This window comes from Coffea arabica, chromosome 1c (assembly GCF_036785885.1).
Source record: "Coffea arabica cultivar ET-39 chromosome 1c, Coffea Arabica ET-39 HiFi, whole genome shotgun sequence".
Classification (NCBI taxonomy): Eukaryota; Viridiplantae; Streptophyta; class Magnoliopsida; order Gentianales; family Rubiaceae; genus Coffea; species Coffea arabica.
Genome location: NC_092310.1, coordinates 49,038,301 through 49,110,389, shown reverse-complemented (window position 1 = coordinate 49,110,389; position 72,089 = coordinate 49,038,301). Strand labels below are relative to the sequence as shown.

At 36.0% G+C, this 72,089-nt stretch overlaps 2 protein-coding genes across 3 annotated transcripts; one reads left to right on the top strand and one right to left on the bottom strand.

Annotated features, from left to right (window-relative positions):
* Positions 1-3,204: 3,204 nt before the first annotated feature.
* On the bottom strand, positions 3,205-9,526 carry LOC113735657 (replication protein A 70 kDa DNA-binding subunit B-like). Its single transcript, XM_072074939.1, has 12 exons — positions 9,278-9,526; positions 8,969-9,096; positions 8,721-8,739; positions 6,547-6,702; positions 5,324-5,594; positions 5,146-5,233; positions 4,938-5,062; positions 4,767-4,845; positions 4,542-4,674; positions 4,290-4,447; positions 4,083-4,203; positions 3,205-3,987 (listed from the first exon to the last, which is right to left on the bottom strand). Exons 4-12 carry the CDS (start codon positions 6,694-6,696, stop codon positions 3,493-3,495), a joined length of 1,620 nt encoding a protein of 539 aa, XP_071931040.1. The 5' UTR covers positions 6,697-6,702; positions 8,721-8,739; positions 8,969-9,096; positions 9,278-9,526; the 3' UTR covers positions 3,205-3,492.
* A 9,888-nt stretch (positions 9,527-19,414) lies between these two features.
* On the top strand, positions 19,415-23,365 carry LOC140035158 (uncharacterized). 2 transcript variants are annotated; one of them, XR_011839112.1, is made up of 3 exons: positions 19,415-19,685; positions 22,744-22,836; positions 22,920-23,365. XR_011839112.1 is itself a non-coding variant. In XM_072074936.1 (2 exons), exons 1-2 carry the CDS (start codon positions 19,673-19,675, stop codon positions 23,271-23,273), a joined length of 543 nt encoding a protein of 180 aa, XP_071931037.1. In that variant the 5' UTR covers positions 19,415-19,672; the 3' UTR covers positions 23,274-23,365. The 2 variants fall into 2 exon arrangements, 1 of the variants encoding a protein (XP_071931037.1); XM_072074936.1 differs by having other exon boundaries at positions 22,744-23,365.
* Positions 23,366-72,089: the final 48,724 nt, after the last annotated feature.

Genomic DNA, 72,089 nt, shown 5'->3' with positions numbered 1-72,089 from the left:
CCCACGGGGCGGGTGCCCGCGGTCACCTGCCCCCATTGCCATCCCTAATCCGACCATCTCTAAACCCTAGTCTACATGCATCTTGAGCCATCAAAATCGCACCTTTGAAACAACAAGGGTCACAAAATGGGACATCAAAATTGGATGTGTGATGAAGAAAACTCATGCGAATGGTCCAGCGAAATCATGGGAAGTGTTAGATTGACTAAACAAGGAGTATTCATTACCTGATGATGAACTTGCACGAGAGTGAAGCCAAAGGAACGAGCAGATGATGTTCTAAAGGAGTTTTCGAAAATTTGCAGATGCACCAGAAAAGCCGATCGAGTACTTTGGAAGGCAAATTTGGAGCCTTTCCAGACGCTTTTTCTCCACAAGGGCTGAATAAGAATTGCTCCCCTCACTTCATAGATGTTCAAGATCAATTAACACATCCAAGAAGAGGTTGATTATGCTGAGAAAATTGCAGCTCAACGTGGCAGAAAATCAGCCTGTTCCAAAAAAAATTCTGTTCTTTCCTCTTGTTTTTCTTTTCGTTTCCTTTTTCCTTTCTGTCTTCCCTATCTAATCCTACCCAGACCTCCCTCTTTCTCTGGTTTTCTAGATTTTTTTCTCTCTCCCTTTCTTTTCTCCTTTTTCTCTCCTTGCCCGCAGCCCTTCCTTTTTCTTTTTCCTTGCTTCCCAGATTTCCTTCACTCGCCACGGTCTCCTTCTTCCTCTCCCACTCTCCTCAGGTGCTCTCCTCCTTTCCCTTCCAACCCCCTTGCTTGTTTTTCATTTTCGCTCCCCTTTTTTCTCCTTCCTCGCTTGTCTCTTTTTCTTCCCGTAGCTCTCTAGCCCTCTTTTCCTCTTCTTGTTCTTCCGTAGCCCTTTTTCTTTTCTTTTGTTTTCTTTTTGTTTTTCAGATTTTTCCCAAAATCCCCCAAATCAACAAGTGTCCTACCACCCCATCTAGCAAGTGTTGTGGTATCAATAAAAAATGAGGACACTTGTCTAACCCTCACCTATCCCACCTAACTAGTTTACATGGCCTCCACCTATCTATTATGTACTAGAGGTACTTGAACTGTGCAAGCACAGTTTGGGCCCCTTAAAAATTTAGTCGAATGCATGGCATCAAATTATTTTGCCACATGATGAATGAATAGAAATATAGGAGAAAAATTGAGCATCAAAGCAATTAAAATTGACAAATATTATTTGAACTCTCATTTTTGTTAATCATATTTCCGCTATTATTTTTATCATATAACTTTTGTTTATTGTAGGAATACAATTAACAAAATATGGAGAATAAATAAAATTTCTCTCAAAATTTGTTGTAAAGAGAAATCACATCTATGAATTCAACCTTCCTATTTATTGTGATTTGAATAAAGATTTTTGAACCACTATTATATGATACCCAAAAAGGAGAGAAAATTAATACACTATAAGTGCATTGATGTATTAATAGTAGTATAGTTTTAGTTAAAACTAAATCAAAAGCAGTCGTAATACTTTTAGTACTTTAATAATGAGAAAAAGTTTAGGAAGCTGCTAAAACATGGCACAATCTTCAACATCAATATAGCTTACTATAAACTTTCATATTTTTCTTTCTTTTGATAGAAGAATCCAGTTCATCTATTTAAATTCCGCCTAAAGGTGACAACATTATCCTGCAGCTCCAGAATATAAATAGCAAGATTAGATAAAAATATGAATTGTTATGTTTCTTAATCTACATATACAAATTAGAATTGAACTATTTTTTATTGCAAAACCATCTTCCTAATCAAAATTGAATTTTCTAACATTTTTTTGTCAAGTCACACTCTAGGCCGAAAGCCTCAATTGTGACTTCCACCACCGACTGCAATCCTTGAATACCAACCCAATTGATACTACAACACTTAGAGTACTTAAAAAACAAACAAAAACTAACTTTAGTTTAAATATATACAAAATCTTATTGGATCCTTCAATTAAATTGAATAGGCCATAAAGTAATTGCAAAAAGAAAGAAATGGAGAAAAATGGAGATACAAGAATACCTAGCTAGATTTATCTTGGTGGAAACATCACATGATATATCTTTCTCCTAAAAAAATACACAAAATTGTAGATAATTACAAAATGGAACCAAAAAAACAAAGAAAAGGAAACAAAATGTGAAGTCAGAAATCAAATCATGGGAGGAGAAAATAAAAGAATGAATTTTTGTTCTATTATTCTTAGAAAATGATCATTGGTATAAAATGAATTCTAAGATATTTTAATAGTTCACCTTTTATCCATGAAGAACTATAAAATAAAAACATCATCCTATAAATTTAACAAACAAATGCCAGTTGGCTATAACATTATGATCAAAAAATAGAGAAAACATGAGAGATTAGAGATGAAGAAAAAAGGAAGAAAAGAAAATGTAAAATGGGATAAAAATAATAAAGAATTCTTTTTGCTAAGTAGCTATCATCTTGACAAAAAAAAAAAGAAAAAGAGCATGGCAACAATCTTAGTTAGATTAGTTTTAAAAAATAAAAAAGGTAAGGGATGACAGTAGTTACTGCAAGAAGAAAAAGAAGAGATGGAGTTGATTTTCTCAAGGAGAAAAAATATTTTAATCCTTTAACCCAATTGAATCAAAAAAGGGAAGGAAAAATTTAGGTAAAATAATCGAAGGTCCACTTGTCAAAAATACATGTAATACATGTGTCAAAAAAATGGTTACCTATAGTAACTTGGATTTCTTTTTATATACAAGGTAGACATGTGCGATAAAAAGATAATTAAAAAACATGTTCACAGAAAACTTAAAAATTTATGATAAAAAAAATTTATTTTCATGGTAAAATGCGGGCTGCGGCTTCTGGTATTGTTTTCATGGGTCACGCAACTGCTCTGAGTGGCTACTGGCTAGTGTACTAATGAGAAAGAAAAGAAACGGTCCAATGTCAAAAGCAAGAGAATGCTTCAGACAACTTGTAGAAAATATTTTACCTTGCCACTTGTCAAACAATGAAGAAGCCACGTGGCAAGAGTAAAGGCAAACACTAAACCTTGCTCTTTTCTTATATCTTATACTAGCATGATTCTGGCCGTGCATTGCACGGCCTACCCACTGATATGATCAAACAACTTAATCACAGCTGGGCAATCAGGATCATATATGTATATATATGATATGACCAACTGAAAAATGAAGAGGTAAACAATGAATATGCAAATCACAACCATAGATTACATAAACTCAAACATTCATGTCTTAGCAAAACACACACTTCAGTTCAACCCACAGTTACATATTAAGGGGTTTTAATAGGCTTCATTGCCTATTGAGTTACAACATTGATGGTTAAACCATTCATAGATATATTAGGATCCATTACTTTCTAAGTCAAAAGAATAATGGATCATAATATAATTCAAAAGGCATTGTCTAAGCAATCAAGATAGTCATCAAGGCAATGAACAAAAGATATAACAAAAGTGCAGAAATCAGGCATATCAGTCTTCCTTTGCTTTAGGTTTCTTGGCTGGACTGTCTTTGATATTTGCAAGTGGACCATACGATTTTGCAGGTTCTTTGGCAAACTCTTCAGCAGCCTTTGTTGGTTGTTTAGGATCTGTGTCTGCTGGTAAATCTTCTGGAAATTCAAGGCTTCTTTTTGCTCCACTGGTTGCAGATGTCTGGCTATCTTTGTAAGAACTGGCTCCAGCAATTTCTTCAAGTACCAACTTTGTGCTTGGTGTGAACAATTGATCCTTTGATGATGTTTCTGCATGCCTTGCTGATGAACTGCGAAGTTCAGAAAAAACTTGAGTGTTTTCTGGAAGTTCTAGAGGAAGGGGACGGTCTGATAGTTCAGCTGCAGTATAAGCTTTGATGACAGTATTCTTTCTCTGCAGTTGACCTTGGAAAGGAGTCTCATAGGATTTCAGAAAACAGACCACTGTGTACTTTTTCAAAGCATCATTAAGTTCAGTATCTATTTGAAAGCCCTGCACCAGAAAATTTTTTTAGTTAGGTTCAGTGAATTCCTTTCTATGTATATATGTATTTATGCCTGAATATAAGACAGAAAATTCATACTTACATCTTCTTGTGCTTGTTTAAGCTGCAATGGAGTGAACTCAATCAATTTTTCAGCATCTTCTCCAGATATAATGCAGTGTATTGAGCTCGAAGCATCAGTTATAATAATTGGAATGCGAGCCCTTTAATTGAGTGGAGGAATTAAGATTAATATATGGCAACAAATGCGAATAATATTTAATTTAGAAGCATAAGTTAATGATCTAACCTGAGTTCAACTTCAGTTTGCTGTTTGCATGAAGGACAGTGGATGATCCAGTCAATGTCAGCATTCACAATTTTGTGACAATTCGCACAAGCTGTAGTCCAATATTTGCTGAATCCATATGCAAGTTTGACAGTTCCTTGCACCCAAGCTGCCTTTTGCTGAGGCAGGCAACCATGAATGGTATTTGAATGTGAATTAGATAATAAATAGTTATATTTAAGCAAAATTGTAGAATAACAATATAGTACTTACAACTGGAAATGATGCCTGAAAATTGCTGATTGCTTTGATATCTTCTTCATTTGGAGGAGGAAGTAAATAGCTTGCATCATTGTATGTTTTAGCATCAAGCAAATTCCTGATTTCTTCCTTGTTCAAGCTGAACCTGAATGATTATGTTCAGAGGACAAATACAAAATTTATCAGTAAAATAAGTTGATAATTTATGGAAAAAACTAAAAAGAAAATTATACTTACCATTGCCTCAAAGATAGCTCATCTGGGAGTGGAGGACTGATCAGAATTCCAGATGAATACCTTGTAGTGAATGACAAAGCTGTAAAAATGATGAAATGGTTTAGTAATTATAACATTAAGTACTTAAAAGACACACAATAAAGAAATCATAATGCATAATGAAAAATTTACTATTGAATGTGGTCACTTTAACACGGAGAGCTATGATTAGAGGGGCAGTGCTAATCATGTCTGCTATTTTGCTCCCTTCATCATGTTCAAATTCATTCCAGAGAGTCATAAGCATGAGTTTCTTCCTGTCAGGTATAACAAATAAATTATAACTACTGCCATTAATCTAAAATGAGTTAATAAAATAGTAGTATTCAGGTTTGATTACTCTTCATTCACTATTATAATGTCTCTAGAAATAGAATCTGGATCTAGCTGCTTTATTGGGAATGCGTGAATGACAAAGCCTCTAATATCTGAAACAAAAGTGTTGATATGAATGTAAGAAATCAATAAAATGTCAAATGACTGTCAAGTAAATTAAAAAATAATGTAACAAAAATTACTGCAAAGGTTATCTGAATCAGCATATTTGTGCAGATCAGAGAAGTTTGTCAGCTCAAATATGCAAGGCAACATAGGTGGCACAGGTTCAGCATAATTTTCAATCAAAGTCTTGTAGTTCAAAATCCAGGAGCATTCATAAGTCCCAACTCTGTATGTTGGGTCAGCAGGAACCACAATTGCATTAGAAACATAATATCGTTGATAAGGCTGCAGAAATTTGCTGAAGGTCTTGATGTGTTGTTCATAAGTCACAACAGAAACTTTTGTTCCCTGATTAGGATTAGGAAAAGTTAGTTATATATATATTATGAGTTATAGCTATAACTATAATGTTTTTGGCTAACATTATATTTATGACACAGAAATTAAAATTATAGGAATGAATACTTTAATAGTTAGGCGAGTATTCACTTGTAATCAAACTATAGTTCTGATATCAGTAGATGAAACTATGGTTCGTATAGATGAAAAGGTTAACTGCCATAAGTATGTCAATTGTTCCAGTTCATTAGTCCTGTGCAAATTTAGATAATTAACATATTATACTCCCACATGCTGTCTGGTACAGCCTGTCTTGATGACCAGCAGAAATATGCAATTTTTCCTCCCCTTAAGCTTTTACAATTTCATTATCTGTTTAGTGTGTGTGTTTTTTGTGAGATGTAATAAGCAATAATGTAACAGGGTAAACTGGAATTGCATATGTATATGTTTGTGATATGCTCATAACAAAGGTTTGTAATGCTAGAATAACTTCAGTATAAGGTAACCAACACTTGATAACAAACATGTATCTAAATATGCTGATAAGGAGGTTATTCCCATATTATTGGGTTTTTTTTTGTGGGGGGGGGTTCGAAGGAAGTTCATGGAGCAGGAGCTACTCTTGACCAGATACTCTTTTTTTTTTTTGATGTCACAGATTGAAAACATTCTTCTTTTTCTTCTGGACCAACAAAGCCTACTTGCTAGTTGGATAGAAAAACTTAATGAACAACAAGATTCCCTTCAGGAGCAGGTTGATATAAGTAAGATGTCAGAGTTCTAAATTCACTGATTACTATGTCAAAAGTGGTGCTAATCATCCTTATTCTCAGCTTCAGCAAGTTTTCAACCATGTGGTAATGAAGAGGCAAATCATAAAATGTTCGTTTACAGAATCTAAAATGTTCTCATCTATGAATTTAATTAATGACCAGAGAGATAGGAAAGAATTGCTGACCTCAGTATCTGTGAGCAGAAAACGCATAATTCGCCTAGGTGGAACTTCACGAGTTAATTGACTGTGGCCTCTGTGAACAACTTGTGCCAGAACAGTCCACTTTTCTGCTCCTTTCTGAATGTTTAGTACGGAAGATATATGTCTAGGCATGATGGGCTGTATTTGTACAGAAATTAGATAGTGAATTAAACAAAATAATAAAGTTGAAAAAAAGGGCATGAATATTAAAACCTGATAATACAATCTGGGAAGCTTCGAGAACTTCTTTATATACTATATTTTTAGTATGATCAGTGCATGATTCATCAAAATAAGCTGGCCTAATAAGTACTTTTACAGCCGAAGCTGTTTTGGCTCTTGAAAGTGCAACATATAATTGGCCATATGAAAACACAGGTTCTTTCAAATAAATACCAACAAAATCTAAAGTTTGGCCTTGTGCTTTATTTATTGTCATTGCAAAGCACAAACGAATTGGAAATTGTGTTCTCTTATATGGAACTGGATATTGTTCATCACTTGGTGGCTGCAAGGAAATTCTATGTATAAAAACTTCTTTGCCACAAAAATCACCAACTGCAATTTTAGCACAAATAACATTCTTGCTCAAACTCTTTATTATCAGTCTAGTTCCATTGCATAATCCTTCAGCAGGATCAAGATTTCTTAAAAGAATTATTGGGGCATTGGATTTTAAGAGTAACCTATGTGGAGGTAAATTGCTTGGCGTAAGAGTATTCAAAAGATCAATATATTCAGATTGATGATTTTCATTCAGTGTTTCATCATAGCTTAGGTACTCAGTCAAATCTCCTGGAAATTTTTTGATCAATTGATCATTTATTTCATCTACAAAGTTATTCTTTGTAGTTAGAATTGCTCTATTTTGTGAGCAATACAGTTTGTTTGAAGGATCTTTAAATTCAGGATACACAATATTGATTAGCTTTTCAATTGCATCAGTCTCATTATTATAGTTAACTATAATTGAAGATGGAAGTTTTACTATGTCATTTTCATTTGTTTCTTGTGTCCCATCTCCAATTCTTAAAAGAAACTGCGTGAATGAAGGATCTAATTTTGCTCTCATGTTCTCTATTAATTGCAATTTCTCTAATTTGTGCCATAATGGAGAATTTATCAAACATGCATTTATCATTTCAGCTTTTGTTCCTTTTCTAACAGTGTGATTGAGTTGGTCATATATGGTTGTGATAAATATGATATTACAGATGTACTACCTATTATAGGTATATGGCTATTCACAGAAAGGGGAGGAATATAATTAGCTAGTTCCATATCTAGATTTGATATTTCAGAATAGCTAATTATTTCTTTAACGTTTGCAACTTGTTCACTCTGAAACTGATTTTCTGTAACAAATGGTTCCTCATTGAAGTTCACTTGTGACAAAGCAGCAGGTTCAACACCACAGAGGTTGATTAAAGATGAATTCATTGTAGGCAAACAATGCTTGTCAGTAGAATCAGAGGTATAATGAACTTCTCCAGTTTTTTTTGGAGGAAAGTAAACATTTTTACCCCTGCAGTCATTTGGCAGAATTACATTCCTATCGATGTGATTTTGTGAAGCACATGTTTCAACATAGTGCTTTTCACGGATGTCATTCTCACAGTTCATTACAATAGGAGAATATGGTTGAGAAACAGAAGAATCAAGAGTAAACTTCATATGCTCAGTCAGCATATTTAAGTTTCTCCTTTTGTTTCTTTCCAACATTGCTAAATCAAGGGAATCATCAAACATCTCATCTATCAATCTAAAACCTGAACTAAATTTTCTTTTTTTCTTCATTTTGAAACACAGAAGATCAAAACCTAATTTTACTATAAATAAAGCAAGATACTAAACCAAAGGCACACAAAATGACAGAATCAAAGCATCCTAGAATAGCTAAAACTAACTAATATATATAAAATGGCAACCTTAATAACCCGAAGTACAATGATACTAAATGATGTAATTATTGAATAGATAAACAACTAACAGCATCATGCAACATTTGAAATTAAAAACAGAGGCAAAAGTAAAGCATCATAGCATAACATCAAACACATCGCATTTCTTATAATTAAAAGAAAGCAATAAACACAGGCAATAACAATGGGAAAAAATTGCAGTTCAAATCAGAAGGTGAGAAAACAAAAACATACCTATATTTTTTTTGCTCGCCTGAATGTTGGCAAAAGTCCGGCAGCATTTGAAATGAATATAAAAAGAGAGGAAAAAGTAAAGGTAAGCTAATCGAAAAATTACCATCATAATTATTCTTTTATGCATAATATAAAAGACATGGCAGTCTTTAATTAACGGAAGGCAATAATAAATGAACAGAAGGTAAGAACATTCATCAAAGTAAAAAAATGCAGGCTGAAATAAAAAGACAGAGAATAGAAAATACCTAGATTTTCTTCGCTCGTCTGCTGCGGCAAAACTGAGAAACAAAAGTATATATAGGGCTGGGAATACAGCCCATTTTGAAAGCTGCATCACAGCATACGTCGGTAGAACATGCATCCCTAAAATGAGCTGATTTTGGGGAAAAAGAGATATCAGTGAACTGTTTTTTGGGGCAAAAGAAGAATTGACGTCAATTGGGCGACTTTTTTAGAGACAATCGAAAGGAAGTACAGTTAATTGCTCGAGGAATTGACAGAAAATCGAAGATTTTGCAGGGCCGTAGATTTTGGGGAAAAGGAATTTTACTGACCTAATTTTTGGGGCAGGCCAAGAATTCACGTGCGTGTGGAGGATTTTCTGGGTTGAAATCAAATTGAAGGACAATTTAGTTGTTGAAGGATTCGGTAAGAAACTGAAAATTTTGCAGGCCGATATAGTATAGCGACCTATTCGATTGAGAGAAAGAAAAAGGCTATTCGACAGAAAAGAAGGGGAAGGGAATTCTGGCTAAATGAAGAAAGAAGGAAGTTCAATAACTAATAAGACAATTAAGGTGGTGTTCACTAACTTTAACATCAGTCATAACGGCCAAGTACATTACTTCTAACGGACATAACTCCATTAATTTATATTAATTATATAATGAATCATATAATCTAATTCAAAACAGCCCATGTGATAAAAGGGCCCACAAATAGTTTACAATTATTTGCACTTGATCAGAAAATTATAAAAGAAATATTTTCAAATATACAAAAATAACCCTAAATAGTTAGCAACTATTTAATGAGCTAGTTTTCGTAAAAGGATTCAATTGACCTTTCACATCAATTAAAAACCAAACAAAAGGAACAAATGCAAATAATTAAACCATTGTTACCAATTAGCCCCAAAATAGTAAGGAACTATTAAGACTTTGCATTTGAAGACCATGCCTGAAATAGACATTTCTCACTTTTTGGTAGAAAAAACCAGAAAAAAACTCCTTTCTCTAACAATATAGTGACACTTGGCATTCAATTGAGAACTCCAATTGTTCTCTTATCTAGTTGGTAGATATAAGGTAGATATGCTCCGCATATTTTTCTTTTTAATTTTTTTTTATTTTTCCAATATATCTATTATGCATATGCTCCATACATCTATTAATTTTTTTAATATATTCATAACCAATACTTAGTGATATCCCATCGCAAAAGGCTTACATTTCACAATTGCATGCATTGACGGGTTTCTCGATTAGATTCAGGCACATGATGTGGTTTGCTCCTGATTTCTCAAGCTACAATGGGGACGATTAGTTGTAAAACTTGAAAAGTTGTACATTCCTTCAATTCTTTTGTTTTTGTTTTGGCAGAAAAACACCTTAAACTTCATTAAATACCAATTAAATGTTCCTCAATTCTTTTGGCTGATGGTCCTTGTTGGACCCACCCACCCGCAGCGCTCTATCAGAATACAAAATTAGCAGAGTGATTTTATGTCATGTGCTTGGCAAAATTTGCAACCCCCTTTTTTTAGCTGATAGTTTAACTCTAATTCTAAACCTTTAAATCCTATTCGTTGTACAATTTCTGATTTAATTCCAACACTAAGTTACGCTCTTCATCTTTACTAGTTTTTTCAACCTCACGCGACGCGTGAGGATGCCCTGGCCATATGTTAATCAAGATCAAATGAAGGTAAGTGGATTAACGTAAATTGGTTATATATTTAATACATGATAGGTGTTAATAAATGTGGAGATTTTGACTTTAGGTAAATTGAATATTGTTGTTACTCGTTTACTCATTTGATTTGTAATTTTCTCTTAGATAGTCAGTCTTTGGCTTAAGATCTTTGCGAATTCTTGATACTATAAATAAATGATGCATTCATTTAAAATGTACAAGTACATACAAATATCATAAATATGGTGACGCTGATCACTTTTAAAATTATGCACACACACTATTTGTATCTAATTAAGAATGAAATAAGTTTCAACAAGATCAGCTAGGTGAGAGTGTGAAAACTTCACCTTGTAAAACTGCTAAATCCAGGTCTTCAATTGAAGAAAGAAACACATCCAATATGTTGCTTTCAGAAGGCTTTCTCTCAAGATTACATAGGCAAGAGAGCTAAAACTCTGAATGAAAAAAATACCAATAAAAGTATCTAAAACTAAAGGTTAGGTAGTACATTACTTTTCTGAAATTTCTTATCAAGAATTAGTTCAAACATGTTCAAAAAATCTTTTCTTGTTATACATAATAGTGATTAAGGCGCACTCAAATGTGTATATAACTAATTAGAATAAAAATATTTGTAATAATAATTCTCTTATAAAAGTGAAGTATTATAGGAGAAACAAGTGCATGGACTTAATTTGGGTGATGTTAATAAAGAAAAATTGAGGAAATGTGTGTCAAATATAGTAGATAAACATGGAGAAATTGAAAGTAAAAATATGGGAAGATTCGAAATTATGGTAAAATTGTGTTGTTTTATTATTTTGTTACAGAATAAATCCATTTTATCCTTTATAATAAAGGAAAAAAAATAAAAAAAAAGGAAGAAAGAACTAACAATGCAACACCGTAAAGGACATCAAGTTTTATATATGGCACATATATGCTTCCTAAAAAATACCACTGGAGGGAGAGGGGAAAGAATTCTAGCGTCTGAACTCAGGAGCAAGAGGGCAAGCCCAAACAAATGCCTATGAAATACCACTGGAATTGTCGAAATTTACAGCATAACCAGTCTATCTGCCTATGAAATGCCACTGAAGTTGCTCAAAATTACCGGATAACCGGCCCATGAGCACTGTAGAACCTCAACTGGCACTTTTAGTATAGTAAGGATTTATATATTTATATTTTTTTTACTGTTGAGGATGAGATGATGCAGCCCAAAGTAAACTTTCTATATTTCTCGTAAGAGGTGCACGTATCACTTTTTTGTTTTGTATAATTGAGAGATCCCAGTGTGATTTGAACCGACCACTTGGACTTGCAATTGCACCGCAACAGTAAATAAAATATTGAACAACATCTTATACTCAGTCAATAGTCAAATTATTTTTTCCCCTAAAGCTCATACTATATATCCTGACTAAAAATATATATGGAACACAAAAGAAATTAGATTTCAAAGATATATGCCTGCCCTAATTCTGTACAAAATTAAGTTAATTTTTTGTACAATTCCTAAATTAAATTGGTTCCTAAAGACTAGAACGCTTGCACTCAAATAATACAGTACAATACAATATGATACGATACGATACGATACAAACTTTGTTGTTTAATAGGCGTCCACACTCATTTGACTACAGAGATTTGTTCGAATTAATATTATAATAAAATTAAATTAGATAATTGCATGGGAATCTCACTCCTGTAAAACACCTAAAACCTAACCACTGCTGCCCCTCCGTCCCTAGCCACCACTACTACTACAGTTTGTATTTCAGTCTTCAGCATCTTCACTCTTATCATGGCTGTGGTTGGTTGCAAATTATTCTCTAAAATTTATTTCACCACCTACAGGGAACTTTGGTGGTTCCCCGTGGTCGTGTCCTCTGTTGCTGCTATTATGTGTTTTGCCCACTCCGACCTTCGTGAGCAGCATCCATGACGGTAAATTTCGTCTCCAGAGTTTCAGGTGTTGTCATTCTCACGTTTGAGTTTTTTCTCCTTCACAATTATGAAAAGATTCAGGCGTATAGGGTACTGCACCTCAAATTTAGTATCCTTGGCCGATCTACCATAAATTGTGTCCTCTATCTCGGTTCAGCCATACTCTCTGGGCTGAACGAAACATCTCTGGCGGGAGCCTTCTTCTTCTACTTTGTTGCCATTACCGTCATGTTGGGGGAGAGGCTGCTGGAGACAAAAACTGACTTGGGTCTGTTTTTGTTCTCATTTCTTGTGGGGTCTGCGAGCTTATCTTAGCTTTGGTTTTGGCTCTTGGTTCTGGACCTTTGTTGCATTATCTTGGTCTTGTCTTACCTCTAGGGGTTTGCTGCTTGCCCTATGTGCCTCAAAAAACCCGAAGGAATGAGGGGAAGGGAACCATGGAGATGGAGATGATTGGAGGTTCTAAATTCTTGTGCATATTTCGGTAAGTTTACTAGTATTATAAATAAGTTACTGTTTTACTTTGGTAGGTTTGCTAGTATTATAAATAACTTAGTGCTATCTCTATCTAATGGATCATCTTGTGTTGTTCTACTGCTATCTCTCAAAGATTATCACAAAGATTACAAGGACTTGGTTGGTTATATAATTTTGGTGGAGCCACTAGCTAGCTTCTAAATTTGGCCATTCTAGTGATATATGCTATCCTTTATTTCTCAGTAACGAGGATAATTATCCAAGACTGTGACACAATCTTTTTAAGATACAAAAGTTTGGCATTTTCTTGGTTTCACTCTTCACTTTTAGTAATAGGAAGCCCTTTTTTCCTTTTTCTCCCTGTCTCTCTCTTATTTTTATTTTTTTTTTCATTTTGTTTTCTGTGATGTTTGGAAAGAAAGCGTTTTTGTTATCTATTTTCTCTTTCTTGTTTTATTTTTTCTCTCATTTTTTATATTGTCCCTGGAAGAATGGATACGTTTCTGTGACCGTAAGAATTATTATAATTATTTTTGCTAAAGTTTTGGTTAAGTGCAAATCATTAACGTTCCATAGCTTTCTAATCTAAAACTTCAAAGGCTGTCTCTAAATATTAATGTATTCCATGATGAAAGAACTTTTTAGTTGTTTGTTACTAGGTCTTTAATTCTAGACCTTGACCTTTAATTCTCAAATCAGATGAATCTGAAGCCTCAATCCTCACAGTTGGATCTTATGTTTGTGTCATTAATAGCAACTTTTCCAAAATAAGAAACAATTTATTTAGCCAAAATAAGACCAAGTTTATTCAGTAGAAGATCTTCACGTGAAAGAGCCATAAGTACGCACATTCAAGTTAAGGGTGTCCAGAATAATAAGCTGGAAAATATCTGTGACTTTTTATGTTGCTTTTGAAGGAATGAATCCTGTAGAGTTTATTTTGCACAAATGCTCTGATCGTTTAAGTCATTTAAGTCAAATGAAAAGAGGATAAGAAAAGTGTAAATCTCGGTGTCGATCAAATGAAAAGAGGATAAGAAAAGTGAGAAACTTGGTGTATGTTTATGTGACTTCAAAAAAGTGTAAAACTTTCCAAGATAATAAGTTTAAGTCAAAGGAAAAGAGGATAAGAAAAGTGAAAATCTTGGTGTATGTTTATGTGACAATTTCGTGTAAGGTCTTGTGAGTGTTGTTGGATACAGTATGCAAGTTCTTCATTTGGGAAGGGGGAACAAGAGAATCTTAATTAAACGCCAAAAGAAAAACAAGTTATTTTTTAAATTTCTCTATTTTTGTTGCTTAGATTCAAAATCTTGCAGTCATGACTTCAAACCCATATTTTTTTAAATATAATAAGCAGATTTCCACGAAAAAATTAGAGAGAGAAAAAAGGAATTCAATTTGTTGACGTAATTCGAGTAATTAGAAAAAGAAAATTGATGCCTCTCTCAGAAAAGGGTCCATCTTGCATCAAAAGCAGAATATTGTAGTCTCTTTTGGCAGTAACAAAGTTATCTACTGATTCTTGTATTTGTCATAGAACTCCATGTATCTTCACATTCTTCATTTTCTCTCCTAAGAGCAACAAATGGAAGGACGAGAGCCTAATCATATGAATGATAAGTTAGTTTCGAGATTGTGAGACATTTTTGGTTGGCTAGTTGCCCCTTTCTGGTGATTCTTCCATTTGAAAGATGTTACCCCTATAAAATAAGTTCATCTTTTACATATGATAAGCCAGTGAGAATGGAGGAACTACGTAGTTGTTGAAGATGTGCTCAGGCAATTAACAAATCATTCTTCGATACAACAAACTTAAGTGACAGTACTTTTTTAGCTTTACTAGATCTTCGATTGAATTGTCCCCTTTCAACTCCCTTTCCATTGAATCTTTCTGGCTTGAATTTTTCTGGCTCATCCCACAGTTTTGGATCTCTTTCGATGGTCCATACATTGGTGAAAAACATCGTGCCTTTTGGTACCTCATATCCACAGAGATTACAATCTTGAGCTGACTGGTGTGGCACAAGAAGAGCAAGAGGATGTAATTTAGTGCTTCGGTGATAATGTCAATTCAGACAAATTCAGATTTGGGATGTCTTTTTCTTAAGCTTGTCCAATCACGTCTTTCAACCTCAGCTATTGCTTTCTTCATGGCTTCTGGATGGCTAAGGTCCTAAGGAGAAGAGACATTGCTACTCCAAAGTAGTTGCTGTGCTTTCAGTCCCAGCTGCAATCAATGTCTGAAAAGTGCAAGTTTAAATTCACCATTTTGCTTCCCAAAGGCACCCCAATAATTTTCTTCTCATGTGACTTGGCTTTTCCATTTTCCTTTCTGAAATTACATAGGCACTCTGCTAAATGGAGAAGCAATATTGTTGAGTTCACAGATCAGACTTTATTTACTACTACTATGAATTATGCTAGATATGCATGTGTTAATAAGTGTTTTGATTAGAAGAAGGTTAATATTTGTGCATCAGAATGATGCTGCTTAAATATTTCTTCCAATTTTGCATCATGCTAAGTGTTCATATCCAAAAGAAGTGAGAGGGAAGCTAGTCATGCCAGCATAATTGCTTTCATTATCTAATCAGGAAGAGATTCTGGTTCTGCATCTTGCTTTGATAGCAAAATATCAATTACTGTCTTCTTCGTTTCTTTGTTTTTGTAAAGCCGTCGGTATGTAGTTGGTACATTGTCATATGTTTATAGTGGCATTCTTACCTTCCACACAGAAAATGTAGTGTCATTAACACTTTAAAACATGCAAAGAATTGCAGCTGATGATCTTCAGTTTTCCAATTTGGAAGTCGAACGAGTGATCAACACTAAGTGATCAAGGTAGAAATGATATGTTAATTTGTAGGACAGAACCATGAGCAGTGTAAGTACAATAAAATACAATCCACTTAGACGGCTTTAGTCACTACCAGGAAGGGTGGACAATAAATGAGTGATACTATCAAGTTTTCGAGGCCTGTAGAAGACTTCCGATGGCTTTGCCTTGTGGGTAGATATGCCAGGAGCTTCCATCTGAAATCTTACATTAGGTGTCCTGTCCTATGCCTGTACTAGTGAGCCCCACCAAAAAGAAATGCAGCTTTGTAATTCTGAAGCAGGTTCAAATTCCCTTTATTGCTTTTTCTTGTGCAGAACTGAGAAGACACTTGTCCAAACCCCAGCAGCAGATCTTTGGTTTTAACTTGGTAATCAACAAGAAGGCGAAGGTAATATGTTAATTTTCCAGAAGACATAATGGCAATATAAGTACGAGACAATGCTTTGCACTTGAAGGATGAGCATCAGAAGTGGCTGCAGAAATCGAATATAAACCAAGAAGAAAAGAACAAATCTTGATTTTTTTTTTTTTTAGGACATGGAAGCAAAAAGTTGAGAACTATTCTGTTTTGATTTCCCCTGCATTGTATGGTAGTTTCCAATTTCAGTGCTGTAGGGAACCTAGTCATGCATTGACCATCCCAAAGTAATTGAAAACTTGTCAAATGTACTTTTGTCTCTTTTTTTTTTGGTCACCTAGCATAACAATACCAAATTCTTGTACATTATTATGTTTTGGAGATGTCAGTTAGTCAGTCTAGAGATCAATTACTGCTATTTTCACCTCCAATAATCATTGAAATATAGGGACTATGGTTAGAGGATAAGCATTAGAAAGGTCTTGACTGATATAAGAAGCATTAGAACACCTGATAAAAGGCAAAAAGTGCGGAAGAATAAGTGATAAAAAAAATAGTCATTAAATTATTGAAAATTTTCTAACTTGGTTACTAAAATTTTTTATTTAGTCAAAATGGTTAACTGAACTAATAGTAAAAAAAAAAAAAAAATTCTTTTTGGGGTCACTCAGCTAATATAAAAGTACCCTTGTCGGCACTTAATTAAAAAAAATGCAATTTTTTGGTCCAAAAACTATACGTTTTATTTAGGTAAACCTAAAGTGTAAAACGACTAATTTGGTTAAATAAGAAGTTTAATGAAAAAAATAGGAGATTATAAATTTTTTTTTTCTTTACTAAAAGATTTTATCATTTTCGGTTATGCATATGTTCATGACTTGCAGATGGTTACAATTAAGCATTAAAAACATTTTTAATCAGTAATCATCTCCACTCATCAATCAAGGAGCGAAGGACTTCTAATTTTAGTCAGTAATGACTAAGACAAGCAACTGGTCATTTTTGTTTTCTCTTTGAACTCAGAACATTAAAATCAAGAAAACCTCTGCTGCCTATACAATTCCTACAATAAAGAACAGAAATAAATTAATCTGAATTTAATCATAAAAACACATCAAATTGATCACGAAATCCCTCTTCCTTCTTTTATTATTATTTTTTGGTCGCATAGTACTACCTTCAATTTAAAAATCAAGTGAATCGTGGTTGACGGATGTATGGTGGACGGATGAGAAGTAAGTGGTGATCTACGGTTTGGAAATATCAACCCGGTTGACGGAGAGTCATCGCGGGAAGATATACGAATGAACTGGCAAAGCAAGTGGAATTTAGCTCCTGAGAGCTACCATATCCTTGAATTGTTTCTGTTTACATTTTGTTGGCATTATTAATTACTTGTAAGTTATCACTTGAACTGTTACTTGGGCTTGTTACCTAAGCTATGTGCCTGCATGTGTGTTCTTGGTCTCACGAGCGTTTTTGCTCACCCTGTAGATTTGTTTTCCTTAACAGGTTTGAACTCGGAGGTGTACTGGGGAAACCCTCCTGATGTGTTTTTGTTTAGGGTTTCTATTACATTTTGGCTATGCCCCTTGGTTTTGGATTGTACTTTTGGAATTGAAATGTAACTTTTGGGGCGTAATGTATATTTGGGATTCATGATGTATTTTGAATACCCGACGTGCGGGTTGGATAATGGATGACTATTGTTAAACTTGAACGCTTCCGTATTTACTGTACTTAAGTTACTTACTTGTGTGGTGTAGTTCGATAATAAGCTTGAATGATTTGGCTTGAGTCCTGGCGAGAGCTAGACAGGCGTCCCGCGGATACCCTTTGGTTCGCCTTAAGGAGAAGTGGGGGCGTCACAAAAATTAACAATAAATAAAAAATGAATGGCTCAAAACTACTACTAAATTATAATAATCCCACTATTTGAAAAATTCATAAACTCTAAATGAATTATTTCAACGTTTTCTTTTCTATCTTGTAAATCTAAATCCATAATAAAATTTCATCAAAAGTATCCTATCATAGTGATAAAATTATTATTATAGTTGTTTATTAAATAGTAGGTATGGATATGAAATATTTGGCACCTTTTCCTTATAATTATACAAGATAATCTTATAATTGTATAGGAAAATAAATTAAAACTCATTACACAAGGGCATTTTTTGATATTCATTTAAAAAATTGATCACGTCAATATTATTTTAAGGTTTTATTACTTAAAGGGATAATATCAGATACCTCCCTTGAGTTTCTCCTAATATTACCTGGCATCCCTAAAATTTTAAAAATATCACTTACCTCCCTTAGTAATTGCAAAAAGACTATATTAACCCTCACTTGAAACATAATTCTTATATCAAATAAGTGGAGCTCAAAATTAAAAAAAAAAGGAAACAAAAGTCACTTTCTTCTCTTTCCCTTTTCTCCAATATTCTCTCTTACTAATTTTTTTTGGATGACTATGCAATTTTCTATTTGTAAATTATAATAAATTGAATTTTATTATCTTTTACTTTTTATAATTGTGATAGAGTGGAGTACGATTTATTTGCCTATTTTGAGTTATTTTTTATAATGATTGGTACAATTTAAAGGTTTGAGCACGAGTTGAGAAGAAATTGAAAAAAAAAAAAAAGATGAAGTTCATAAGAAATCGATTTTAAGCATATAGAGTTAAACTAGTCAATTATATTTCGTTGTAAATATCTTTTTTATTTTTCAAATATATATTTTTATGGACTATAGCATTATGATGTGGTAGTACTACTAGAAATTATTTTTTTAAATGATGGTTTTCTTGAAATAAACAAAGTGATCTAGGAGCATTTTTATTTAGCAAGTAGAAAAGGGTAATTTCAAGTTTTTAAAAATTTTGTTACGCAAATAACAAAAGTAAGGAAGGTAAATGATATTTTTGAAATCTTAAGGGTGTCAGGTGATATTAAGAGAAACCTCAAGGGAGGTTTCTGATATTATCCCTTACTAAAACTATCAAATCAAGGGAGGTAAGTATAATTTTTCAAATCTCAGTGAAGTTTAGTAAAATTGTTAGAAACCACAGGGAAGTTTCTGAAATGATCCCATTTAATTATGATACTACCCTAAAAACTAGTTGCCTCCTCAGCAGGCACAAGTATCGGCCTTCCTATATTGTTGCACTAGTTGTTGGCATCGGCAGTCCACTGCATCTCCCTCCTTGCACCAGTCTTTCCTATAGCAGCACACCGAAACCCCACAAACTTTCCGAGTCTCATCAGCATCCACTAGCACCGAAGCCTCCCAACAGATTCTACGCGCCACTATTGGCAAAATTCTGGCTAACTATTGTGATTTTTCAGGCCTATTAGTCTCTCTCGTTCTCCACAAGAGCTTCCTTGTCGCTGCGGAAAGATGTCCGACCTGGGTACTTTCTCATCCCTCTTCTTTTAATTGTAGTTGGCATTTCCCAATATGGTTTGTGAAATATGATTGATATTTATAGGTATTTTGGTAGATGATTAAGCCACTGAAACACTTCCATTGGTCGCTTGTTTTAATTCTTCTGGGATGGCTTACTTTAGATTTCGAGCCTTCAGTTTCTGATGCTGTTGTTTTGCAAACTAACATAGTTCAGAACTCGTGAATTTAATCGGCATCTAATCGTTTACAAGGTTAAGGGGAAAATTAAGAAAAGGGTTGCATTTCAACTCAAAATTTTCAAAGATGGCACATTATTTGCGTGTGTATGTGTTTATCTGTTGACGGAAAGATATGTGTTCTGTCTATGAATTGCTTTGAAGAGTGCCCTTTCCGGAATTTTTATAAGCCTAAATTCCTAGAGAGGAGAGAAAAGATGTTGATTGTTAGTATAGAATCGTGGCAGCATGAATAACTGTACTTTTAGCACCAAAAAGCACTCATGTGGACACTGATTTAGGCGGTTTAAGTCATTAAATTGTTTAATGCAGATAGTAGTGGGTGGACCAATTACAAGAACATCTACTACTAACTCTGTGAACTCGAAAGAAAGTAGATCAAGGAAACAAACCAATGCTGTTCGAAACACCCATCTTCTCCTCTCCCCCTCATGCCACGGGAAAAAAATAATTGCAGATATTTTTCTAGTTCGATAAGATTGAGCTAATGTGAAAAGATTCAAATTGGACTGTTTTAATTTACGGACCTTATCTCTTCATTGGTAGCATCTCCTATCAACCCCTCAACCAACCGGTAGGCTATTTTTGTGTGTGTATATAGATAGGAATGTGGTATAGCTATGTAGTTTTTCTTAAACTAGTTCCTGTGCCACTAGATTCCTTGATACTTGACCTTCAAGTCTTTTACCAGAGTTAGGAACTATATGATATTGTCCACGTTTTCTTTGAGGATTGAAAGCATTCTCATTGCCTGAGGTCATGTCTAAGAAGTGCAGATGGAATTCTAGAATCTCTGTCATTCTCTTCTTTTTCTTTCTTGTATCACTTCCTACTGTGCTTGTATACAGCCAGATTATTGAAGTTTCACCACAAAGACTTTAAAATTGCATCTTACTCACAATATGTTCTTTGTCACTGCATAGCTGACAGGCCCTAGGTGCACTTGTCCTCCTCTTCAATGGCTAAACGGATTGGAATTCTCAAAAGTATCATGATGATGCCTTATGTAATTGGGGTTTGATGCCATTATTGGCTCAAAAAACATTCTTAATTTTCTCGTTTCCTTGTTTCCTTTTTTTCGAAGTTATAACCTCATCTTGTTGGTGTTGAAATATATGATGGGAGAAGAATTGATGTTTTCTAGTTCTTGCTTCAATGGGATTTGATTTCATGATCAATATAGTATTGTGTGTCTAAGAAAATTAAATGTCATTGCCAAATTATGTCCAAGGAAGAAACAAAATTGGAATAATAAGTAGAAGTGATCCATACGACGTTGGAGTGTGAGTGTTGAGTGATGGCCCAAAAAGGTAGTTTCTAGGTTTCAGCCATGAAGCTCAATTAACTATTGAAGCACAAATTATAAAATGTAGTTGGTGAGTTTCTGAACCAAGTTACCAATTGATTTTGGAACTTTTCCTTGAAAGAAGTTTGTTGTTTACTTTGTCAAGTTTGTCATACACACAACCTAAGGTCGATATTTTGGTAATTTCTGAAAGTATAGGAACTGTGAGTCAGTTGCTTTCCCATGTATGTTTCTGCCAAAATCAACTCATTTGTCTACTGAAAACTGAAGAGTTCAACCCACTGCAAATGGGGGTCTGTATTCTGCTTAATGAGGAAATTATGTGCTATAGAAAATCTAGGGTGAAGTGATTGATCTACGCCAATAGTGACAAAAGGTTTCATGTTGATCATCTAAAGCAACAACCTAATTCTGACTGACCTAAGCTGACAGTGACAAGAAAAGTTTCATGTTGATCATCTAAAGGAACAACTTAATTCTTGCTCCTAAAATGCTAAATTGTGACTCTTGAAATGATTACAACAGGTTGGAAAGGTATGCTAGAAATAGCTGTACAAGTTTGTTTGAGATACTTAATAGGAGAACTTTTAGAGTTTTGTTTCCTGAAATACTCCAATATTCATGATGATTTTCGAACCATCTTCAAGTGAACTAATGTCAGACATCGTGAAGCCACTACTTTAAAAGCCAAGATTTCAGGCCTGCTTTTCTCAATCAACTCAGGCCTAAAGAATATTGGTCTTCTCCAGAATAAGTGCCAAGGTGATGTATGAGAGACAATATGCTCATTGGCCTAGATTTCATGTATGAAACTTAGAATCCAAGATATCATATAATTCCATAAGAAATTCAAAGTGATAAAACTTGGGATGGATGGTTAAAATGAATAGGAGGTAAATGGAATTTTGCCTATATCTATTTTGTTTTGCTAAATGATTTATTATCACTTAATCGTTTAGCTTGTGAGATCTTCTGGAAAAGAATCACCCTTTACCGTTCCTCGTTGTGTTATGCTGGGTATCTATTGAAGAAGCTCTCCAAAGTTGTGAAACAAATCAATCGGCTTCTGGTGACCCCTAAATCTTGAATTTTTCCTTTCTGGTTCATTGTTAACCAATCATTTAAGTTTTTATGTAATCAATCAAAGATCTAGTAGAGCTAAAACGGAATCGGGGAAAATTTTTTTATAGTGAAGCATGATTGTTACTTGCCTGAGCATCTGCAACAAGTATTTCGGCTTCTGGATTTCTCTATATTACTGCCTTGTGATATTGTGGTTAAATTGATGTGACGTACATGTAGCACTTGCCTGAACCTCTATTCGTGGTGTACATTTAGTATGTGGGCATACTTGAAGATTTTATGGTGGACTTTCATACAGCAGGATGAACTTGCTTAGGGAAATAAAGTGCTGCTACTAGAAACGTTTAGCAGTAGCTTCTAAGTGTTGGTCAATGCAGATTTGGAGAGCTATTTTTATTTATTCTGTTATTTTTTATATTGGTGGTTCTAAATTGCAGGACACGGGGAATGTTTCTGGTTCATTGTCAGCGTGGTGGGAACAGCTATAGGATTAAGTTCCATTGTTGTACTGCGGGAATATTCGGGGTATGGTATGTTGATCCTTTTCATCTGTGGCTATATTTATTTTGGCTTGCTCCTGTGTAGCTTTGTTATTCATCGTCATGCGCAACAGAAATGCATAGGAAACCTTGGCAAATTGGTGGTTGATGTGATTGCTACGTCTGCTGCCATGGCATTACGTCAACTTTTGGGATTCAATCTCTGCACCCTGTTTGCCTTGGTAGGATTTACCATGGATCTTCACACAGTTGCTCAATCCTTGCACATAGCTTATGATGTTAGCATATGGGATATTATGTTGGAATCGATAATGCAAGTTGTGGCTTACCTGATGTGGGAAAATAAACATATGGTAACCGTAGTTCTCATGTTGGTTGGTGCTGTTACTTTGTATCGGTATGCATCATACTCTCCTCCTGTAATGCCAGTTGTTGACTCTCAGCTGTTGGAGAAGCAGCTGTGTTAGTTCTTCAAGGCTGTATTAATTGGTTACCTTGGCCGGCCCTAATACTGTGTAGCCTCCTTTCTTTTCGTAATTTAGCTTTAAAATTGGAATTTTGTCGTCATGTTATTTTCTTAAATTGTCACTACTATATTACGGTGTCATTCTTATACTTCAAAGAAACTAATTCAAGGAAAAATGTCAAGTTCTCGAGCAAATATTTAATGCTAGTTTTCCGAGACCTGCTTATATTCCGTATCTATCTTCGACAGTGTTGTAATAGTTCTGCCTACCATCACATTCCTAAGCTCCCTCCACCCCTAACTTTCCAAGCAACCGAATGGGCAATTGGCAAATCTCCACCCAAACAGACTGCTGGCTCTTCTTCACCCACACGGACAAGTCACCATTACCAAGCCCCAAACCCCGCACACTCGGAAGCCATCATCAGTACACCAGCCAAGCTACTTGCCAACTACAAAAAGGAAAAAGGGAAGAAAAAAAAAGGTTTCGTTGGTGCCTTCCTTTCGAAGTTATCATGGGACACATAGTTGACAATTAAGTTTAGGTAGAGGTGTCGTTATTCGGTATGAAAAATTAATATAATATAAAATCATTATTAAACTATACAATACACACATTGAATGAAATATTTCAATTCAGCAGTGTTAACATTCGACTGATTATCAAATAAACTTGCCTTACTGAACTCGATACATTAAGACTTCTGTAATAAAATTTCATATTTCAACTTTTAGTTTTTATCAAATGTGCCTTATCGAGGTTGAGCTTGTGCATGTCAGGCCTGATTTCATTAAAAGCCAAGCTTAGGCCCCTCTAAATTTGGCGCATTTTAAGCTCGCCCCCAAATATATGTATTTGACTAGTAATCTGAAAGGAGGCTATAGAGTGTTAGGCGATGAAACTGTCCTATAGTGATATTTTAAGGATTTCCAACCATATATATATATATATATAATAAGATATTGAGTGTTGCAAAACTCATTACCAATTGATTTTAAGATGAAAATCAATTTTTTTAATCTTGGTATCAGAGTTCGGCCTGCCTGGATACTGTTACCCCACTTGCCTTTTTCTCTATTCGTTTCATCCCATTTGAGAATTGCCTCATTCTCTATTGATTTAACCCCATTTGGTTAGTCACCTGAAAGTCAGTGTTAGGAGACTAAAAATATTTCACATTAATATTTCAAGGATTTTTAGTCATATATATAACATTTTGGACCATTCAACGTGTTGCCAATTGATTTTAGGACACTCCGTTTATTGTTAATTAATTTCATGATGGAAGTCTAATTTCTTTATCATAAAATTTGATAACTAGTGTTGCTCGTAAATTGCCAATTAATTTCTTTAAGCCACATTGCTCGTAAATTGTTTTGACAGCAAAGTCTAAGGTGCTGCATCTATTTTCAACGTCAATCATGAGATGAAAAGGACAAACAAGATTTTGCTGCAGATAAAGTCTAAGTCCAGGTTTGCAATTACGAGATAATGCAAACTATCTAGACCCATAACATTCTTACATCATTTGAGTTTGATTGCGAGGCCTTGTTTTTTTTTTTTTTTTTTGATAAGATTGTGAGGCCTTGTTTGATTGGTCTTTTCAAAAAAAAAAAAATGTACAATTTTTGCTAATGCATTTTCTAATGGGAAATTTGCCAAATTGGTTCCTAACATTTTCACAAAAAAAAATTTTAGTTCCCGACATTGAAAATTAGTCAGAATCGTCCCTAATATATAAATTATGATCAATTTTGGTTTTAACGCTCGTATTTGCTCATTTCTCCGACTGAAAATAGCACGTCTCTCTCATGTGGGCATATTTTTAAGGGCAAAATCGAAAAACATACTTCATTCCTGGCTGAAAGCAAAAGTACCCATTTTCAACTTTCCTTCTAAAATTACAGTCACAAAAAACCCTAATTTTCCCCCTAAAAGACCAATCGACAAATCCAAATGTGTATGAGATTTACTCTATGAACTTAAAAGCTGTCTTAATAAATTGTAATTCAAAGTCTTATATTTCACAAATTTAGATGCATGATATTTAGTTTTAATTTTTAGCCAAAAATATAATAAATTCATGGCTTCGACTTTATTCAATTGGCGTATGATATTAGAAATTATACATTTAGTTGAAGAACTTTACTTTTTTATTTACAACTACATTTTCTACATGTATTTGCATATGGTTCCATGAACAATAAGCTTATAAATAAATAAAATGTCATTTTTTTTTATTTTCAGTCAGATCTTAAGATTCTATGATTCTACCTAGGATTCGATCGTATGACTTCTAAAACGATCCAAGAAAGGGTTCTGATTCTATGATCCTATCTACAATTCGATCCTGGGCACATTCATGTCTAATATCATATTTTTTTTTCTTTGGTTTGCATGTACTTATTTCTGATCTTCAACTTCAAATTTAGGAACTAAGGTTGATAACATAATAGTTCAAAATATATAAAATAGAGGTCTAGGAAGCAAACAAAAAATACTGAAGATTTTAAGAGGTGTCATGAAATTAATATCCCATTTTTCATTTTCAGGTATGATTATCTACTCTGATCAGTACGCTTGAAAACTTTATTGTCTTGATAGGGTCCAAAATTGTTATTCAATTTATGATTATTTCCCCTTTTATTCTAGCTAAATATTGTTTTAATTGTCGGATTCTACTGATATTTGATTAATGGTATCAATTGTAAGAATATGAGCAAAAAGTGATAAAAGGGACTATTTTTCAGCATGTCAAGAATTATTTTGGTGCTGGCATGTTTAGGACTTGTTTTCAAGTCTAGAAGACTCGAGAATTTTCTGCACGTAGGTTTCCTAATTCGAGTCAACTATGGACAGCTTTTGAAAGATTTGGGAAGACGCTAATTATATTTATTAGTAGTAGTATTGGATTAGGAAACATGAGATATTATCTCTTGTAATTTCTTTCTTTTATTTAGGAAATATGTTTTATTAGTATTAGTAGTAGATGTCAAGTAGGAAACTAAAAAAAAAAAAGGAAGCCGGCATCCGGATTGATTAATACTTCCGAAGCAAGAAGTAATTTCGGGGGGAGAGAATCATGACTCTTTAGAGAGGATGATTGACGCTTTCTCGGGTTTCTTCCTTGGCAGCCGCATGTCCATCGAAATTGCTCAAACTCTTGCATTGAGATTTTTCTCAACCATGAGTAGTTAAATTTCCTTTTCTAGTCAAAGGACGACTTGAAGATGCTGTTTCAAACATTTATAAGATCAAATTAATTTTAATTGTTCTTTTATTTATTGGTATTCGTACGTTTTCTAAATTAATTTCTTATGATTATTTTTGTTATTTGAATGTCAGGAGCCAGATATTCAAATTAATTTAATAATCTATTGCCATATTAACCGATTAAATTCATAATTATTTGATTGGTTAATACTAGTGGCGACTAGCGTGATTAGTCCAATGTTAGGAAAACTTATGGTCTAACTTAAACAAACCCTCGTAGCGTGTTTCTTGATTAAGATTGGACTTTTCTAATTCTTAATGCAATCATGGAATTAAATCTTACGATCGTACCTAGAGTTGTTTATTGGTTAGAAAAATAGTTAATGGTCATACCTTGGCTATTGAAAAAGTAAGGAAAAGTTGGCTATTAGAACTTGTTGATGACTATAACCAATCTATTAATGAGTAACTGAATTATATTTGCATCGATGATCAGTTGTGTGTACCTGAAAAGTTGCACCTTTGGCTATAATCATATTTATTGTTGATTTAATTCCTATTTATTTCGTTAATTATTTCTTTAATTAATTAGTGGGTTGTTTCTAAGTTGTCTAAAAATTTCCTCCATATTCTGAACTCTAGAAGAAACGAATTATCACCAATTTCTATGAATTCGTCCTTACTTACCGCTATATATAAATTTGTATTTTATTTGAGTAGGTTTTTATTATTATACAGACCCGAAACCTATCATGTCCCAACTTTGTTATTGCTAATTTTATGTAGCTTGCTGAATCTAATGTCAACTTACAGACTGTAATTTCTTTACAGGCTCTAGTTCCAAATGCAAGTTTCTTTAAGAAGGTTGTTAAATTTTTACCCTTAAATTTATGGAGCTATACCTAGGAGTCAGCGTTGTCCATAAAATGGTGAAACAACTACATGATCTTAATGGGTTATAAATGCAATATATAAGTTTACAATGGATTTGGGCACCACAAGTTTTAGTTTAAACATGCTTTATAAATGTAATAATATCGCGTATAAACTTGTATAATATCGGTGTAATTGTGAATTTTGCACACTTTTAGTTGTATCAATTACAAACTCAAATATTACAACAAAAGTGTGCCAATTTACACCAAATATTATAAGAATTGCACAATATGTTTGAGTTAGACAACAACTCAATTTGGAAGGCTCTGAATCCATTTACAGTGGCTAAAATATCTTAGTTAATGGCTGATATTGGGGAAGGGAGTGTAAGTGAGAGATCTGAGTTTCGAATTCTTCTGCTTATACTATTATATATATATAAGGGCTGATATTGATTTATCATGATTTTCTTACAAATTAATATGCTAGACTTTGACAATGGAGTAAACTATGACACACCAACTTTGGGCCATACGTCTTCCACATTTTAGTATTTTACTTTTTTCGGACACGTCTTCCATATTTATTCCCCTCTGCAAGAACAAGACGACCACTGCAGCAGATTTCATGCAAAATGCAAGTGCACTAACAGCCACTATCTCTTTTTGGCCCAGCAAAAGTAAAGTAAGCAAAAAGACATGGCCGGGTCCTAGTCTTGGATAGACTACGAATTCGTAAATGCCAAATAACCGCTGAGATTCCAAGAAACTTGCTGTAATCAAAACTAAAGATAAAAGAAAAAATGTGTGATTTGTCATTGCAGTCAATATTTTGAAGAGATGTGATGTTGGAGACCAATTGAACTTAGAATTATCTTGTAGGATTCAATTTGAGGGGGAAGTCCAACAATAAGCGGGCTCTTCAACTGACCTTGGATTTGAAATCCCATATTTAACTTGGGTGCATCGTGGGGGGTAGCGGCATATCCTCTCGGTTTGGTGTGTTGGTTCGAGTCTAAAGTGGCCTGAGTCAGAGCATGTTCCGGGTTATTAAAAATTTTTTTTTGATTCATTTGAATAAAATGTTCTCTTTTTTGGAATGCAATCTGAATTTTTTTTAAATCAAACTAGGATTTGACACTTGGCAGTTCTTCTCAAATAGAATTTCTCAAATATGAAAATTGAATTTTCATGTGAGGTTACTTGTTTAGCTAAAATCTCTACCTTTTTTAAGACTGAATAAATTCAGTAAATTGCAGTTAATAGACTTGGACCAAATTGTTTCGATTGAGTTTTCAGTTTACACCTTTTGTTTCTTTTATTTTGGAAACAAAATGTTGATTTTTTTTAGTTTCAATGCTTTTACTTTTATTTGATTTTTGAGACTTGACATTTGCACTGAATGAGCTTATAAAATTCAAAATACATGTTACAAAATGTCTTTCATATGAAAATGATTTCCATTTTTGGTATTTGCTTCAGTGTATGCAAAATTTCATTTCAAAACTTTAATAGTTAATTTACGTAACGGAGGGCTGTGGCGGAACTGGCTCAATATGACAATGGTATAATTCATTGCACCCTTTTTGTTGTTGTTGTCAGAACTGGTGACATTGAGTGTTTGTACAATTCTTAATCTTAACATGATACTAGTTCAAAAATCCTAGTACAGGTATTTTAGTAGGTGAAGTTTGAAAATGCTAGAGATTTGGTGGGTGGAGAGCAGTTGGAGGGATGGATAGGGTTGCACTGTGTGATTACAGAGGGTCTGTTCCATTGGTAATTGGAACTTTAACAATTCTCAGTTATACTTACAATCTTAAGTGCAAATACTAAAATAATAAATCTAGACATGCACGAAAACAATAACGTCTAAAAACATAAAAAATTTTAAGAATAATTATATACTTAAGACCCACAATCAATTTGCTTAATTTCTGTTAAATTAAATCAAATTTCACCATTAATTTCACTCTACAAACACCAGTGGGATAATTAAAAATTCTCCGTTTATAATGCAAGGATAGGATCCAATTCTTTAGGGTCCGTTTGGTTCATGGGATCACAGGATTGGATTAATCATCCTATGTCATCCCATATTTGGTTGCATTTTATACATAGGATGACACATCCTATCTAACCGAATTAATCCTCTATTCATGGAATAAATAATCCCATAGGAGAGGTGTGATTAGTCATCTTGAGATGACTAACACATAGGATGATAAAATTTTAGACTAATTTATCCTAATTTATCTTTATAAAAAATATAAATTTATACTCTTATAATTATATAACCCTACTCCAACATGATAAAATAATATGAATGGACTAATTTGCCCTTACTAATTAATTTTAAATTTTTTAAACTAATTTGCCCCTGCTACCAACATAACAATATTTGGACTAATTTGTCCTTATAAATAATTCAAATTCATACGGACTATTATATAACCATACTCTCACATAATAATATGATAATAACTGGACTAATTAGCCCCTACTAATTATATTAAAAATTTTTAACTAATTTGCCCCTATTCATTATTTTAAAAATTTTGACTTATCCCTATTAATTAATGTAAATTTTTTTGACTAATTTGCCACACTAACATTATAACAGAAGGACTATATTGCCCTTGGACTAAATTACCCATACTAAACTTATTATCTAAATCAAATTTTATAGAATACATAATCTTATCAATTGAATTTTGTGAATGAGGACTTCAATAAGTTCAAACTCAATCCAAAGAAAAATCTTCTATATTAGCTTGAGCTCAATTTATGTAAAACTCTTAAATGAGTTAGGTTTTAATTGATTTAATCTTAAACTAGCCAAAACTTGGCCCATTATTTAATTGGATTTCACATTTAGGTTCAAAACTTGGTCAAAATTTACGGCCCGAATGGGCTAAGTTTGAGTGAATGCAAATTTTTATATCAAAACCCTTTATTTACTCTATAATTTTAAAGTTTCAAACTATTCTATTTTAATAAAAGTTATAAGTATCAAATTTTTATTAAATTATTTTATTTAAAAATATTAAATTATTTTATTGATATTTTATAAAATATTAAATTATTTTATGAAAAAGAATCTACAAATTAAGGAGTGCTTTGGTCATTAAAATAGTAATCCTACCTCATCCAATCTTCAACCAAACATTGGACAAGATTATTTCCCAATATATCATATAACCAACCAAACACTAGATAACTTGAATTATTTATCCGGAGATGACTCAACCCGGGATTAATAATCTAACGTTGAGTCATCCCATCTCATCCGATCCGTGAACCAAACGGACCCTTAGTGGTTGCAAGTTATTTAAAAGAAAAAAAAAAGGGGAACTATAACAACTTTTGCTACTGTTTTTTTATTCGGCTCAGTGAGCCACATTCAAATTTTGAGTTCTTGCCAAATCACATTAGTATGTCCTATACATGCATGCATACACACACACACATTGTAATTTCTTTATAGGCTTTGATTCCTTCTGCATGTCATCTCTACATTGAATGCTTAAAAGTTCAAATTTGCTAGTTCAGAAATAGGAACAAAAAAATTAGATGTACTATGAGGCAGAAGACAATTAATACTTCTAATTTTTAAGGGTAAATTACATTTTACCCCCCTATGATTTACCCTTTTTTTACATAACCCCCTATGGTTTCAAAAGCTATACATAACCCCCTCATAGTTTGGATTAAAGTGTCAAAATAACAGAAATAGTCACTTGTAACGGAACTTTTAAAAATGTCAAAATTACCCTTATAAATACATGACACATTAACCCCCTATGATTTTTATATTTTACCATATAACCCCCTTATAGTTTAATACTTTACCATATAACCCCCTTATAATTTTCAAAATATACACATAACCCCCCTTGGTTAATACATAAATTTCAACCTTACATAAGGGTATTTTTGACATTTTAGGTGACGCCGTTACGAGTGACTATTTCCGTTACTTTGACACTTTAATTCAAACCATAAGGGGGTTATGTATAGCTTTTGAAACCATAGGGGAGTTATGTGAAAAAATGCTAAACCACAGGAGGGTAAAGTGGAATTTGCCCAATTTTTAATGATGAAAGGATGTAATCATTGTTAAATTGATATGGTGTTCCAACCTCAATAGTCAAGTGATCAAACATGACCTTTGAAATAACTTAGATTTGCTATTTGTCTTCTAATTTCTTCACATGACCATGTGAAGCAATTTTGTCTACATATCATTTGAGATCAAGTTTACCATCCTAATTATGTTTGGGATGAAATGCTCTTAAATCACTTTTACAACTGAATATGGAGTGATTGATACTTCTTTTATGATGTTCCTGGTGCTGAGTTGGGTCATGGTCGTTTCAAGGTCTCTTTTTATTGCCATGGATGAAGCTGACCAAGCTGATGACAAAGGGGCGCATAATGGGAGCAAAACTCTAGGGGACAAAGGAGCAAAGCTTGGTACGACTCCAGATCACAAGTCTGAGGAGGACATCAAGGAGGGGGATAAGACTCCAGTGGACAAGACAGGTGACAAAGAGGCAAAGAAGGACGGTGAGACTCCAGGGTACGACAGCAAGGAAAAAGGAGTTAAGATTGTGAGTGATATTGAGACGGAGTAGATTCAGAGATCATGGGGTCTTGTATCTAGGCCTTTGAGAGAGAGGACAGCCATCTATGGCCTTTTGTTAGTTATGGTGATCTAACTTACCAGTGTTTAGGAGCAGCAGTATTGTAATAAGTAGTATCTATGCTGCTACTTAGTACTTGGTGGTAGCAGTATTATGTCATGATACTACTACTTTTCTATGTTTATCCAGTAGATCACTAAGTTTTAGTAGTAGTACTATTAGTCTACTAGTTTCATTGTGTATTTGGTAATTCGGTAGTAATTTCTATAATATGGTATTTTCTTGGCCCTTTTAATGTGATATGTAGTCCTTCTTTCTCTCTTCTAGTATCCCCAGTTCTGGTTGCTAGTGGTTAGGTTTTTATCTTAATTTTGTTATTACAATTTTTAAAATTTTTGCAAGTATGTTCTAGATTAGTTTTTGTTTTTCCTTCTATTTTTTTGTTTGATTTTTATCCTTCTGCTCAAGTAGTTTGCTTTCCTTCCTTTATTATTATAACTGACTTACATGGAAAATTGGTTGTGAACATATTTTCTGAGTATAATCACGGATGAAGCTGTGGAGAAGGTAGTAAATTTCATGGATTCATACTGTATTAGTAAGGAAAATTTTGGTACTATATTGGAGATATCCAAGTTCAAGGTAAAGCTAGTGTACAGCATGTACTTTGCTTTCATTCTTTTACTTGCTGGAAAATGCTACTTATACAAGTCCATTGTCAATGTGCAGCAGGGGCACCCGAGTCCTATGGATGGAATTCAGCCTGCTGTCAAAGCTGCTCTAACAAAGGCTTGCAAAATAGGGACAGACTCACGTAAGATTTGGACCGCGGATATGGTGACTGTCCAGAGAAGGGATGGGAGCGGCTCACATGTGATTAAGACTGCAGCTATGGTTCCTGGGACAAAGAAAAGAGGGCCTTAAGAAACGGGTTGCTGCTATTCTGGAACCAGTGGAAGAAAGTTTAGCAGAGGAAAATGGTGATGCATTAGAAGAAAATGAAGAGAACCCTTCAGATGCAAAGGACCTGGTTACTTTCCGCAATTGCTGTGCCAAAACTTCCCTTCTCTTATGGCATGACATATCTTCCAATCTTCCAATATGGAAGTCTTTTAAAGAGAATATATTAGATCAAAAGGGTTTTTTTTTTAATTGGTTGTTTGTCGAATTTTATGTCTTTATTCATTTCTTGAAGTATGAGCATTGAATGTTGCTAGACAAGCATATGCTTAATTGACAATCTATCTTTTGATATCAGGAGTGGAATATGTAAGCCTATGGATGCATTGTGTACTTTGGTAGCCTAATTTGTACCGCCAGGGTAATTCTCCTGACTCTTGTCTTGATCTATATTCTGAGTTCATCTTGACTTTAGAATGTCAAAAAAAAAAAAAAAAAATCAAATCATTACAATGACTCTTCTAATCCATTTTTTACGTACATTTATTCCTAATTCCTACTAATGACAACATATTTCCATAACACAGTGCACACTCTTTGTTCCTGGCTTTTCAGTGCAGAAGAAAGGTTTTGTTTTTCTACTTCTCATTCTATTCTGGAGCACGATGAAAATGACAAAAAAAAAAAACTATTATTGGTCATTTGGGATGGCTATTACGTGTATTCAAGTTTGTTTGTGTTACAAAAGTTTTTGGAAAATAGTCTTTCTCTTGAAACCTATTATTGGTTCTAAAAATACTAAAGGTGATCAATATTGCTAGTTGACCCAAAAAAAAAAAATGATAGTCAATTCAAGTGTGTGTTTGGATTGTAAATTATTTGAGATATTTTTACTGTAGCACTTTTTGTGATGTGATGTATGTGAGATAAAAAGGTAATTGAGAAGATAAAAGGTGCGTTGAAAATTGTAATGATGATATAAGCAAATAAATTTTGACAAATAATCATCTATCCAAACAAACCTCTCAAAGTTTTCCATCAAAATGGAATTATAAGAGGAATGTCAATTGCCCAAACTAATCAATTGTATTATTAGTCATCTCTTTTAACATACTAGTTATCTCTTTTAACGTAATATTTGCTATAATTCTTCTGATTTTGAACAGAAAAATTTTTAAATTTTACATTTATTTTCCCTCCTTCCTCCATTAGTGTTGAATGATAAGAGGAATGTCGTTTGCCCAAACAATTCAATAGTATTATTAGTGTTGATTTTTACAAATAATTAAGTGCCATTGGGTGGTGAAGGCAAATGTATTTTCAAAACCTTGACTTTGAGACGAGAGGACACATATGGATGTGAAGCATCGGCAGGCAAACAGCAAAGGATAGACATGACACTATATACAAGCAGCTGCTATGCAATTGTGGAGATTTGACAGCGTACACGTGCCATGTTTACTCGTGACTTTACATGCACTGAAAGAACGTCTTAATATTACCCGCGTGCTTTAATAAGATTAATGTCTTAATATTAATTTGTGTTTAAATAGATACTAAAATTGGCTCGACCTGCTCTGTTTGGATAGAAAATTATTTTGGAATAATAGTGTAGTACTTTCTAAAGTGTGATATTTATATATATAAAAGCATATATATATAAGCTAAAAATATGGTTAAAAAATGAAATAATAATTTAAAAATATATTTACCATGTAACTAAAAAATTTTGAAAAAAGTGGGTATCCAAACAGAGAAGAAATTTTTTTTCTTCAAAAAAATTAACCAAAAATATTGGTTCATGGTGAGTAAAATTATAGTTACTAGCAATAGATATCATATTTGCTTGCTAATTACTATTCTGTATCTAAATTTTTGAGTATTAATGAAATCCAGAGTGGAATTTGCACTCGAGGTAAAGTCTTATACGAATTTTTGTTGGTCTGGTTGGTGAGAATTAAGAAATGTACCTTCAATTTCATTTCCAAAATATGAAGGCTCGGAAAACCTCATACGTATCCTAAATTACATGGACCTACATATTACCATGTCAAGCTGTTCATTTAATGCTAAATTGAATGAGAGTATCTCTAATCATTTAACCAAATTTGATTGTATAGTATTTGTAGTCCTTTAACCATGTAATTGGCAGAAACCCGTAACTGTGGTTTCCACTAAGTGCCTAGAAAACACTAAAATTCCTATTATCATGGTTTAAATTAGGCTTTAAACTTTTTTGAGGTTGTGAGGAATTTTCAGATAATTAGTTTTCGTATTTCTGCCATTCAAAGTAGGAGTCACTATCACTAATGTTCATTAATGGATGAAAAGTATGCACATGAGAGGGCCAAGCGTTGTCATCGTCTCAAATCAAGTCCTGGAAAAATAAAAGGGCACCAACGGAATCACATACTGGCTCTGGTTGAGGGTGTCAATGAGACCATTCAAGCTCAACACCATACTGTTCAACCTTATTTGATTATTTTAACAAATTTAAAATTTTGTTTAAATTTTGTTTAAATTTTATTTATTTATTTGTCGAAATTGAATTTGAACGAGTTTTTTTTATCGAGTTTAAATATTATCGAATATAAAATATTGTTTAAGTTTGGGTCGACTAATTGGTGAACCAAATTCGAACGAGTTTTTACTAGACGGAGTTCAATTCGAGTATCAAATTGTTTGGTTCATCTTTCAACCCTAATTCTAGCCCTGAATCGGTAATAAATGGAGATATGCCAAATTCAAAACATAGAATTTGAGTTTTCATTGCAGCTAATATTTTAAGAGAACTCAAATTCGGTTCAATTTAAAGCCAATGTGTTCTATATGATTTGAATACAATTTTTTTGCAATGCAATCTGAAATTATATGAAATTGAGAATTAACATTTTAAACCTAATTAAATTTTGTAAACGTGATACGAATAACATGGACATTAGATGCAAGGATAAAGAATTTACTTGGAAAGCAATTCATGCAAACTTGTTTAATTACACATGTTACTTTAAAGCCAAAGCAATTGGACTCCTTTGTATAACCAACCTTCCTTTTGAACCTGTATCTTCTTAACCTCATTTATTCAATGAGAATCTATATCCTATTAAATTTCATAAAGAATGACAGCTTGGCAACAATAAGAATATTTGTTAATTAAAATGGAAAAATTTTGATCAAGATTTAATTCCAATACAAGGGAAAAAATTTCTTGTTGCAAGTTAAAACTTTCGTGACACCAAATCACACTAACACCAGAAATTTCATGAGACAATTATTTTATTAGCAACCAAGTTAGGAAAAACAAAGGCATACCAAGAACATCCCTGCAAAATGGATTAATATGTTGACACATCCTCACAACTGCATATATTAGATAGGAAACAAATGCAAACATGGAGAATTCTTTTTTTTTTTTTGTGGAACTCTCATCTTAGATGGGAAATAAATTCTTCTATTATATTCAATTTTTTCTTTACCACATATTCAAAATTACGTATATGAGACAAAAAAGAAATAAATAAATAAATTATGGCAAAGGATCTACTACACAATTAATAGAAAGTTGCAACAAATAAAAGAATCAAGCAGGGATTCATACAACACATAAATTTACTTTAAAGATGGGACATGGTTATTGGCTTGATGTTATGAATATTTGATTTAGAATGCTCTTAACTCAAGAAAAAAATGCAACAATATTTTGTTCTTTTTTTTAATTGTTTGGTTTCCATTAATTAAATGAGGCTTGAGTTCTTATTTTTGTGCTTAATTACCAAAGATGTGATGTTTAGTTCACTAACCAACCTATCTAGTAAAATATTAGGTAATATTATAATTTGGGTTTGAAATGCCGAAGGCGGTTTTGACTGTGCATTGAAATGTTTTAATTGGTAATAAAGTATCATTGAAATGTTTGTCTATTCAATCCCTTTTTTTCTTTTCATTCCTATACATTAACTAAATCTGTTAATCTTGTTATAATTTGAAAAATTAAGTCGAAATAAATTAAAAAAAAAAGATCGATCTAGAAGATAGCTAGTGTCAAATATGTAGTACAGTAATAAAAATCAGGCTTTTCTCTCTCTCTCTCTCTCTCTTTCTTTCTATTATGTGGTTGTACATGTGGCAGATTGTTCCTTCCCAAAGATACGAAGGTTTCCTTGTTGCCTCAAGACCCTTAACCATTCCCAAAACTCCTGTGCCTCTTGATACATTTCAGAAAGCGTTCAGCATACCATTTGCCCCTTATTTGTAGGATATGTTTATGGTACCAGTGGGTGCTGGGTGGCTAGTTTTGCAGCTAATAGGTGCATGCTTGCTGGGATAGCAGCCTTTGTAGGATTGGGCGGGACTATTCCAATTTTCATAGGTTCCAAGAAAATAGGCATTATATTCCTTCTATCTCGCCACACTACTATCACCACATACTCATGTCCTTTCACTATTCTCATATCATGGCTAGTTTCGATTGGAAATCATTCTTTGAAAAGCTTAACTCCTCGGCTGATAGGAAACTATTTCGTAAAAGTTTCAAACCCAGGGAGCTATGGTGGTTTCCCATGATCCTTTTCTCTGCGTCTGCTATCTTTTGTTTCTCTTAAATTGATCTTGGTGAGCAGCATCCCATGACGGTGAATATCGTCTCCTTGGCTTCGGGTGTCGTCGTCTTAACTTCTGAGTACTTCCTCCTTCTCAACTATGAAAAGATCCAAGCTCACGCTGTGTTGCAACATGAATTCAGCATACCCGGCCGATCTACCATCAACTGCATCCTCTATCTTAGTTCGGCCATGATCGGGTTGAACGAAACTTCTATGGCTGGAGCGTTGATCTTCTACTCAGTTGCTGCTGCTATCATGAGCGGGGAGAGGCTGCTTGAAGCAAGGACAGACTTGGGTCTTTTTCAATTTCTTATTTCTTGTGGAGTTTGCCAGGCTTATGTAACCTTTGGCCTTGGCTTTTGCTTCAGGTTCTTCCTTGCAGCAGCTTGGGTTCTTCTTATCTTGAAGGGCTTTATTGTTGCCCTATATGCACCAAGAGTCCAAAAGAAAGAATGAGTAGTCCAAAGAGAGGCATAATGGAATGGAGGTTCTAATCACTAGTTCTAGTTTTAGGAGTTGTAGTGGTTATTCCAGTAGATTTGCCGTTAGATAAGTGGTAGTTAGCATAAATGCTGATCATTACCATGCTATTGCTAATCTCTTAATCTTCCCTCCATTATAACTGAAGAGGTGATTTCTGGATGGATAGCCGAGCTGACCTAATGAAGTCCCCTCTTAAGCGAAGTGAACTTGGGTAATATTTCACCTGGCAGAGATGAGATGCGGGGCTTTCTCCCCTGGAATAACTCTGACAATCAAGTCAGTTGGTTATAGGAGTAACAATGATGAATTTAAATGTAACAGTGTGCTTACTTGCTTTGGAAGAGGGATACAATATTTATAGGGTATCGAATGGAGGGAATGACAGTGGATTCAAGTCTTTTGGAGCCCACAGTCCAAACATACGGCCTTATACTGACACGCAACAATTCTCTGACCTCCTTGCCATGTAGGCATGTGGTTTCCTAATAAAGCTTAATCATGTGCCTTCTCGATAAACTAACAGTTATGGTTAACTCGTCAGTCGAAATTATGACGGATGAATTGGCTCTGACCACCCCTATGCTGTGACGAGATGAGGTGGCCGATAATGTATGAAAGGTTGGTATTACGTTAGTGGCCGAGTTGACATGACCTCGGGCAGAGGCAACGACGCTCTGTAGGATCGGGTCCTGGTCCAGAGCACTCGGGCCGAGGTGACCGTTCTCAATAAGCTCCCCAAGCCTCGGGAATGAGTAGCCTAGCCATTTTCTTATTTCAAGACTTTAACATTCTGAGGTCTTCTTATATTGAGGACTATGGAGAGCAACTGCAAGTCACGTTCTGTCATCGTGACATGCCAAACGTGGGCACGTAAGCCGGAGGAACGTGCGGTGATAGGACGGTTACTAAAGTGATTAACACGATGTGAGATCATGGGGGAAAGCGTGTGGCAATTTGTCAGAGAAACGACTGAGCATTAATGAGGAGAGAGGGGCACGTCCTTTTTGAAATTTAAAACTACCGCCTTTCCGCCTTCCTTTGCACCTTATAAATAGGGAGTCTTTTTCACCGTTTCACCATTCACCATCCTAGTAAAACGTTGCAGCAGATACTAGAGCAGTCGTCCGAAGCCTTTCTTGTTCTAGCGGATGTCAACCCTTTCAGAAAAGAGTAAGTTATCTCTTTTGTTGTTAATACTCATACATGGCTTGAGTAGCGCGTACGCATAAAGAGACTATGAGACCAAATTACTAGAAAGTAGAGAGGCCCGACCCATCCGAGGAGGAAGAAGGTACCTTGTTCACCCTTAAGGGGGAGGCAGCTAATGTGTCCTAGGAAGCAGAGGTGTTCAAGAAGAAGAGGCATCACAAGAAGTTAGTCAGGGGGGTTCCGAGGTGTTATATAACAACGATTTTGGAACCGAGGTACCTTCCGATGATGGGGTACTGGAGCCAATCGCCCCACCAGATCTCACCATCGTAGACTTCGGCCAGCTTCCCATATTCGCGAGTGTAACAGGCATGACTGAGGTGAATGCGATAATCCGGAAGTACCTGTTCAGGCGGAGATATAACATCTACCCTCCCGAGCTGACTCAATCAGCCGAACGGCCCCCAGCAGGCAGGGTGGAGGTTTACATTGATCATTTGGAAACATGACGTGCGCGGGATATACTTATACAATAAGTTCATTAACAATCAAATATTACATTTATAAACTTCTAAATACCCCACACGCAATTTATCGCAAGTATACGAATCGTGAGCAAGTATAGGGTATTAAGGGTCGATCCCACAGCGAAGAGTGCAATTATCGGTGTTTTTCAAACTCCTTTATTATTTAGACTACTACAAATATAAAATTTATGAAAATAACACTAGAAAACTTTTAGAGATATGAAATTCCTTACTACTCTTGCAAATGAAGTTACCGATTAAGTGAATGCTATTATCATGGCTAGTTATGGCGTAATTTTCTTATGTATGTGAAACCTACTCCCGTAGTGAATCATCTATACTTGTAAATAAGTCATACCTACTCTCGTGGTTATGAATTAAATACAAGCTCATTTCTTCTATGAAATTAAATGAACAAGTTACTTAAGCCACATAGGTGCACTTCTACTCTCGTGAGTGTACTCCCTAGGTTTATCACTTCTTTGAACTAGTGTTAAATTCCAATTCTCATTGCAAATTTAACACTTTTAGATAATCACAATTAATGGCCAATTAATTATGATTAAAAAATCAAAAGTGATAAATAACTTTCTCAAAATAATATCACCAAGTAGCCAAGTAAACATCACAAACAAAATATAGCAAGTTCAACCATAACTCTAGGCATAAACTTTAAATAAACATGGTAAAAACAAACACTAAACTTGTATTATAGTTAAACATGAATTCAAATACAAAAGAGAAAGTGATAGGAGAGAAGTCACCCTTGTCTAGGGGTGTGCATTCGGTGCAAAATCGGTAATTCGGTGCACTGAATTCGGTGAATTCGGTTATGCTACCTATAGAAATCTAAACCGTTTTTAATTCCGAATTAACCATAACCGAATTCATACTGCAACCGATTTCAAATTCAAAAACGGTAATAAATTCGGTTTAACCGAATTCATCTATTAAAAAAAGTAATAATTTATCTATTATTTTAAATTAGAATAAACCTTAGACTATACAATGATTGGTGATAATTTATGAATTTATAATTTACAATGATTAATAATAAGTAATATTAGTTAATAGTTACAATGAATTTATAATTTACAGTGATTAATAATAAGTAATATTAGTTACAAACTTACAAATTACAATGATTAGTGATAAGTTATATTAGTTACAAACTTATAATTTATTTCAAATCAAAATAAAAACTTATTTACTTACACATGTTATTGTGAAAGTCAATACACTAATACATTGATTTGCAATTCACATGCATTCACTTACACTGCTTAGTTGTCTTGTCTATACTTAAAACCTTAAGATTAGTAAATAGATAATATGAATTTTAATTTATTTGATAACTTATACCTAGAATCCTTAGTCTATGATTTAAGGAACACAATGATTAGTGATAATTTATGAATTTATAATTAACAATGATTAATAATAAGTAATATTAGTTACAAACTTACAAATTACAATGATTAGTGATAAGTTATATTAATTACAAACTTATAATTTATTTCAAATCAAAATAAAACTTATTTACTTACATATGTTATTGTGAAAGTCAATACACTAATACATTGATTTGCAATTCATATGCATTCACTTACACTGCTAACTGCTTAGTTGTCTTATCTATTCTTAAAGGCTAAAGCCTTAAGAATTAAGATTAATGAATAGATAATATGAATTTTTATGTTAAATATGTAGAGTACACTAATACTTGCAAGTTACAGATTACGCATTCAAATATTCAATAATTCAAACATGAATGATATATCAAATTACCAATATCTAAATTCTAATTATTAATTATGTTTATTGTTTAATATTTAGTATTATACATATATGTATTAATTATTATCTAATTCTAGTCATGTTACTCATGTATAAAATAATAAGTATTATAGTTATCTTATATTGTTATATATTACTATATATTTGTATTATTATAGTCATATAACAATTAACAAATACTAAAAGAATATATTGTAAATTATTATATATTATTATTATTATAAGTACATGATATGATGATAATATCATATACTAATTATTATTAATAGCATTCACCTATATAATATAATAAAGTATTAGTAGTATATACTAATACTAAATAGCATTTATCTATATATTATATAATTTTATATATCAGTTTGGTAATTTGAATGCAGTAATACGGTACCCGATTTCAATTACCGAATTTGAATGCGAAATCGGTTATTACCAAATTCATAATCTCATTACCTATTTCATACCATATTAGAATTCGGTGAATTCGGCATGTACCGAATTTGTACCAAATTACCAAATACCCGATTTCAAATTACCGAATTGAATTTGAAATCGGTTATGAATTCGGTAAGAACCGAATTTGCTCACCCCAACCCTTGTCACATGAGTTTCAAACTCTCCATCTTTACTCCTCCAAATTTAACTACAAATACAAGAAGGATAAACTACTCTACCTATACTATACTAATGAACTAAGAAAAACTAGTGAACACTACATTTTTGGTGAGTTTTCCTAGCCTTGTAAAGTTATTTTGAATTTTGCAAGTCCATGGTTATATATAGATGAATGCAGTTAGGAAATGAGGCTTGAAACACCCCTTTTACAGCTGCTAATTGGTTGTCATACATTCATCCATAGCTGTGAATTATTGAAGGAGAAAACATGTTGTACCAGTGGAGAGCAGCTATTTCAAACTAGAATCTGGCTACTTCAACTGCTTTTTTCTCTATGATGACAGTTGAATTGGCTCTTGTTCAAAACATAGAATTGTAGTCCATTGAAATAGCTGTCTAATGCTTCAAGAATCATCCAATTTAGAGTTTTGAGAACCAAGATATGATAAAAATACCATTGACTGGTCAATTCCGCGTTTTCAGCTCTCAGCAGCAGACTTTTACTTATGTATTTTGACATTTTGACCAGGAAAATAGCCGAATTGTACTTTGATGTCTCATACCAAATGTAGATCTGTCTCTTAGTTTCAAAAATGGTTCAAGAATCATCTCAAAGCAATGTATGTAACTCAAGATATAGCCAAAATACAAAAACGTGTCAAAACTGAACATCTTGCTTCCTTTTGACTTTAATTGCATTTCTTCTTTCACACTTCATATTCTATTTTTATCACTTTAATCCATCATCAATCATCAAATTATATTCTCAATGCACTCCATTTGATGATTGAATCAATAAACCTGTAAAATATGAAATTTTTATCTTAAAAATCCATAAAAATGAAATTTTTACACTTTAACCACAAAATGCATATTTTCACTAGAATCTTAGTAATTATTTATAAAACTAAATAAAACACACCAAAACTAATTAATAAAACACACTAAAAATACGTAAAATATACTCTTATCAAAACCGGGTTGAGGATGCCCACCACGAGATGCTTCAAGGACAGCCTCAGATATTGGGGGGTGAGGATCACTTAACTGGTCCCCAATGCGGTCCGAATTCTTATCGGATTCGAGATATTGTGCCGAGAATAAGGAGTGATTCCAACCGTCAACCTCTTCCACCGATGCTACACGATCAAGAACAGCGGAAGGGATAAGGGTTGGTTTTATTTTGACAACTGAAATAAGAGCATCCCGAATCTAGTGGTAGATGCCCCTTCCTCGATAAAGAATTGAAAGCACGATTTCATCTTCGTCCCGGCCGAGAACTTTTCTCGGGGTTTCTGGTGGAGGCTTCATGACGTTCCGGCCGATCTTTCTCTGGACGAAACAGAGGAGAGAAATTTTCAAAAAATTATGGGGTCGGGCTCAGGATCAACAGCTGGTTTTATGTCGAAGTAGTATTAGTCGACGGAAGAATCAGTCGAGCTCTACTTGACCCCGACAGACCTCCCTACTTTTCTTTTAGACTTAAGAAGACTTGTAATTTTTCTTTCGTAACGTTTATATTTTATTTCGGCTATTCTAAATAATAATGTATTTTTCATATGCAGTGGTGAAAGTATCCGATTAAATCACCGTAGGATCAGTGGCCATGGCTAAGAGGCCGAAGAGAAAGGCGATAGGAGAGACTTTTGGGGTGACCAAAAAGAAGAGTGCCCGGGCGCAACTGTTATGACTTCGGCAACGGTTGGCACTTCGGCCACCACCGCGACTGGTGAAGCTTCTAGGAGCTCCACAGTCCCAGAAGGGGTTGCGACCCGGGTGTCACCATTGCCTTGCTTCCTCGCGGTCGAGGCAAACGGTCCCAATCTTCAGAAGCACCGGTCATGGAATTATCCCTGTGGAATCGTCACTATTTTCCTTCCCGATCGGCTGGTGACGAGACAAGACACCCCGGGGAGCACTGGTGCCCGAATTGGAATCTCAGCATTAATAATATTAAGTTTTGATGACAGCAAATTTCTTGAAAAAAGGAATAAGTTTACTTGGCAAATGTTTATTCATCACAGCTAGGACTCTTGAGTCATGTGAGGATTTTGCTTTGGCTGGGGATTGGTACGATGACACTGGCATTGTGCAAGGAATCAATAGGCTTCTGTGTGATTGTATGTGTCCTTCATTTTGATGGGACATTAATGAGTCATTGACTACAGCTAATATGTATAGTTAAAAGATTCGTTTTCCTTTTGTGGGTTGGCAAGCAACCGATAAAGAGTGCTAGTAGCTCTTGATTTGGTCTTTCTTTTTTCTTTTTTTTGATATTGGATTTTTACTGTATACCAAATTTCAGAATAATAATTTGTAGGAAATTTGTAGCTGTTGATTTAGTCTTTTTTTTTTTTAATTTTAAGTCGACTAGGCATCCCAGTCCAAAACTCCACATTAGTTTTGTTTTGTTTGCTTCTTACATGACAAATATTTATCCAAATAGAACAGAATGGATAGCTCTTGCCACTCCAGCAGTTGCCAGCCACTCCACAAAGGGAAAATGGAGTTCTAACTTTTTAACCCTACTTACTAAAATTAACCACATCTGGACCTGGACCGTTTGCCGTTAACCACAGTAAATTTGTCCCATCCAACTCAGTAAAAAACATAGGAAGCGTTGTCATCGTCTCAATCAAGTCCTGAAAAAATAAAAGGACACCAACGGAATCACATACTAGTTCTGGTTGAGGGTGTAAAAGAGACCATTCAAGCTCAACACCTTCGTGTTTAGCTTTATTTGATTATTTTAAGGAATTTGAAATTTTGTTTAAATTTAATTTATTTATACGTCAAAATTGAACTTGAATGAGCTTTTTTATTGAATTTGAATATAATCGAACATAAAATATTGTTCAAGTTTGGGTTGATTAGTTGGTGAACTAAACTCAAACGAGCTTTTACTAGGTTGAATTGGATTCGAGTATCAAATTGTTTGGTTCGTCTTCCAATCCTAATTCTAGCCCTGAATCGGTAATAAATGGAGATATGCCAAATTGAAAACATAGAATTTGAGTTTTCATTGCAGCTAATATTTTAAGAGAACTCAAATTCGGTTCAATTTAAAGCCAATGTGTTCTATATGATTTGAATACAATTTCTTTGCAATGCAATCTGAGATTATATGAAATTGAGAATTAACATTTTAAACCTAACTAAATTTTGTAAACGTGATACGAATAACATGGACATTAGATGCAGACTTGTTTAATTTCACATGTTACTTTAAAGCCAAAGCAATTGGACTCCTTTGTATATCCAACCTTCCTTTTGAACCAGTATCTTTTTAATCTCATTTATTCAATGAGAATCTATATCCTATTAAATTTCATAAAGAATGATGGCTTGGCAACAATAAGAATATTTGTTAATTAAAATGGAAAAATTTTGATCAAGATTTAATTCCAATACGAGGGAAAAAATTTCTTTTTGCAAGTTAAAACTTTCGTGACACCAAATCACACTAACACCAAAAATTTCATGAGACAATTATTTGATTAGCAACCAAGTTAGGAAAAACAAAGGCATACCAAGAACATCCCTGCAAAATGGATTAATATGTTGACACATCTTCACAACTGCACATATTAGATAGGAAACAAATGTAAACATGGAGAATTCTTTTTTTTTTTTGTGGAACTCTCATCTTAGATGGGAAATAAATTCTTCTGTTATATTCAATTTTTTCTTTACCACAGATTCAAAATTATGTGTATGAGACAAAAAAGAAATACATAAATAAATTATGGCAAAGGATCCACTACACAATTAATAGAAAGTTGCAAAAATAAAAGAATCAGGCAGGGATTCATACAACACATAAATTTGCTTTAAAGACGGAACATTGTTATTGGCTTGATGTTATGAATATTTGATTTAGAATGCTCTTAACTCAAGAAAAAAATGCAACAATATTTTGTTCTTTTTTTTAATTGTTTGGTTTCCAATAATTAAATGAGACTTGAGTTCTTATTTTTGTGCTTAATTACCAAAGATGTGATGTTTAGTTCACTAACCAACCTATCTAGTGAAATATTAGGTAATATTATAATTTGGGTTTGCAATGCCGTAGGCTGTTTTGACTGTGCATTGAAATGTTTTAATCGATAATAAAGTATCATTGAAATGTTTGTCTATTCAATCCCCTTTTTTTTTCCTTTTCATTCCTAGATGTTAATTAAATCTGTTAATCTTGTTATAATTTGACAAATTAAGTCAAAATAAATTTAAAAAAAGATCGATCTAGAAGACAACTAGTGTCAAATATATAGTACAGTAATAAAAATCAGGCATTTCTCTCTCTCCCTCTCTTTCTTTCTATTATGTGGTTGTATATGTGGCAGATTGTTTCTTCCCAAAGATACGAAGGTTTCCTTGTTGCCTCAATGCCCTCAACCATTCCTAAAACTCCTATGCCTCTAGATACATTTTAGAAAGTGCTCAGCATACCGTTTGCCCCTTATTTGTAGGATATGTTTATGGTACCAGTGGGAGCTGAGTGGCTAGTTTTACAGCTAATAGGTGCATGCTTGCTGGGATAGCAGCCTTTGCAGGATTGGGCGGGACTATTCCAATTTTCATAGGTTCCAAGAAAATAGGCATTATATTCCTTCTATCTCGCCACACTACTATTACCACATACTCATGTCCTTTCACTATTCTCATCTCATGGCTGGTTTCGATTGGAAATCATTCTTTGAAAAGCTTAACTCCTCGGCTAATAGGAAGCTATTTCCTAAAATTTTCAAACCCCGGGAACTATGGTGGTTTCCCATGGTCATTTTCTCTGCGTCTGCTATTTTTTGTTTCTCTTAAATTGATCTTGGTGAGCAGCATCCCATGACGGTGAATATCGTCTTTTTGGTTTCGGGTGTCGTCGTCCTAACTTCTGAGTACTTCCTCCTTCTCAACTATGAAAAGATCCAAGCTCACGCTGTGCTGCAACATGAATTCAGCATACCCGGCCAATCTACCATCAACTACATCCTCTATCTTAGTTCGGCCATGATCGGGGTTGAATGAAACTTCTATGGCTGGAGCGTTGATCTTCTACTCAGTTGCTGCTGCTGTCATTAGCGGGGAGAGACTGCTTGAAGCAAGGACAGACTTGAGTTTTTTTCAATTTCCCATTTCTTATGGGGTTTGCCAGGCTTATGTTGCCTTTGGCCTTAGCTTTTGCTTCAGGTTTTTCTTTGCGGCAGCTTGGATTCTTCTTATCTTGAAGGGCTTTATTGTTGCCTTATATGCTCCAAGAGTCCAAAAGAAAGAATGGGTAATCTAAAGGGAGGTATAATAGAATGGAGGTTCTAATCAATAGTTCTAGTTTTAGGAGTTGCAGTGTTATTCCGGTAGATTTGCTAGTAAATAACTGGTAGTTAGCATAGATACTGATCATTACCATGCTATTGCTAATCTCTTAATCTCCCATCCGTTATAACTGAAGAGGTGATTTCTGAATAGGTAACCGAGCTGACATAATGAAGTCCCCTCTTAAGAAAAGTGATCTTGGGTAATATTTCACCTGACAGAGATGAGAGGCGGGGCTTTCTCCCCTGGAATAGCTCCGACGATCAAGTCAGTTGATTATAGGAGTAAGAATGATGAATTTAAATGTAACAGCGTGCTTATTTGCTTTGAAAGAGGGATACGATATTTATAGCGTATCGAATTGAGTGAAGGACAGTGGATTCAAGTCTTTAGGAGCCCACAGTCCACACATACGGCCTTGTACTGATATGCAGCAATTGTCTGACCTCCCTGCCATACAGGCATGTGGTTTCTCGATAAAGATTGTGCCTTCCCGATAAATCAACAGTTGTGGTTAACCCGTCAGTCGAAATTATGACAGATGAATTGACTCTAGCCATTCCTATGCTGTGACGAGATGAGGTGGCCGATAATGTACGAAAGGTTGGTATTACGTTAGTGGCCGAGTTGACATGATCTCGGACAGAGGTAATGGCGCTCTATAGGCTCAAGTCCTGGTCCAGAGCACTCGGACCGAGGTGACCGTCCTCAATAAGCCTCCCAAACCTCGGGAATGAGTAGGCTAGCCGTTTTCTTATTTCGAGACTTTAACATTCTGAGATCTTCTCATATTGAGGACTATGGAGAGCAACTGTAAATCGCGTTCTGCCATCGTGACATGCCAAACGTGGGCGCGTAAACTGGAGGAACGTAGGGTGATAAGACGGTTACTAAAGTGATTGACACAATGTGAGATCGTGGGGGGAAGCGTGTGGCACTTTGTCAGGGAAATGATTGAGCATTAATGAGGAGAGAGGGGCACGTCCTTTTTGAAATTTAAAACTACCGTCTTTCCGCCTTCCTTTGCACCCTATAAATAGGGGGTATTTTTTACAATTTCACCATTCACTATTTTAGTAAAAAGTTGTAGCAGATACTAGAGCAGTTATCCGAAACCTTTCTTGTTCTAGCGGACGTCAACCCTTTTCAGAAAAGAATAAATCATCTCTTTTGTTGTTAATATTCATACCTGGCCTGAGTAGCGCGTACGCATAATGAGACTGTGGGACCAAACTACTAGGAAGTGGAGAGGCCCGACCCATCCGAGAAGAAAGAAAGTACCTTGTCCACCCCTGAGGGGGAGGCAGCCAAAGTGTCCCAGGAAGCGGAGATGTTCAAGAAAAAAAGGCATCACAAGAAGCCAGTCGGAGGGGTCCGAGGTGTTATATAACGACGACTTCGAAACCGAGGTACCTTCCGATGAGGGGGTACTGGAGCCAGTCACCTCGCTAGATCTCACCACCGTAGATTTCGGCCAGCTTCCCTTATTCGCGAGTGTAATAGACATGATCGAGGTGAATGCGATAATTCGGAAGTACCTGTTCAGGCGGGAATATAGCATCTACACTCTCGAGCCGACTCAATCATTCAAACGGCCCTAGCAGGCAGGGTGGCAGTTTACATTGATCATTTTGAAAACCGTGTTTAGGATGTCCACCATGAGATTCTTCAAGGACAGCCTCAAATATTGGGAGGTGAGGATCACTTAACTGGTCTCCAATGCGGTCCAAATTCTCATCGTATTCGAGATATTGTGCCGAGAACAAGGAGTGATTCCAACCGTCAACCTCTTCCACCGATGCTACATGATCAAGAACAGCGAAAGTGACAAGGATTGATTTTATTTTGACAACCGAAATAAGAGCATCCCGAATCTAGTGGTAGATGCCCCTTTCTCGATAAAGAATTGGAAGCACAATTTCATTTTCGTCCCGACAGAGGACTTTCCTCAGGGTTTCTGATGGAGGCCTTATGACGTTCCGCCCGATCCTTCTTTGGACGAAGTAGAGGAGAGAAATTTTCAAAAAATAATAAGCTCAGTCCTCAGGATTAATAGTTGGTTCTATGTCGAAACAGTATTAGTTGACGGAGGAATCAGTCGAGCTCTACTTGACCCCGACAGATCTCCCTACTTTTCTTTTAGAGTTAAGAAGACTTATAATTTTTCTTTCGTAACGTTTACATTTGATTTCGACTATTCTAAATAATAATATATTTTTCTTGTGCAGTGGTGAAGGTATCCGATTTAATCAACATGAGATCAGTGGCCATGGCTAAGAGGCCGAAGAGAAAGGCGACAGGAGAGACTTTTGGGGTGACAAAAAAGAAGAGTGCACCGGGCGCAACTGTTATGACTTCGGCAGCGGTTGGCACTTTGACCACCACCGTGACTGGTGAAGCTTTCAGGAGCTCCACAGTCCTAGAAGGGGTTGCGATCCGGGTGTCACCCTTGCCTTGCTTCCTCACGGTCGAGGCAAACGACCCCAATTTTCAGAAGCACCGGTCATGGAATCATCCCTGTGGAATCGTCACTATTTTCCTTCCCGGTCAGCTGGTGACGAGAAAAGATACCCCGGCGAGCACTGGTGCCCGAATTAGGATCTCAGCGTTAATAATATTAAGTTTTGATGGCAGCAAATTTCTTGAAAAAAAGAATAAGTTCACAGCTAGAATTCTTGAGTCATGTGTGGATTTTGTTTTGGCTGGGGATTGGTACGACGACACTGGCATTGTGCAAGGAATCGGTAGGCTTCTGTGTGATTGTGTGTGTCCTTCATTTTGATGGGACATTATTGAATCATTGACTACAGTTAATATGTATAGTTAAGAGATTCGTTTTCCTTTTGTAGGATGGCAAGCAACCGATAAAGAGTGCTAGTAGCTCTTGATTTCGTCTTACTTTTTTTTATATTGAATTTTTACTGTATACCAAATTTCAAAATAATAATTTGTAGGAATTTTGTAGTTATTGATTTGGTCTTTTTTTTTTAATTTTAAGTCAATTAGGCATCCCAGTCCAAAACTCCACATTAGTTTTGTTTTATTTGCTTTTTACATGACAAATATTTATCCAAACAGAACAAAATGGACAGCTCCTGCCACTCCAGCAGTTGTCAGCCACTTCACAAAGAGAAAATGAAGTTCTAACTTTTTAACCCTACTTACTAAAATTAACCACATCTGGACCAGGACAGTTTGCCTTTAACCATAGTAAATTTGTCTCATCCATCTCAGTAAAAAACATAGGTAGCTTTGTCATTGTCTCAATCTTGTCCTAAAAAAAATAAAAAGACACCAACGGAATCACGTACTAGTTCTGGTTAAGGGTGTAAATGAGACCATTCAATCTCAACACCTTAGTGTTCAGCTTCATTTGATTATTTTAAAGATTTTAAAATTTTGTTTAAATTTAATTTATTTATGTGTCAAAATTGAACTTGAGTTTGATTATTTTAAGGATACGGTATTTATAGGGTATCGAATGGAGGGACGGACAGTGGATTCAAGTCTTTAGGAGCTCACAGTCCACACATACGGCCCTGTACTGACACGCAGCAATTGTCTGACCTTCCTGCCATGTTGGCATCTGGTTTCCCGATAAAGATTAATCATGTGCCTTCCCGATAAACCAACAGTTATGGTTAACCCGTCCGTCAAAATTATGACAAATAAATTGGTTTTGACCACTCCTATGCTGTGACGAGATGAGGTGGCCGATAATGTACGAAAGGTTGGTATTACGTTAGTGGCCGAGTTGACATGATCTCAGGTAGAGGTAACGGCACTCTATAGGATCGAGTCCTGGTCCAGAGCACCTGGGCCGAGGTGACCGTCCTCAATAAGCCTCCCAAGTCTCGGGAATGAGTAGCCTAGCCGTTTTCTTATTTCGAGACTTTAACATTCTGAGGTCTTCTCATATTGAGGACTATGGATAGCAACTGTAAGTTACGTTCTGCCATCGTGACATTACAAACGTGGGCGCGTAAGTCAGAGGAACGTGGGGTGATAAAATGGTTACTAAAATGATTGACACGATGTGAGATCGTGGGGGGAAGACTGTGGCAATTTGTCATAGAAATGACTGAGTATTAATGAGGAGAAAGGGGCATGTCCTTTTTGAAATTTAAAACTACCGTCTTTCTGCCTTCCTTTGCACCCTATAAATAGGGGGTCTTTTTCACCGTTTCACCATTCACCATCCTAATAAAAAGTTGCAGCAGATACCAGAGTTGTCGTCAGAAGCCTTTCTTGTTCTAGTGGATGTCAACCCTTTTCAGAAAAGAGTAAGTTACATTTTTTGTTGTTAATACTCATAAATGGCCTAAGTAGCACGTACGCATAAAGAGACTGTGAGACCAAACTACTAAGAAGTGAAGAGACCTGACCCATCCGAGGAGGAAGAAGGCACTTTGTCCACCCCTGAGGGGATGCAGCCGATGTGTCCCAGGAAGCGGAGGCGTTCAAGAAGAAGATGCATCACAAGAAGCCAGTCAGGGGAGATACGAGGTGTTATATAACGACGCTTTTGGAACCGAGATACCTTCCGATGAGGGGGTACTGGAGCCAGTCTCCCCACCAGATCTCACCATCGTAGACTTCGGCCAACTCCCCATATTCGCGAGTGTAATAGGCATGACTGAGGTGAATACGGTAATCCGAAAGTACCTGTTCGGGCGGGGATATAGCATCTACCCTCCCGAACTGACTCAATCAGCCGAACGGCCTCTAGCAGGCAGGATGACGGTTTACATTGATCATTTGGAAACCGGGTTGTGAATGCCCACCACGAGATTCTTCAAGGATAGCCTCAGATATTGGGGAGGTGAGGATCGCTTAACTGGTCCCCAATGCGGTCCAAATTCTTATCGGATTTGAGATATTATGACGAGAACAATGACTGATTCCAACCATCAATTTCTTCCATCGATGCTACACGATCAATAATATTGAAAGTGACAAGGGTTGATTTTATTTTGACAACTGAAATAAGATCATCCCGAATCTCGTGGTAGATGCCCCTTCCTCGATAAAGAATTGGAAGCACAATTTCATTTTCGTCCCGGCCGAGAACTTTCTTCGGGGTTTCTACTGGAGGCCTCATGATGTTCTGGTCGATCCTTCTCTGGGCGAAGTAGAGGAGTGAAATTTTCAAAAAATTATAGGATCGGGCCTCAGGATTAACAGCTGGTTCTATGTCGAATTACTATTAGTTGACAGAGGGATCAACCGAGCTCTACTTGACCCCGACAGACCTCCCTACTTTTCTTTTAGACTTAAAAAGACTTGTAATTTTCTTTCGTAATGTTTACATTTGCTTTCGGCTATTCTAAATAATAATGTATTTTTCTTGTGTAGTGGTGAAGGTATCTGATTTAATCACCGTGGGATCAATGGCCATGGCTAAGAGGCCGAAGAGAAAGGCAACAGGAGAGACTTCTGGGTTGACTAAAAAGAAGAGTGCACCGGGCGCAACTGTTATGACTTCAGCAGCGGTTGGCACTTCGGCCATCACCGCGACTAGTAAAGCTTCTAGGAGCTCTTCAGTTCCAGAAGAGGTTGCAATTCGGGTGTCACCATTGCCTTGCTTTCTCACGGCCGAGACAAATGATCCCAATCTTCAGAAGCACCGGTCATGGAATCATCTCTGTGGAATCGTCACTATTTTCCTTTCCGATCGGCTGGTAATGAGACAAGACACCCCGGCGAGCACTGGTGCCCGAATTGGGATCTCAGCGTTAATGATCGATGCTCAGATCCTCGCCTGGCCCATGACCTCTTAATGCATTCTACTCTACCAAGAGATTTAGAGTACACCAAGAAACTAACTCCTCTTGAGTTGCTGCAGAGTTGGATGGTGTCGTTAGCTTCCACCTCGACTTTTACAGCCGAGCTGTCACGGCGGTATGCCTACTTATTCGAGAAGCAGCCATCCGTCGAGATGCAAGATTATATCTCCAAGTTGGAGAAACAATTGCTTTAGCTGAGTATGAACAGACTCGATATCGTGAGGAACTCGACCAGGCTGTGGCCGACCGAGATCAGTCCGATGCCACAATGAATTCTCTTAAAACAACCCTGGAAGAAGAGCAGAAAAAACCAGTTGAGGAGGAGCAATCACACCACGCGGCTTTTGAGAAGGTTGGTGTCTCGGCAATAAAAGCCTTCAGGAAGTCCGAGACCTTCACCAAGGATTTGGGCGAGTTGATTTTGTCAAGCTTTATATTCGGGTGCACCTCGACAGTGAACGAGGTGGGGCCGCTTCTATCCTTGGAGGATTTGGATTCCTTAAAAAATAAAGACAGTTACAATGAGGATGCCAAGGAGATTTGTGACCAAATTGCTGAGGGCGTTCAAACTGAACAGAACCTAACCAAGAGTTCAACCAATGGCTTCAAGAGTTAGAGTTGAATCTAGAAAGTGGCGAGCCGGGCCCAACTGGGGCAAAGAAAGCCACTAGGAAGGGAGAGAGTGCTGCGGGAACCGAGGCGGGAGATGCTTAGGAGCATCCCTTACTTCGGACCTTTGTATTTTTTATTCCTTTTGAAACCCTTGTAATACTTTTTATCGTGAATGAATATACTTATTTTAATCTATTCTCTTCTTCTTCTTCTTCCTACTCTGTCCCCTTATTTTTTAATAGCCTGTAGTAACATTTTTAAAAAATAATCAAATGAAATGAAAGTAAACAGATCATTGGCATTCTCATGAATAATACAATTTGAGATTCTCGAAATACCAAATTCTGGGCACAAGAGTGCCATCTCGGTAAGCCAATATACAATAATCACTTCGACTAGACTCAACAACTTGGTAAGGCCCCTCCCACTTAGGAGCTAATTTACCTTGACGTTTAGTTCGACTGACCGAGTTCTTCCTTAGAACTAAGTCTCCAGGGTTAAATCGAACGTGATTGACACGGGTATTATAATAGCTAACCAAAATATTCTTGTATAGGGCTATCTGAGCTACTGCAGCGTCTCTCTTCTCTTCAATCAAGTCGAGGTCTGCTCTCCGTTCTTCTTCATTTGCTTCGGCAGCATATGCTGCCATCCTAGGGATTGGAGTGAAGATTTCGACAGGGATTACTGCCTCGGACCTATAAGTTAAGGAAACGGAGTTTCTTGTGTGGCTGATCTCGACGTAGTTCGGTAAGACCAGAGGACCCTGGGGAGTTCGTTTACCCAGAACGATCTAACCTGGTGTAACCTGGTCTTGAGTCCATGCAAGAGGGTTCAATTGAAATTTTCAACTTGTCCATTGGCTTGAGGTGTCCTATCGAGGTGAGGTGTTGATTAATTTCTAGGCTTTCACATCATCCTTTAAGCGGATTATCAGCGAACTATTTTTCGTTATCCGAGATGACCACCCGTGGTATTCCGAAGCGGTAAACTACGCATTTGCAGAAGAATTTTTGAATTACAAGGCCAGTGATACTTCTCAGTGGCTCGGTTTCAACCCATTTCGTGAAGTAGTCAACAGATACCACCAAGAATCTGTAATTTCCAACGGCCTTGGGGAAAGAACCGATGATATCTATCCCCATTGCTCGAAGGCTAAGGCGAGGTGATGGGAACCATGAGATCGGTAGGTTGATGATGCTCGGGGACATGGTGCTGACATGAACGACATCTAAGGATTAGGATCTGGGCATTTTGTCGGATGATAAGCCAAAAATACTCGAGAAGTAGGATCTTTTTAACCAACATCCGATTGCCGACGTGGGTTCTATATAGCTTCTCGTGTATTTCATGGAGGACTCACTCCCCTTCCTCAACTGTGATGCACTGTAGCCATGGCTCGAGATAAAATTGCTTATACAATTCTCCTTCCCGAAGTGCATACGGAGCTGCTTTACGTTGGATCCTCCGAGTCTCGGCTCGGTATTCCGGAAGGATTCCCTGACTCAAGAATTTGATGAGGGAATTCATCCATGTGTCCTTTGAATGCACAGGATAGACCTTTTCTTCCGAATATCCTGGCTTGGTAAGGATCTTCACAGGAACCATTTTGTTAATTGTTGAGAACGAGGTGGAGGCTAATCGAGACAGCACATCAGTTTGCCTATTTGGAGTTTCTCATTTCTTGTAGGGTTTGCCAGGCTTATGTTGCCTTTGGCCTTGGCTTTTGCTTCTGGTTCTTCCTTGCAGCAGCTGGGTTCTTCTTACCTTGAAGGGCTTTATTGTTGCCCTATATGCTCCAAGAGTCCAAAAGAAGGAATGAGTAGTCCAAAGGGAGGTATAATGGAATGGAGGTTCTAATCACTAGTTCTAGTTTTAGGAGTTGCAGTGGTTATTCCGGTAGATTTGCCAGTAGATAAGTGGTTATTTCGGTAAATTTGTAATGGTTAAAACTTTCGTGATACCAAATCACACTAACACCAGAAATTTCACGAGACAATTGTTTTATTAGCAACCAAGTTAGGAAAAACAAAGACATACCAAAAACATTCTTGCAAAACGGATTAATATGTTAACACATCCTTACAATTGCATATATTAGATAGGAAACAAGTGCAAACATGGAGAATTCTTTTTTTTTTTTTTTGGAACTCTCATCTTAGATAGGAAATAAATTTTTTCGTTATATTCGATTTTTCTTTACGACAGATTCAAAATTACGTGTATGAAACAAAAAAGAAAGAAAGAAATAAATTATGGCAAAGGATCCACAACACAATTAATAGAAAGTTGCAACAAATAAAAGAATCAAATAGGGATTCATACAACACATAAATTTGCTTTAGAGACGGGACATGGTTCTTGGTTTGGTGTTATGAATATTTGATTTAGAATGCTCTTAACTTGAGAAAAAAATGCAACAATATTTTGTTCTTTTTTTTAATTGTTTGGTCTCCATTAATTAAAGGAGGATTGAGTTCTTATTTTTGTGCTTAATTACCAAAGATGTGATGTTTAGTTCACTAACCAACCTATCTCGTGGAATATTAGGTAGTATTATAATTTGGGTTTGAAATGTCGAAGGCTGTTTTGACTGTGCATTGAAATGTTTTAATTGGTAATAAAGTATCACTGAAATGTTTCTCTATTCAATCTCTTTTTTTTCTTTTCATTCCCATACATTAATTAAATCTGTTAATCTTGTTATAATTTGAAAAATTAAGTCGAAATAAATTTAAAAAAAGATTGATCTAGAAGACAGCTAGTGTCAAATATGTAGTACAGTAATACAAATCAGGCACTTCTCTCTCTCTCTCTCTCTCTCTCTCTCTTTCTATTATGTGGTTGTACACGTAGCAAATTGTCCCTTCCCAAAGATATAAAGGTTTTCTTATTGCCTCAAGTCCCTCAACCACTCCCAAAACTCCTGTGCCTCCTGATACATTTCAGAAAGTGCTCAGCATACCGTTTGCCCCTTATTTGTAGGATATGTTTATGGTACCAGTGGGTGCTGGATGGCTAGTTTTGCAGCTATTAGGTGCATGCTTGCTGGGATAGCAGCCTTTACAGGATTGGGTAGAACTATTTCAATTTTTATAGGTTCCAAGAAAATATGCATTATATTCCTTCTATCTCACCACACTACCATCACCACATACTCAGGTCCTTTCACTATTCTCATCTCATGTTTGGTTTCGATTAAAAATCATTCTTTGAAAAACTTAACTCCTCGGCTGGTAGGAAGCTATTTCCTACAAGTTTCAAACCCAGGGAGCTATGGTGGTTTTCCATGGTCCTTTTCTCCGCATTTGCTATCTTTTGTTTCTCTTAAACGGATCTTGGTGAGCAGCATCCCATGACGGTGAATATCGTCTCCTTGGTTTCGGGTGTCGTCGTCCTAACTCTGAGTACTTCCTTCTTCTCAACTATGAAAAGGTCTAAGTTCACCCTGTGTTGCAACATGAGTCAGCATACCCGACCGATCTACCATCAACTGCACTCTCTATCTTAGTTCGGCCATGATCGGGTTGAACGAAACTTCTATGACTGGAGCGTTGATCTTCTACTCAATTGCTGCTGCTGTCATGAGCAGGGAGAGACTGCTTGAAGCAAGGACGGACTTGGGTCTTTTTCAATTTCTCATTTCTTGTGGGGTTTGCCGGGTTTATGTTGCCTTTGACCTTGGCTTTTGCTTCAGTTTCTACCATGCAGCAGCTTGGGTTCGTCTTATCTTGAAGGGCTTTATTGTTGCCTTATATGCTCCAAGAGTCCAAAAGAAGGAATGAGTAGTCTAAAGGGAGGTATAATAGAATGGAAATTCTAATCAATAGTTCTAGTTTTAGAAGTTACAGTGATATTCCGGTAGATTTGCTAGTAGATAAGTGGTAGTTAGCATAAATGCTGATCATTACCGTGCTATTGCTAATCTCTTAATCTCCCATCCGTTATAACCGAAGAGGTGATTTCTGAATAGGTAACTGAGCTGGCATAATGAAGTCCCCTCTTAAGAAAAGTGATATTGGGTAATATTTCACCTGGCAGAGATGAGAGACGGGGTTTTCTCCCCTGGAATAACTCCGACAATCAAGTCAGTTGGTTATAGGAGTAACAATGATGAATCTAAATGTAACAGTGTGCTTACTGACGGGTATTTTACATACGTACAAGTTAAAAAACCGAATTACACCCGTTCACTGCAAGTATACAGATCAACTAGTAGTTTAGGGTATATATCGGGTCGATCCCACAGGGAAGAGTGAACAATTACCGGTATTACTAAAACTTCTCTATTATTTAGACTATCAATGAATTATAACAAATTTTACCTACTCAAATTATACAAAATAACAAATAAAAGCTCCTTAGGTTGTGGTATCCCTAACTACTCATGCAAGTGTTATATTTGGATCATTGAGTACTACATCTAGGCTAGTTATAGTGTAATTTCCTTAAACATGTGAAACCTACTTTCGTAGTGAATCAACTATACTCATAACTAATCCATACCTATTTTCATGGTTATGAAATTAGCTACAAGTTCATTTCTTCAACGAAATTACATGAAATGAATCACTAAAAACCACATAAGTGCACCTCTACTTTCGTGAGTGTACTCCCTATGTTTAGCACTTCTTGAACTAGTGTTAAATCTCAATTTTCATTGCAGAAACAACACCTTAGATAATCACAATCAATGGTACCAGATTAATCATGATTTAAGAAGTCAAAGTGCTAAATAACTTGCTCAAATCATAGCAATCAAATAACCAAATAATAAACATTAACAATTATAGAAAGTTCAACCAAACCCAAGGTATAAACTTTAGAAGCACATAATGAACACAAAATTCAGAACTTGTATATTAACTAAACTTGGAATCAAATACAAAAGATAAAGAGTTTGGAAGGAATACAACCCTTGTCACATGAGCTTTCTTCCTTGCCTTCTTCATCCTCCATCTTCATCCTAATCTAGATAATAAACAAGAATGGAAAAGCTACACTACTCTATACTAAGCTAAACTAACACTAGGGAGATGAAAGAGCTACATTTCTGCAGCTTCAAGCTTCTCCCGTATGTCTCTCTATCTCTTACTCTATCATCCCCTCTCTTGTTGCAATGAATTTGGCTCTTTAATGATGAAAGGTGGTCAAGAAATGAGGATTACATCTCCCTTTTACAGCTGGGAATGTTTCTCATATGTATAGCATCCCATGTGAGTTGGTGGAGGTGAAATTGAGTTTTACGCGTACATAGCAACCTTTTCTGACCACAATCCGGCCAGGAATCCGGCCACAAATCCGGCCAAATTCCGGCCGGATTGCTACAGTGACCATTTGGTCACTTCTGGTTCAATTTCCAGCTCTGCTTCGATTTTGCATCAACTTCCACCGAACTTTTCTTGATGATAAAAGCTGATTTAGCTCTTGACCAAAACATGAAACTTGTAGCTCTTTGAGTTAGCTTTCCAATTCATTAAGAATCACCTCATTTGGATCTGTGTAGGCTGATAAATGACCAAAATACCCTTGCCTGCTCATTGCCCTGTTTCAGCTTCGACCAACAGAAATTAGCTAATGTAATTCGGCTTTTTGATTTTGAAAACCTTCAAACTGGATTTAGATGTCTTCACCAAAGTTGTAGATCTATCTCTTATCTTCAAATTGGTTCATGAATCATCTCAATCCGAACATTGTAGCTCAAGTTATAGCCGAAATACGAAAATGTGTCAAAACTGTCAAAATACACAAAATCCCACTAAAAAGTGATAAAAACCTCATTTAATCACTTAAAAGCATTTTTCACCAATTATAGCCAAAATGATTCATATTCTTCCAATAATATAATCAAAGTGACTAAAAATAATATAAAATATTATACAATTATTACGTAAATTAGTCACTTATCAAACTCCTCCACACTTAAATCATTGCTTGTCCTCAAGCAATTCACACATAATCAAATGCAATGATTCAAGAGGTGAAACAATATATGCACTTTGTCCAATTTAATTCCTCAAGACTTGGAAAATAACCATTGTACAATTATTCAATTTACACTAAATACTCATAATATCAAGTAAAGGAAAGATAATTATACCCTAAATTCAACAAGTTAAACTTAATCTCTTACCCTAACTTAAATTTTACAAATAAGCAAATCACATAGTCAATTTATAGTTTTCCTCCTCCTATAATCATCTTTTTCTCAAAATTCTATAACTAAGAGGGATTTATTCACACAAATTTTACTTAAATAGTGAGAATGCCTTTTTACGCGAAAATCGACACTTTTAGGTGAAGATCCCCGGTTACTCAACATTTCACTTATTCAAGTTGCTATGCATATTCTTAATTCAAGTACCTTTTTACGCGAATGTCGACATTTGTAGATGCCAATCCCCGGTTACTCGGTACATGAATCATTGGAGTAGAATAATTTTTATTTACTTTCCTTTTTTTTTTCTTTTTTTTTTTTTACTTTTTTTTTCAGAAATAAAGGACAATAAATAGATATCCCCTCTTAGAAAATATATAAGAATAATCAAAGGAGGAATATAACCTTTATCGACTATATCAATCACTTACTTGCAAAATTAAGTAAAGAGAAGAAATCTCATTAAACATGTAAAATTATAGGCATAATTTTCCTCACTTTACCGAATATACTTTCTAAAATGTAAAAATTCTAATTGCATAATACTATTTTCAAGTTAAATGAGGAATTAAACCTTCCAAAATACATATAACATTTCAACAGTTGGAAGAATTAAACACTTAAGGTTGGAACAAATTGGCCCTTTTTGAATGAAAATGCAAGAATTTGAAGAACTTTTGGGCCATAGTGAAATATTGAAAAAGTTTTAGAAAAATTTTTACAGAGTTTCTCCTTATAAATGGAAGAAAACTCCCTGCCAACAAACCTATTTTCTAGCAAATTATCCACATGGCAAGCATTTCAAACACAATTCCAACATTTCTAAGCATTTAAATCCACAAAATATCATCACATAGCAAGTAAATGCAAGTTCAATACTTTCCTCCCCCACACTTAAACTTCACATTGTCCTCAATGTGAGAAAAGGAAAATAAATAAAGAGTAAAAGAAAATACTGCTCAATTGAACTTGCGTAATCAGAATCCATGGCCAAGTGACGAATTTCCAACCATAAGAAGTCTGAAAACATAGATGAAGATCACTTGGATTAGTTCACACAAAAGAAATACTGAAAACCACTAAAAATTAAACATCACAAATACTACAGAAAATAAAAGAAAAACTAGTGGCAATGTCACTAGGTGACGAGCACTCCCTCAAGTAGTCGCTTGGTCAGGTGAAGATGGTGGAGTCGGAGGAGCTTCAATGCCCAACTTGGTCTCGATGCGACGAAGACGCTCGGAGTTCCGTTTGTTCTCTTGGCGGCTCTTTTTCACCTCAGCCTCGACGCAAAGTAGCTTATCCATTATCTTCTTCAAGAATGAGCGAGTGTCCTGAGGTGAAGATGGACGACGTGAGGAAGACGGCTCAGTTGAGATCTGTGGGGTGGTTGTCTCAACCCCTTGAGCTTCTACAATTCGTTCAATTTCAGCTTCCTCCTCGTGCCGAATGTCTCCTTGAGCACCTCCTTGAGTCGAAGGACCACCTATGTCTTTACTCTTCAAAATAAACCTGCAAAAATTCAGTGTAAAGACATCCTTCTTCTTGAGACCTGTAGGGATAGCATTAGAAAAATCCACTCCAACCCTTTGAAACTCAAAGGTCAAGAACCGAGGATATGGGAAGGCATGTTTGATGTCGTTACTGTGAACCACAGCCCACATGTGGTTGGTGATAATGCTTCCCAATGGAATGCCTTGGATATTTCCTAAGCCCTGCTCCATTTTATCCAAGAAATAGATGTCGCTTGTGCGCGCCTCATTGGTTCCACTCGCCCTCGGAATAATGTTGGAGGAAAATAGATAAATAAGAAGACGTTGCGACTCCGGAAATGACGAAGTCAATACGGAATATCGCCCAGTCGTCCTAGTAGCTTTATACTCAACCCCCAAGCGTACAAGTGCCTCTAGCATGTTCCAAGAATCCAAATCGTTGGGTTTGAAGGCTTTCTTCAGATCTACCTTACGCCCCACATCCGAAACATGAAGATAGCGCTCCAAATCAGCTCTATGGACTCGAACTTTTCTCCCTCGCACTGTACTGGTAATCACTTCCGTGTCGTAGTGAAAAACCTTCTTGTCCTCCACATTCGCATAGAATTCTCGGACAAGTCCCTCATAATAGAAATTTGGGATGTTAAAGAAGTTTTCCCATCCCAATTTTGCAAAGGAAGCCTTGAGATGGTAGACCTCCTCAACATCTAGAGTGACATCTTTCTCCACCAATACTTTAGCTCCCCTCCTAGCATTGTACCAAGCTTCATTTTCGGCGGAGGTAAAACGCGACTTATCATATGGGACTTCCTCCTCTTGTTCCCCTTGTACCTCTTGTTCCTCTTGTTGTTCTTGTTGTTGATTCTCCTCCTCGGATAATGGCTCGTCTTGAAGCGCAAGGCGTCTACTCGCTTTTCTTTTCAAGCGCGGTGGTCGAGACGTCGAAGCTTCTCCTCTCCTATTAGGAGGTGATTTCACTGCACTTTTTTTAGTGCGAGCCATTGTACCTAATTAAAATTATTAAATGTTAACTTCATTGAATTGGTACATTGCTAAGTAAAGATAATGAAAACTCATTCACCTTTACCTCTTTATCTTTAATTAGCCAATCTTATCAACTTAGTCACATAATAATTAGCAATTAACTTCACAAGCAAGACTTTACAATTGATTATCAACAACAAATGCTTCTTTCATTTTTTTTTTCAAATAAAACACGTAAGCATAAAATGTCCAAATAAGTAGAGAAAGCAATTAAACAATCACACAACTTACTCCCAACTTAATGACCTAAATAAACATAATGAAATGCTAAAAAGCACCTTAACCATGAGTTTAGACTTAAAAAGGTCATTAATTCAACTTTAATCAAATTTTCTAGAATAAACATGCCAAAAATCAAAGGATAAGCTAATTAAGCCTAAATTTAGCATGTACATATCCTAGAGCAATCCATTACTCTCATACAATTTTCTTCAATCCAATTGCCCCAAAAATTTAGCTACTAATGATCAAATCAAAGTAATCCTCAAAATTAGCTTAAAATTGCTAAATTCACCAAATAATCTCAAACCCATGAGTTAAACATCACCAATAATCATCAATAAGCTCAATAACATCATAAAAAGCATCAAACTTCACAAAATGAAAAAAAAATTCGAAATTGCCCAAAAATAGGAAAAAGTGAAAATTGGCAACATTCAAATGACAACATTTGGTGAAGATTTGTTACCTCAAACTTGTTGGTAGATGATTAATGATGCAAATGGTGAAGAAACCCCAAAAATTCCACTCCAATTTGGCCTCAAATGAAGAGTTCAAAAATTTGAAACCCTTGTTCTTCTCAAGCTCAAATCCGAATTAAAACTTGTTTTTGAAGGAATGTGAGCTATGGAATCAACTCACAAGGGAAAAGGAAATGTTTTGGTGTATTTAGTTTGGAGATTGGATGGTGAAAAGTTGGATTTTAGGAGTAATGTGTGTTTTAGGTGTGAGTGTGTGTGAAGTGTTTAGGAAGGGAGGAAGAAGAAATTGGGGAATCCGTGCGCGGATTCCCTTCTTGTGCGCAAAAGTGGCCAGAATCCGGCCAGTTTCCGGCCGGATATCCGGCCGGATTATCGGCCGGATACTGGCCAGTAGCTACGAAATTTTTTTTTCAATTTTTCCTCTCAATCCGGCCTTCAATCCGGCCTAAATTTGGCCGGATCGTTGGCCGGATTGCTACAGTGCCTTTTTTTTTTTTTTTTTACTTTCTGCATATCCGGCTAGAAACTGGCCGGATTTCCGGCCGGATATTCGGCCGGATATGAGGCAGTAGCTCCGAAAATTTGATTTTTTCTTCCCCCGATAATCCGGCCATTTTGTGGCCGGATTTGAGGCCGGATTTGCTGCAGAAAATTTTTTATTTCTGCAGTTTTTCTTTCCGCTTTCCATTTTCAAAAGTTTTTTACTCACCTTTTCCATTTTCTTCAAGAAAAGTTTACCTTAAACATAAAAATTGTGTTTTCTCAACCAATTGCTCCTTGAAACATGAAATCATGCATCAATATAACTTTAGAATTTAAGCACTTCAAATGCATGAATTGGATCAAATGAACAAGAAAACTCCCTTTTTGCTTCCTTATAAGCTCTTCTGCACTTGAAACAAATTGCATAAACCATTGCCATTGCCACCTTTAAAACACACAAAAACACTAATTAAACACTTAAACTTACTAAAAACAAAAAAATCGTTGGGTTGCCTCCCAACTAGCGCTTGTTTATAGTCATTAGCTTGATTATATCACCTCATTTTTTAAGGAGGCTTAGTTAACGAATAATCCACCATTTTAGGCCGTGGTAGATCATTAAAAGGTGGCTTTATAGAAAAAGCCACATGAACTAATGATGTGAGAGATGGAAGTGACTTACATATTCCAAGTGTTTCATAGATATTACCTTGAATATGCACCACTTGAGAACTTACCAAATGAAATGCCATGAGAGTATCTTGGGGAGCAATACCCTTAGAACCTATACTTTCAATGCACTCCTCAGGAGGGGTGAAAAATGAGTCATTAAAACTCACCTCTTGAGGCTCAAAGTTAGTTCCAAAGGTATTATCATGTGAAATGGATATTTGCTCATTGAAATATAATTGAGATTCATCATTTTCATCCAAATGCAATCCATTTTCACATACAACATTTCCACCATTCATGCTAGGATCATTTTGCAAATTATTAGAAGAAATAACTTCACACAATGCATTCAATTGCTCATGTATATCACCAAAGTGAGAAGCTAATTCATCTAACCTTTCCTCAATCCTATCAAAACGGTCAAAAGTCATATTAGCTAATTTTTCTATAGCTAACTCCCAAGATGGCTTAGAATCATTAGCTACTTTTTCTATTGCCAACTCCCAAGATGGTTTTGATTCATATTGGACACATTCAAATTGGTAATCATAAAAATATAAAGAATTACTATAAGTAAATTGATTATCCCAACCATAAGCAGGAGAATTGCTCCAATTAGCACTATATTGATCAAAACAAGGATTGTAATGCTCTAATTCATCATAATAATCCATATTTTGTGATTGCATACATGTATTAGTAGCATGATAACCTCCACACAAGTCACAAATCACATGATAAGAATTAAAAGCATTAGCATTCCTCCCTTGCTCAATTTCATGCATCATGGTGTCCATTTGAACTTGTAACTTAATTACATCAAATTTTGCCTTTAAGCACCTTAAACCATTTTCAAAAGATATACATTCAGTAAATTCTTGGTTACCTCTGTTGAAGAAGCTTTGCACTTGGTAACCATCCATTTCCAATCTTCCACTTCTCAAGCATTGTCCTCCAAATTGACCTATCCTTCTCATCACCTAAAATTGCCTTTAAACAACTTAAGAGCAAAATTAGTAAGAAAAATAGGTGATAAAACACATACACATATAAAACACAGAAAATAACATTCACAGTATAACTAATAATATGTCTAAACTAATAAAGTTGCTCTTCACACCGATATTGCCAAATCTTTCCCGGCAACGGCGCCAAAAACTTGACGGGTATTTTACATACGTACAAGTTAAAAAATCGAATTACACCCGTTCACTGCAAGTATACAGATCAACTAGTAGTTTAGGGTATATATCGGGTCGATCCCACAGGGAAGAGTGAACAATTACCGGTATTACTAAAACTTCTCTATTATTTAGACTATCAATGAATTATAACAAATTTTACCTACTCAAATTATACAAAATAACAAATAAAAGCTCCTTAGGTTGTGGTATCCCTAACTACTCATGCAAGTGTTATATTTGGATCATTGAGTACTACATCTAGGCTAGTTATAGTGTAATTTCCTTAAACATGTGAAACCTACTTTCGTAGTGAATCAACTATACTCATAACTAATCCATACCTATTTTCATGATTATGAAATTAGCTACAAGTTCATTTCTTCAACGAAATTACATGAAATGAATCACTAAAAACCACATAAGTGCACCTCTACTTTCGTGAGTGTACTCCCTATGTTTAGCACTTCTTGAACTAGTGTTAAATCTCAATTTTCATTGCAGAAACAACACCTTAGATAATCACAATCAATGGTACCAGATTAATCATGATTTAAGAAGCCAAAGTGCTAAATAACTTGCTCAAATCATAGCAGTCAAATAACCAAATAATAAACACTAACAATTATAGAAAGTTCAACCAAACCCAAGGTATAAACTTTAGAAGCACATAATAAACACAAAATCCAGAACTTGTATATTAACTAACACTAGGGAGATGAAAGAGCTACATTTCTACAGTTTCAAGCTTCTCCCGTATGTCTCTCTATCTCTTACTCTATCATCCCCTCTCTTGTTGCAATGAATTTGGCTCTTTAATGATGAAAGGTGGTCAAGAAATGAGGATTACATCTCCCTTTTACAGCTGGGAATGTTTCTCACATGTATAGCATCCCATGTGAGTTGGTGGAGGTGAAATTGAGTTTTACGCGTACATAGCAACCTTTTCTGACCACAATCCGGCCAGGAATCCGGCCACAAATCCGGCCAGGAATCCGGCCACAAATCCGGCCAAATTCCGGCCGGATTGCTACAGTGACCATTTGGTCACTTCTGGTTCAATTTCCAGCTCTGCTCCGATTTTGCATCAACTTCCACCGAACTTTTCTTGATGATAAAAGCTGATTTAGCTCTTGACCAAAACATAAAACTTGTAGCTCTTTGAGTTAGCTTTCCAATGCATTAAGAATCACCTCATTTGGATCTGTGTAGGCTGATAAATGACCAAAATACCCTTGCCTGCTCATTGCCCTGTTTCAGCTTCGACCAACAGAAATTAGCTAATGTAATTCGGATTTTTGATTTTGAAAACCTTCAAACTGGATTTAGATGTCTTCACCAAAGTTGTAGATCTATCTCTTATCTTCAAATTGGTTCACGAATCATCTCAATCCGAACATTGTAGCTCAAGTTATAGCCGAAATACGAAAATGTGTCAAAACTGTCAAAATACACAAAATCCCACTAAAAAGTGATAAAAACCTCATTTAATCACTTAAAAATATTTTTCACCAATTATAGCCAAAATGATTCATATTCTTCCAATAATATAACCAAAGTGACTAAAAATAATATAAAATATTATACAATTATTACGTAAATTAGTCACTTATCACTTACTTGCTTTGGAAGAGAGATACGGTATTTATAAGGTATCGAATGGAGGGAAGGACAGTGGATTCAAGTTTTTAGCACCCCACAGTCTGCACATACGATCCTGTACTAACACGCAGCTATAGGCACGAGGTAATGGCACCCTATAGGCTTGGGTCCTGGTCTAGAGCACCCGGACCAAGGTGACCGTTCTCAATAAGCCCCCCAATCCTTGGGAATGAGGAGCTTAGACATTTCTTATTCTGAGAATTTAACATTCCAAGGTCTTCTCATGTTGAGGATTATGGAGAGCAACTGTATGTCACGTTCGGCTGTTGTGACATGCCAAACGCGAAATAGCCACTAGTTCATCAATCAATAATCAACTTAAGTCTTCAAATAGACTTTCTTACCTCAAGATTAAGTATGTATGATGGCTAATGACCTTAAACCAACTCCAAAGTGGATTCTTTATGCTTCAAAATGAAGATTTATGGAAGGAAATTGATTGAACTTTGCAAACTTCCCTTTGGTTTTCCTTCTCCTTCTCCACGGCTCACTTTCTCTCTTTTTCTCTAATTTGTTTGTTTTGTTTTGGTCATATAATGGCTTAGTTGTGATTGATTATGGTGCCTCTTATGTTTATCACTTGTTGTTATGGATCAATTCGGTGAAAATTTGGGCCTTGAGGTTCGGCCATATGGACCCTCATAAGGGTTTCATGTTAAACATGTTAGTTAGCTTTAATCTTGTGTTATTGAACTTGTTATAGTTGTGTTTGATGATTTATTTCATTTGTTTGGTGAGTGGGTGGTAGAAACTGATTTGGGGTTAAGAAACCCTAGGCTGAAGTAAGGAATAATTGCTTGGTTAGAGTTAATTTGGTTAGGGTTTGTTGCACTAATGGTTAGATTAAGTTAATGAGTGCATATGAAGTTAAATTAGAAGGTGTAGATAATATGTGGTTAGTTTGTGAAAATTGTATGGTGCAATTTCGGATCATTGGAAGCCTTCATAGGAGCTGGTTTAAGGTGTGTATTTGGTGTGCATTTAGCTAGAAAACCTGCATAACAATCATAGAAACGAACCATGCGGTCACGGCGCGTGAAACCGTTTAAATCGGCAAACAGGGCAGCCCAGCACCCTGGTTTTGGCTCCGTTTTTCTGTGTGTTCCATACGGATTCAGGACCTGCCCAAAAGATGAAAGTTGTAGATTTTGATGTCCTTTGTATGTATACAAAATTTCAGGTCAAACGGAGGTGTGTAGACCAAGTTATAGCCAAAACCCTCACACAACTTTCAACTGCTGGTTTAGTCACGTTTTGTGACTTAGCTTCTGACCATGCTCAGGGCGCATGGATAGCGATGGAACTGGGTGTTGGTGTCTTCATAAGAAATGTATAAATTTTTCTCAGTTTCGAAACGGTATAAAATACGTCCCAATCCGAGTTTGGTAGCCCCGGTTATGTCCAAAACAAAATCCGGTATCAGAACTGCCTGGATCACTGGACAGTTCTGATGGCTATTTTGGCACTCAGTTTTCGTTCTGATTTGAGTTGCTACGGGTCTTAGCCAAAACATAAAAGTTTTACCCTTATGTTTTATCTTTCCAATGCCTTTGGTATTTCTTGATTTGGATCTATGAGCTGTGAGTTATGACTCTTCCACCAGACCCTGTCCGCCACCCGAACGTGCAAGATTCTAGCACCTTGTGTCATACTTTCGGCCTGTTTTTGTTCCAAACTGGATTTAAGTATCTTCATGAAAGTTGTAGTTTTTCTCCTTAGCTTCGCAACGGTATCTCATACATCTCGATCCGACACTCGTAGCCTACATTGTGTCCAAAACAGTCCTGGACGCCAAAACGGACACGTTGCCATTTCCGCTTCCGTTTCCATTTCCGTTTCCGTTTTCCGTTTCCACGCGTGCATAGGTCGTATTTGCTGTTTTGCTTATTTGTATGCATTTTGGATACCTATTTGAGCAATGTTATGACTCAATCTTCTGTCACAGACGGTGACGAGGTGCTCGAAGACGGTGGGACCCACTGACGGTCAAGTTTGACCAAGTGCCGTTTTTGTCTACTTTTGTACTATAAGTAAGTAACAAGGACGTTTATGTGTTAAATGTCACCAATGTGAATTGTATGTGATATAAAAGTGCTTAGGTGAGTGTGTACTTTATCTCATTCAACCTAAACCCCAACGTGTATTTGCAATTGATATGAATTATAATATATGAACTGTATTGGGACTGAACCCCTGGAGCATGTGGCTCGGGGTGACTTTTTTGTGTGTGTGTGATATGGAACTATGTGTGGGCCCGATCTAAAGGACTAGACGGAATATTCGAGCCAGTGAGGACTTGGTCGAAATTAGTCCAAGCTATCCTTAAGATCTCCAACTTTGTGAATACAATTCGAATATGATTCGAAGCTCGAGCCATTTGTGTGTGTGTGGATGCTAGCCAGAGTGGGTGTTAGTTGGTCGGAGGAAGAAAGTGGAGTTCTACGGACCATTTCTTGTGGTCGACGGAGGGTCGACAGGTGACCACGCATGGAGGATGACTTGGCTTTGGAGCCAATCAGTATCTTTGAATTGTTTTGTTACTTTTGCTTTTATTTTGATATATTTGTGGCACAAATGTCTGGTTTGATGCGAAATTACCATTTGGCCCCTGATTGCTTACTAAGCTTTACGCTTACCCGTTTTTTTCTTTGTTATTTCCTTAACAGGGGCCGTACGCGGGGATCACACTTCACGAGAGTTATACCCCTAGAATTTACCTTTGTATTTATACGAGTGGACTTTCTAGGATGTTTTTTCTTATTCTCATAGTTAGGATTAGGACTCTTCTTAGGGTCCCCTTTTTTGTTCTAGTTCTCGTTTTTGTGGGATGTAGTGGACTGGAATGTCCCTTTTGAAGATGTACATAATGTAAATGGTACTTTTTGGAGATGTATAAATGTGAATAGTATCTTTTGGTATTTAGTCTCTTTTATTTACGTTTTGTATTTTCGAGCCCTGACGTGAGTTAGGCAGGCGGACCGCCAATCCCTTTGGTACGCCTCTGGGTGCGGTGAGATCGTCACAGCGTAAGCCGGAGAAACGTGGGATGATAGGACGGTTACTAAAGTGATTGACACGATGTGAGATCGTGAGGGGGGAAGCGTGTGACAATTTGTCAGAGAAATGGCTGAGCATTAATGAGAAGAGAGGGACACGTCCTTTTTAAAATTTAAAACTACCGCCTTTTCGCTTTCCTTTGCACCCTATAAATAGGGGATCTTTTTCTCCATTTAACCATTCACCATCCTAGTAAAAAGTTGCAGCAGATACCAGAGCAGTCGTCCGAAACCTTTCTTGTTCTAGCGAACGTCAACCCTTTTCAGAAAAGAATAGATTACCTCTTTTATTGTTAATACTCATACATGGCCTGAGTAGCGCGTACGCATAAAGAGACTGTGAGACTGAGCTACTAGGAAGCGGAGAGGCTCGACCCATCCGAGGAGGAAGAAGGCCCCTCGTCCACCTCTGAGGGGGAGGCAGCCGAAGTGTCCCAAGAAACGGAGGTGTTCAAGAAGAAGAGGCATCACAAGAAGCCAGTCAGGGGGGGTCCGAGGTGTTATATAACGACACCTTCGGAACCGAGGTACCTTCCGATGAGGGGGTACTGGAGCCAGTCGCCCCACCAGATCTCACCACCGTAGACTTCGGCCAACTTCTCATATTCGCAAGTGTAATAGACTTGACCAAGGTGAATGCTGTAATCCGGAAGAATCTGTTCAGGTGGGGATATAGCATCTACCCTCCCGAGCCGACTCAATCAACCGAACGGCCCCCAGCAAGCAGGGTGGCGGTTAACATTGATCATTTGGAAACCGGGTTGAGAATGCCCACCACGAGATTCTTTCAGAACAGCCTCAGATATTGGGGGGTGAGGATCACCCAACTGGTCCCCAATGCAGTTCGAATTCTCATCGGATTTGAGATATTATGCCGAGAATAAGGAGTGATTCCAACCGTCAACCTCTTTCGCCGATGCAACACGATCAAGAACAGTGGAAGTGACAAGGGTTGGTTTTTACTTCGGCAACGGAAACAAGAGCATCCCGAATCTAGTGATAGATGACCCTTCCTCGATAAAGAACTGAAAGCACAAGAAAGGTAAGGAGACTCAGTTTATTAAGTTTTGTCAGGGAACCTTAAGTGTATCTGAGTATGAGACTCAGTACACTAAACTATTCAAGTTTGCTCCGGAATTGATAGTTACGGAGCAAAGGAGGTTTGTACAAGAGTTAAATGTAGAGATACAAGAGGCTTTAGTGGCGGCACAAATTAACACTTTCACCGAAGTTCTTGAGAAAGCCCAGAGGATAGAAATTGCAAGGGTTCAAATGAAGGCTTTTCATACAAGAAAGAAAGGGGCGTCTAATAGAGACCAAGGACAGGAACAAGGTGATTTAGGTATGCCACCCTCTAAGATGGCTCAAAAAACTGGTGGTGTGAGAATTTCGCGGACATTTAGGAAAATTACTCTGAGAGGAGCCCCAAGTGATAAAGGACAACTGAAAGGTGCCTCACAAGGAGATCAAACATCAATCCTTTGTGGATATTATAGAAAGACTAACCATACTGAGGATAATTGTTGGCGAAAGGTACGGAAATGTTTATGGTGTGGTTATGATGAACACCAGCTTGCAACCTGTCCCCTCAGGTCAAACCTTAAACAACCAAATGTAGGAGGAAATAAATCCAGAGTATATACCTTAAGCCGCCAACCAGTGCTTAACTCGTCTACAGTGGTAGAAGGTACGATTCGTGCCTTCCATTGTTTGGCTAAATTTTGCTTATGGTGAGATTTGGGAACTAGAAACAGACATGCAAGAAAAATATTATGAGTTATTTACGAATAAATGTATGAATTTCGAGATCGAAATTCTTTTAAGGAAGGGAGAGTGTGAGAACTTGAAAATTCACCTAT

Bases quoted from the DNA above. Each gene is read 5' to 3' on its own strand.
- LOC113735657 (XM_072074939.1), bottom strand. From the start codon at position 6,696: ATGCCTAGACATATATCTTCCGTACTAAACATTCAGAAAGGAGCAGAA. The intron at 5,234-5,323 runs GTAATTTTTGTT...CTTTTGTTTCAG, and splicing joins TGATTCAGATAACCTTTGCA to ATATTAGAGGCTTTGTCATT. The intron at 3,988-4,082 runs GTAAGTATGAAT...TTTCTGGTGCAG, and splicing joins TTAAACAAGCACAAGAAGAT to GGCTTTCAAATAGATACTGA.